At 38.1% G+C, this 72,089-nt stretch overlaps 2 protein-coding genes across 4 annotated transcripts; both read right to left on the bottom strand.

The window, feature by feature from the left end:
- Positions 1–2,920: 2,920 nt before the first annotated feature.
- Positions 2,921–43,943, bottom strand: LOC134656654 (synaptotagmin-4). The gene is made up of 10 exons (XM_063512217.1): positions 43,542–43,943; positions 23,095–23,217; positions 22,468–22,640; positions 21,646–21,800; positions 16,322–16,456; positions 15,598–15,711; positions 8,186–8,297; positions 6,473–6,600; positions 4,672–4,864; positions 2,921–3,049 (listed from the first exon to the last, which is right to left on the bottom strand). The coding sequence occupies exons 1-10, from the start codon at positions 43,591–43,593 to the stop codon at positions 2,933–2,935; spliced, it is 1,302 nt and encodes a 433-aa protein (XP_063368287.1). The 5' UTR covers positions 43,594–43,943; the 3' UTR covers positions 2,921–2,932.
- Positions 43,944–45,543: 1,600 nt separating this feature from the next.
- LOC134656490 (tropomyosin-1) lies at positions 45,544–59,196 on the bottom strand. Of its 3 annotated transcripts, none has more exons than XM_063512047.1 (8): positions 59,036–59,196; positions 53,664–53,827; positions 52,121–52,275; positions 51,580–51,684; positions 51,031–51,148; positions 49,777–49,878; positions 49,151–49,328; positions 45,544–45,831 (listed from the first exon to the last, which is right to left on the bottom strand). In XM_063512047.1, the coding sequence occupies exons 2-8, from the start codon at positions 53,775–53,777 to the stop codon at positions 45,749–45,751; spliced, it is 855 nt and encodes a 284-aa protein (XP_063368117.1). In that variant the 5' UTR covers positions 53,778–53,827; positions 59,036–59,196; the 3' UTR covers positions 45,544–45,748. The 3 variants fall into 3 exon arrangements, with proteins under 3 accessions (XP_063368117.1, XP_063368118.1, XP_063368119.1); XM_063512048.1 differs by lacking the exon at positions 45,544–45,831 and adding an exon at positions 46,935–47,121; XM_063512049.1 differs by lacking the exon at positions 45,544–45,831 and adding an exon at positions 47,510–47,652.
- Positions 59,197–72,089: the final 12,893 nt, after the last annotated feature.

Below are 72,089 nucleotides of genomic sequence, written 5' to 3' on the forward strand. Positions count from 1 at the left end.
CATAAGATTTAACGTAGAAAGTCCGGCAAAATGAGGGCAGCACCAGTCGTGCACGTAGCGAATAACAAAGAGTGTTCAAGAAATGTTGTACTTTTGTATCGTGTTCGATGTCGACTGTGTCATCTCCGTAGTGAACCTACTATCTATAGATACCTGTATTGATTACAAAGCCTTAAGAGTAATGTAATTTATCTATTCATATGTCAATGGCCATCGTTCCTAATATACAAATAATCTTGTAAAGATAACTAAATAACGTCAAAAAACGCATAAAGGAATCAAATCGCAATTAACTTGCATCAAGTGTAGCTTACTGTCCAAATATCTCTTCAAGACATATTAATATATCTTCCTAATTCCCAATGTTACATCAAGTGTTTATATACAGATATGTAGAGTTGAAACGAAGTAAGACTGAGGTTCTACTTCTTCACAATAAACAATACAATCTACATCTATATTAAACACGAGATCCCGATGTCTACATTCAAGTTTAACTACACATAAAAATATGAAAAACGTTTAGGGTCGGTTGCACCAAACTGTTTGTCATTGTTAACCCTTATCTTGGCATTGTAACACCCGTGATACATGGAACTTTAAAAAATCTAGCAGGGTAACTTTATTACCTAACAATATAATTCTGCCATAAATATGTCGAGCTACCCTCCTTTATTATAGAAAAAAAGAATGGAGACATATTTTTCCTTATTTTTTTTATAGTCTAGTATGCTCAATAGGTGACCGAAATCAAAAAAAAATATTATATTTAAGATATTTTGAGCCTTGCCAAGATAAGGGTTAAAGAGTTCACTAAATTTTATTCTATGGAAAGTTTAGTAGACCGCCGCGGCGCGCCGGGTGACATTGATCAGTCTGACAAGTGCGGATGGTGCAACTGGCACTTTTGAAACATTGAAAAATCGAGTAGTATACAAAACTGTGTGCGTAATACTTTTAAAGTTCCTGAGATCGGTTTGGTCTGGAAATAAGAATGATTTACTAACTACGTTATATTACAAAATTATAGCTAACTCTATACCTCTTTTGGACTTTGGTTTAACCATGGTGGTGGAAAACCTTCGAGCTTCGATTATACAAACGTGCATCAATAATAAGTGAAGTAAACATAAAATATTCGTAAAACAATTATACATAAAAAAACCTTTTTTGTTTGTGCCTGTTATCCGGCTACAAACGAGTTCTCGTAAACGTGTTTTGATAAATATTTAACAAAATATTTATCAAAATCAAACGTCGCACACAGAAAAAAATATATATTTACATAAAGAAACTATAAATACATAACAAATTAATAAGCGGAATGTAGTTTTTGAGTAAACAAGGCGCTGTTGTTTTTTTACGCTCATAACTACGAATAAGTAGATAGACATTAATTTCCATATTGAGAATGGAAGTATAATGCAAGACATTCCCTCCTCTTTTACAAATACTGACCTCTCCAATAACTGCTGTCTTTACCAAAAACGTATCTGGATCAGCAAATAATTATGGAAGTAATTAAATTAAAAAAGGGTGGTCAAAAAGATGGCATACTAGTGGTATACTCTCCCTTAACACGAAATTGATAAAATGTAACGATTGATTCAAATCCACAATTGTTTGCTTTGTGTAAAGAAGTTGTTTATCTAAACAGTAGTCATTAAGATGAAAATCCTGAAAAGTTTAGAAGTGAATTTCAAAACTACTATGTACGCGAGGAGACTTAAGTTGAGCCTTAATTTGTCATTAATTTAATTTATCCCATTGTGTAACGAAACTATACGATATTTCTGGAGAAAATTTTCGTTACACAATGGAATTCGTTAATTTGTTGACGAATCATTATGCAATATTTTTGCAATTCACTAAAAATATCTTGTTGAAATAGGCGTTCTAAAAAACGTTGCATTGGCCAAACTTTCAGGTTAAAAGAGAACGCGAGACAGACATCGTGGTGTCTCACTCCTTTAGCTTGCGCCTATCTGATGGAATCAATGTTTCTGTTCTGCAATACTTATATTTATTATCTGTAGAGAAAATCTTAAGCGCAGGGGCCTTTCTCAAAAGCTTGTAACTTGTAATACCAGTGGATGTTTCTTTCTAACAAAAGCTGTCAAAAAGTGATATCCGCTCGTATTACAAGTTACAAGCTTTTGAGAAACGGGGGCCCCTGGTGTTCTGAAAACGTTAAATTGACCAAAGTTACCGTAAAAAGAAAAAACTAACAGGTTACGTCCACGGCGTGAGACTGACAGATTCATACCAGGGATGTTGCGAATATCCGCATCCGCAACCGCGGAACTTCCGCATTATTTTCAACATCCGCATTCGCATCCGCATAAAATCGATGCGGATTTAATGCGGATGTGGATGTGAAACAGGTCGGTACAGGAACGTCTTAGCATCGGCGTAAGTGCTAGACTGCTAGGTAATTCAGTCATTAACCAAAAAAACCTATTAGAAATGAGCAGTCAAGCGTGAGTGGGACTTAATGTACGGAACCCTTGGAACGCGAGTCCGACTCGCACTTGGCCGGTTTTTTGAAATAAAAATTACTAATTTGTAATATTTGACGTTTTTTATGGTACTATCTTGACATCCGCAGGCGGATGTGAGCCTTTAAAAATCCGCATCCGCGTCCGCGGATGTCAAAAAATCGGCATCCGCAACATCCCTGATTCATACAAACGTTACATTAGTCAAGTTCCAGGGTAATGGAGAGTAAAGCCCTCGCTACACGGTCGCCGACAAGCCTACTAACCGTCTGACCTTGGTCAGTTTTGGTCAAATTTTGTTGGAAACAACTGTCTACACGGTCCGGGACGGACCAAGGCCAGGCGGTCTGGGGGCTTGTCGGCGACCGTGTAGCAAGGGCTTTAATCTAACAGGTCAGTTGAGTCAGGCGTGAGACGGATAGTATCAGGCCGTCTCACTCCTTGAGCTTGTGCCAGTCGGCGATCTGGCGGCGCGGCGCGGCCTGCACCTCGCGCCAGTGGTGCCGCGCCGAGCCGGCACCATTGGCGCCCAGCTCCAGTCGACCGATCACCTGGAAATGGGGTACTAAAGTCAATTTTTTTATTCGGTAGACTGAAATGACAGTTCATAGTTTGAAATGACATTTTATGTTCATACTATGAACTGTCATTTCAGTCTACCGAATAAAAAAATAGACTTTATATTTTAGAAACGGCCGAGTTGGTTTAAATCTATAATATCAAATCAAAACCCAATCAAGTTGTATTTATAGTTAAGGTTATTTCTAGTATATTTCTTAGTTTTAAGTATTTTTGATAATTGTGTCTATTTATTGTATGTACTCACAGACAATCCAACCTCTAGACATAGCATAGTCGCGCTACCCCGTCTGCCACACATACGGTAGCGTTACTCCATCTTCGAGTCAATCCCGTGCCGTGATTGGTCCGTGTCTTTGAACGGAGCAATCACGGCACGGGATTCGCTCACCTCGTCCCCCCGCACCCCCGTATTTTTGGCAGCATCGGTTTCATGAAAGAATTGGCCTAAGCTCAGTCTAGAGGTTGGATTGTCAGTGTATGTACTTTAATGATAAGTATTTCTAATAAATCATTATTTATATCGAAACTACCAGTAGGTACTCCGCGATCTGAACGAGGCCATGACAAACGGAGCATTGAACATTTAGGACTTTATTCTTACTTATACTTTCCATAAATGAGTTTTTCGCTTGTCATCGAGCGACAAAAAGAGACATCATTTAATTCGACAAGTTCTCGAAATTTGTATTGATTCCGCTAAAAATTTACGAGACAAACTTACCTAAAGACAATTATTGTTATATGATTCAACATACATAAGGTATACTTACCTCGCTCTTGGTGACACAGTTCATGACAGTTCCTATTAAGGAGCAGACATGGTCGAACGCGGGGTATTTTGAACGTTAGGTAACTCGAGCATGGAGTATTGTAACAGAAGTATTTACCTCGTTTTTAGCGACGCAATTCCAATCCTGTACGGCTACCATCAGTTTGGCACTGACATAAACGCCATCGAGAACGTAATTTACTTTCTATACATCTCGCTCGTACTCGCTTATTAGTGCGAATGCGATGTATAGAAAGTAAATTACGTTCTCGATAGCGTATATGTCAGTTTTGACACTGTCAGTGACTCATGATACGGGCTCAGGACCTGCAGCAACTCTAGCGCCACATGGTCGAGAGCGGCGTTGGGCGCAGCTGGCACCTCGAACACTAAGGAATTCTTGAACACGACTTTTATAGTGAAGTAGCTCATTCTTAATGATGCGGTCCCAGTCAAGCATCAGAAGCTGTACAACGACGTAGTTGAACTTGGCAGTATACTTACCTCGCTCTCGGTGACGCAGTTCCTATGAAGGAACAGACGTGGTCGAACACGGGGAGAAAATATGTAACTCGAACATGGAGTATTGTAACAGAAGTATTTACCTCATTTTTGGTGACACGGTCCCAATCCAGGACCAGCAGCTCTAGTGCCACATGGTCGAGCGCGGCGTTGGGCGCAGCTGGCACCTCGAACACTAAGGATTTCTTGGACACGACTTATAGTGAAGTGGCTAGTAGTCAAATATCAAAAGCTGTACGACGTGGTGAACGCTGCAGGTAATATACCCGAAGACTTGAATACGGACTCTCAGTAAAGTACCTCATTCTTGGTGACACGGTCCCAATCCAGGACCAGCAGTTCTAGCGCCACATGATCTAGAGCGGCGTTGGGCGCGGCTGGCACCTCGAACACGAAGGACTCGTTGAACACGGGGTTCAGCGTGCGTTTCTTCACGTGCGTCTTCTTCTTGGCGATGCGCTGCCCGTTGTACAGCAGGTACATTTTCACGTATCTGTGAAACAAGAGTGCGTAGACATGTGACGTCTGAGTTCATAAATATTGAGGATAAAAAGTTTCGGGGTGAAATCAAATTTCCTAGCGGCTGTGCGGAAAGAGAAGAGTCCTGTAGGGCTAAGATGGCCGGCTCTTTATCATTTGTCACCATGGCTGTCACGTTCTAACAAATATGTAAGTGCGAAAGTGACGCATAGCGTGACAGGTGATAAAAATGCGACCATGATAGGTGGTCTGGGGGCCGATTTTTGAATTTCGACCGCTCGATTTCATGTATTTCGTTAAATAATATCTCCACTGCTAGGCATCTAAATTCTACTAATAGAATTGAAATAGAGTGGTCAATACCACTAGATTCCCAATTTCTATGGCTTGTATTTCAAAAATTATCATTTCGCCGTTTTCCACCGAATTTCGAGTGGCGAAATCGAGCGATCGAAATTCAAAAATCGGCCCCCTGGAATGTATGCAGATCAATACATTCCACGACTCTTCTTTTTCCGCACAGACTCTAATACGTAAGTAACGGCTCGGCCACGACATTGAGCGACTGGCGACGGCGGCAGCGACAACCATAGGTGGGAACGAAAGGTCCGATCGCTGTTTCGCTCCAACCTATGGTTATCGCTGTCACCGTCGCGAGTCGCTCAATGTCGTGGCCGAGCCGTACGAGCTCGTTTAGACGGCGCGCCAAATCGCATGCAATTTTAGTTACATTGCGGATTGAGGTTACAACAATTCAGCCGACCGATCAAATGACGCAATGAAACTCGCATTTTCTTCTTTATTATAGAGTTCCTTAAATAAAGGCAGCGGCGTTAACAGCTCAGCCGGCCAGTCTCATAGTTAGGTTCCGAGGAGTATACCCGGGGCACGGCACAGCAAGACGCAAGTACCTACAGTATAGGATTGTAATAAGTTTTGCAAGTAGCAGTTTAATAGTACATTATTGTCGAGGTTCGGGAGTAGCTACTTGCAGGCTGAGGATTCGTTTTAAACGGACGACCTTGGGAGTCCGTTAAATTGAATCCGAAGCCAGCAAGTAGCCTTCCAGCCGAGTCATATGTGCTTTTCTCAAAAATGGTGCAAGAAATAGAAATATTTTACAGAACTTACAGAAGCAACGTTCTAATTTTCCATTAATTTTCACAGAAAAAAATACAACCATTAAAAAAATTAGCTTGCTGCCTTTAAAAAAAAAAGAAGTGTATTTTTCTGCTGAAAATACGCCAACCTATTTGAGACACCTAAATAGTCGCGGTACCAACATTAAGCCTGTAACCGACTATCGCACCGCACCGCGACCTTGGAGCGTCGCACCCATAAGTGAGAGCGAGAAACAGATATCTCTTTCTATAATAATAAATGCTGATCATCTGTTTGGCTGTTTAAGGGAGCTATGCCTTCATTTGATATGGCCATTTGAAGTTTTAAAAAGTTTGGAACTCGTTAAATAATGGAATTTGTATGCAACATTGCAGGTCCCGAGACTGCAATGTTTTTAACTTTTTAATTTTTCGAATGACCATAAACTACGCACTTTGCGATCTATTTTTTAACCGGCAACGTCGACTTTGCCGTCCATTTCTGAGAAAAAGGTAGTTACGGGTCGGCCAGGCCGGTGACGTCCATCTTGGGCAGGTTGCGCGCCTTCAGCAGCACCACGGTGAGGCGCGCGGCGGCCGGCTGCCAGCACAGCGACACCAGCACCTCGCCGCGGCCCACGCTGCGCATCTGTTACATTATACTCCTTATTATATTTCGTTTTTTTAGCATTAGAAATAAGGTAAACAATCTTGATGTGTCTTTTAATTGAAAAACCCATTTTAAAAATAAGTTACGGCAAATATGTAACAATTATGAATCTAATACGATCTTTTATAGTCTTCTGCTTTCATAAGTAATAGTTATAGGTTTTTAAAAAGTGTTTTTCCTTGGAGGATATAATCAAACGGAGACGCCATGTCTGTAATTTTCTGTACAAAATGTCTGCCGATTTTTGCGGGGGAGGGGAACGTCAAATGTCAAATGAGGTACAGAACGTTACGGCCCAAAGCATCTGTAATTTTCTGGATGCAACGGGCATTAGTAATGAACTTTAAAGGGCCGTCACAATAGATCAATACTTGGTCGACGTGACACTCAAAGGCCCGATACCACCCCAATAATAATAATAACGTCAAATGTATGCGTAACGTAAAAATAGCCATGTCAGATAAACGTCAGTCCATACATTGTGTATGACCGTTGGCCGCCTATTTTCGACAGAGGGGAAAGCCTGTTAATGGCTACTCCGTTTAGTTGTATCCTCCAAGTGTTTTTCAATTAAAAGACATGTCAAAATCGCTTACCTTCTTTCAAGTTCTTTCTAATGCTAAAAAAAACGAACTATAAGTTTTGGAAGTTGTCACAATGTGATTGGGTAGCCTAGGTCTCCTAACCACGGCCAACCAGGGCCGCAAGTCTGACGATTCGGTCCGAGAAAAAAGTCGCGAAAAACCCGGTCGCGTTTCAAGCGTAAACGTTTGGAGACCCCCATCTACAACGGTTTTCAAATCACATATTCCACAATATGTATACACATATGTATAGATTTCTTAGAACTAATAAACTTGTGAAGTAAATGAGACTAGGTACTTTTTATACAAAAAAATTATCTTCTTTTTAAAAAACCTGCAAAATGTAAGTCAGAAATTTCTTGGATAGGGATTTTAGCTTCTCATGCAGTGATCGATTTCATGTAACGTCGGCCGGTAATAGTTACTGTAAACCTGTAAGGATTCTATTCGCTACCTTTTTGGTTTGTTTTGACGAGATACTGGATACTGAAGCAATATTTATACTTGGTCGTGTCAGTAAAAAAAGGCGGCAGATTTTAAAAATGTAGGTGCGAAGGGATATCGTCCCATCGAAAATTTGAATTTCGCGCCTTTTTTTACTGACATGATTTTCTTGACCAGCTATATTTAAAATTTGAACTTGGCTCGCGTCTGTCAGAACAAAGAGTTTATTTAAAAGACTGGAAGCGCGGCTTCGTCATATTTCATATAGTTGGTCAAACCAAATTGTCAGTAAATAAGAACCAAAAAAACTACAAAGATGGTATGATTCCCTCTGGCTATGTTTGAAATGAGACAGTCCTTTGACAAACTATATATATATCCATTTAAGGATAAGTGCAAATTCTTCCTCACTAGGCGATCTTTTTTTTTTTTTTTTTTTTGTGGCCGGAAGGGCCACGTCACCACCAAGGACGAAAGGGGCTAGGCGATCTCCTTCACAGTACCGAACAGGGTGGACTCCAGAGGACATTAGGTACCTTGAGACTACGGGGTTGGATCTCGCGACACAGCGCCATGGCCTCGCCGCTCTGCAGCTGAAGCGTCGACAGTGGCGCCACCACCTCGCCGATTATCTCATCCCGGGAATATCTGGAAACAAATAACATAACATTAGGCATCTACACCTCTATCCACAAACAAAGGAAAGGCTGATGGCTGATAATTAAGCGGAGAATTTCTGCAAAGTTTTCCACGTGGAATAATAACAGTAACAATAACAATATTTTTATTATTATTCATAATAAAAGTTTAACAGGCACGTTACAGTGAACCCCACACTAGGCATGGCCTGTATCGCGGGGGTCATGATCATCACATTCTCACGATTTCCTACTGAGTGAGGTACTTATGAATTTTCCTCTTTCCTTAGTGAAATTGATTTGTGATTTTGATTCGTCCTTTACTTATATAATCGATTCCATTGTGTAACGTTAATTAGCCGTTTCAATAAATGTTTTTCGTTACATAAAGGAAGTAAAGGAACCCATAAAAATGTTGACGAAATGGGTTCAATAAAGCCTACGATAAATTATTTTGACATTCACCTCTCAATATTTTTAAAATGAAAATCGATCTTCCCATTTTATGTCCGTAAACTAAATAAGTACCTAACGTAGTGGCACCAGTGACCGACAGGGAACCAGTAAAGAATGACTCACGTTAGACCGGCCCGTGTCCGGGCTCCGGGCCGGAGCTCCCGGAGCTTCGTTTTCTATGGAAAGCATCACGTGATCACCTGTCATCTTACATAGAAAAGTAAGCGCCGAAAGCTCCGGCCCGGATATGGCCCGGTCTAACGTGGGTCATCCTTAACCCGACACCTAAGTTTTTATCCCAGAAAATAAGGGTAAAGCTTTGGATTCCTCCGAAAACGGTGCCGTCATATTACGGCCGCTATATAGCGTTGACTGACGTCACTAGAACGTTGTCTATGTAAACAAGATGGCGCGGTTTCCTAGACGGCGTTACGTTACGTTGACTGTCAACGTAACGTAAGATGACGGCCGTCATGACGGTGTCGATAGTTTCGTGAACGTTTTATTAGATAGCGGTGACGCCATTTTGAATAAATGACACGAGATTTGAATAAATGATTCCGTACTACGATTATTTTCCTCTTCTGATGATATTTCATCCTCCAAGTAAATTATATAATCATAATCAGCGCGTTATTTAATTCGTAAAAATGGTAAAAGTTACATTAAAGTGTCAAAAAAGTGTTTTTAATGATAGACTAAAATGTAATTGATAACAGTACATGTTATCTCAAAGAACATTAGTGATAAAATGACGCTACGAGTTCAAATAGTGTACCCTTACTTGAAGCTTTAAATCTGTGACTTTTTTACGTATCAACTATAATATTATTCCAACTATCTCATTACAGTGATTAAAAACAGTGTTAATGTTACGTACGTATATAAACAAAGATTCATGCTCACAATTCGTGTAAATATCGAACAATTTTAAATTACATAACTGCCGCCGAAAGGACGCTACCTATTACGGTCAATGACCTTTAACCAAAACGTTGTAAATATTGTAAATAAACACCATATATGTGGTCAGGATTGTATATAAGTGCAGTGTAATTATAATTTCAGTGTTTTGACAATATTGACATTGTAAATAAAGTGAATTACCAAAGCAAAAAATTGAACTTAAAGTTGCCGCTTAAAACATTACGTAATTACTCAACTTACGGAATTACTCATTACAGTGATAAAAAAACAGTGTTTACGTACTTACGTGATCAAGGATTTACACTCAGAATTAGTGTAAATATCGAATAATTTCAAATTACATAACTGCCGCCGAAAGGACGCTACCTACTACGGTCAATGACCTTTAGCCAAAACTTTGTGAATATTGTAAATAAATACTATATAGGTGGACTGGATTGTTTATAAGTCAGTTATAAGTGCATTCCGTGGTTCTGTACTTACTATGTTAATTCTGATCTTAATATTTTCTCTATAATTAGTGGATTTGTGTACAACGCCATCTGTTACTCTCCGGCTAAATCACTGAACTAAGCTCTACAATAGCACCGCAAGATGGAGACCAAATGCAGTAAATGTGATAATATTATTAATGATAAATATCGCTTGCAATGCGTTAGTTGTAAAAAGTCATACCACATGGATTGTACACATGTAACAATACATCGATTCAATTTGATGGAAAAAGATAAGAAAATATTCACATGTCAATCCTGCATGTCCACATCCACCTCGGATGCTAATAACTTTTCATCTCCAAAATTCTCTTGTGACAATGTTACAGTCCGCAAGAAGTATAAAATAAATATCCAGACAGAAAACTCCTTCTCTGGTTTATCTGAAGATGAGTATGAAGACGCGTCACATTTGAAATCACCAGTATTAAATCCGACTTACCGTGACTTACGTTTAAACACCAGCCAGAATCTCCAGAAAATGTCAAATGAAATTAGTGAACTCAAAGATAAATTGAATTCTGCGGACTCGGAAATTGAACAATTACTAGCTTTAAATAAGTCATTAACTAAGAGGCTTACTGAGTGTGAAACAAAATTAAAGAAGTTAACTCCTGCTCCTGTCACCGGTTCGAGTTCAAAAAATCAAAATAAACCTGAAACTAAGAAGAAAAAAGAAGTTAAAAGAACTAAGATGGACTTTTCGTCGACTGAAGAAAAACAGGACCTGCATGCGAACATTGGCGGGAGTAATTTGGGGTCCCCGAAAGATGTTAGTACTCCAGCGCCATCTGTTGACCAACTTGAAAAACAAACACCAGAGTCCACGCAGTTCGCAAATTCTTCGAATCGGACACCATCGCACTTAACAACACAATCTAATAGTACAGAAAATAAAAACTCTCATATATTCAACAAAAATCCATACTCGAATATATATAACAAGCAGTTTCAAGATGACTTTGGAAAAAGAATGGCGCATGGATTGTCTAAACGAAAAATTGTAATATTATCTGACCAGCAAGGAAGAAATCTCGGTTCATCAATGAGCACAATGTATGGATCTTACTTCGACATCAGGTGCTACTCTAACCCTGGTGCTGATACGAGGAATGTATTGAAATCACTGCCGAGCTGTGGAGCATCGTTGTGCAAAGATGACTTCCTGATTATTATGACCGGAACCAACGATAAAAACCCCAGCAAACTTTACGCTAATCTATATTATTTAGTCCAAAGTCTAGAGAATACTAACATTATAATTTTACAAGTGCCTTACAATAATTACTTAAATGTACGTCCTCTGAACAACATGATTAAATTTATTGCGGAACAATTTAACCATTGTACCTATGTAACATGCGATCATAAGCCAATCAGTAATACTTTCAATAAGACGTCATTATTAAAACAATTGGCCACAAAAATGTTTCACCAAATAGCCTGTACGCTGTACACTAAGTCTTACCAGCTGCAACTAGGGTTGCCAACCGTACTATATTATATAGTATTGTACTATATTTTGGCTCTCTGTACTATATAATTTTGGAAAAATATATAGTACGCTAAAATACTATATTTCCGATTAAACGTATTTTACACTTGTTTAGTATTTTGTCTAAAAGTACTATATTTTTTTGAAATTACTATATTTTTGATGCCTTATTCTGGAAAATACTATATTCCACCAAAAAATAGTTGGCAACCCTAGCTGCAACTGCTACAGAGCAATATGAATGTAAATAAAAACATGTACCCAGAATGTGAGCGTCGATACGTTGCTGAGGCTGCTTCCCAGAGATCTGAACGTACTATGCATGATATGTCAAACACAGGTAACCAAAAGACTGTTGCTAAAAAGTTTTTTCGTCACTACTCCTTCTAACTATACCTTAACACAGCAGAAAATTAACACAGAGAGTAATAAAAATATAGATAAATTTATAATTTTGCATCAAAATATATGTGGTCTAATTAACAAACTGGATAGTTTAGAATTTACATTGAACGAATTTCAAAATAATTATCAAAATATTGATGTACTCTGTTTTAGTGAAACATTTATTAAAAAAGGCTCTGAACAAAACATAAAATTAAATAACTTTAAACTAGCAGCATCATATAGTAGAGAGACATGTAGAGGTGGTACAGTAATATTGGTTAGAAAGTCATTAGAAGTTAAGTCCATCGATATTGTTCAAAAATTAGCGTCTAACTTCTATTTTGAATGTTGTGGTATTGAAATTACTAGCATTAATTTAATAATAATTACCATCTACAGGATACCACAACAAACTCAATCGCATTATGGTGTTTTTCTACATAAACTTGAGAGTTTGCTCCAATTTATAGCCCTAAAATATAAAAAGAAAAAAATTGTTGTATGTGGTGACTGGAACATAGATATCCTTAAGGATAATACAGTTACGAAGGACCTATCTAGTTTATTAAGGAGTTACAACCTTGCGATGCATATAAATACACCCACTAGAATTAATACATGTATAGACCAAATTGCTAGTAACATCCGTAATGTTAAATCTGACACCCACAAACTTGAGCTGTCTGATCACGATAGAGCCCAATCCATCACATTAAATATTAATAAAACTAAATCTTATACAACTTGGTTTGAAATGAAAAGGGACTATAACCGTGATAATGTCAGAAAGTTTCATGATAGTATTAAAGCTCTATCTTTTTGTGAGGTTTTAAGTTCTGACAATGCACAGGAAGCGTTTAAAATATTTTATGATCTATTGAAACTTTTCTATGACTTATGTTTTCCCCTTATTAAAGTAAAAATTAGCAATAGACAAAAGAATATTAAGTGGTTGTCTACAGGTATCCGTAAATCCTGTCAGGTCAAACGACAAATGCTCTTCATAAGTCGGCAAAGTGGGGATAATATAGATAATAATAAAATTACTCTTAGAAAATATGGTAAAGTACTTGCACAATGTATAAATAAATCAAAACAAATTAGCAACAATAAATATATAACTACAAATAAAAACAAATGTAAAGCAACCTGGAATATCATATCCTCGCAGGTATCAAGCGTAGACCATTCAACTGATATAAAATATTTGAAAATTGATGACAAAACTTATGACAGTCCTCATGATATCTGCACCACACTTAACAATCATTTCATTGAATTGAGTAACGTAAATAAAATAAAAATTAATACTAAGCAGCCAACAAAAATAAATATCGAAAATTGCGTATCCACTATGTTCCTGATGCCAACGGATTCCAATGAGATTTATAAAATTATAATGTCTCTGAACAACAGCAAAACTTCTGGCATTGATGATATTTCAACTGAATTAGTAAAACTAACTGCATCTTTCTTAAGTGGCCCTCTGGCACACGCAATCAATTTGTCTTTTAGTCATGGCTATTTTCCTGAACAGTTAAAGACATCCATTATAAAACCGATATATAAAAAAGGAGAACGTGACGATCCCGGCAACTATAGACCAATAACAATTGTCCCGATACTGTCAAAAATAGTTGAAAAAGCCTTTTGTGTCAGATTAGAAAGTTTTTTAACCAAACATAACATCCTACATCCTGATCAATACGGCTTCCGAAAAGGCCTTAACACAGAACTGGCATGTTTTGAATTTATTAAATATATAACAGAATCTATCAATAATAAATTACCTGTTATGTCCATATTCCTTGACATGACAAAAGCATTTGACCTTGTAGATCATTTAAAACTGCTTAAAAAATTAGATAGTTATGGAATTAGAGGTCAAACAAATGACTGGCTTAGATCTTATTTAACCAATAGACAGCAATGTACTGAAATATCAAAATTTGTTGAGATTGATAATAGCTTGCATAAATTAGTATACAGATCACCTTTACGTACGGTTGTTTCAGGAGTACCTCAAGGAAGTAACTTAGGGCCACTTTTATTTTTAATCTTTATCAATGATCTTCCTAAAGCCACTAAGCCTAAAACCATACTTTTTGCAGATGATACAACCATCGTAGTCAGGAGTCAAAACCAACTTACATATGAGTCAGATATCAACGATGCCTTGACAGAGATGAATGATTGGATACTTGATAATAATCTTCTAATAAATCTGAGTAAAACGCAATTTATGCAATTTCATTCTTCCAGAACAACACCGCCACAAATTAACATTAATATTGACAACATTCCCTTACAGAAAAGTAATATCATTAAATTTTTAGGTTTAAATATTGACTCCTCACTAAATTGGAGAGAACATATTAGCTCAGTGTGTAAAAAACTAGACCGTTTCATATTTGCCCTAAGAAAACTACGTCAGTCTGTGTCTTATGAAGCCGCCCTCACAGCTTACCACGGTCACGTCTCATCTATTCTCAACTATGGCCTCATCATCTGGGGTAACTCTGTTGAAGTGGAAAGAGCGTTCAAATTACAAAAAAAATGTGTACGTGCAATATCTAACGCTCAAATTGGAAGTAGCTGTAGACCATTATTTAAAAAACACAAAATCTTACCTCTAGCATGTATGTACATTCTAAAAATCTGTAATTTTGTTAAAAAGTTTCCAAAGTACTATGTCAAACGTTCCGATATATATTGTTCAAGCAACCCTAGACCACAATACAAAAATATGCTAAATCAACCGCGATGCATGACTGACATTTACAGAAGGAACGCTTACAATGCAAGTATTGTAATATACAATAAATTACCAGTCCAAATAAAGGAACTCGAGGGCAAGGAATTTACTAAAAAACTGAGATATTGGCTCAATGATCGCTGTTTTTATACTGTAAAGGATTTTATGAATCATACGGATTCTGATTCTTAAATTTTACTGATATAACTCGTCGTTATGTTACCAATTGTCGCATTTATTTTGTATGTAGAATTTAAATGCTAAAATATCCTTTGTAATTGTAAAATTTGCATACTGTTTAAAACGGTCGGAAAAGGTGAAACATACTTATTTATTACACTAACACATGTAATCTTAACCCTTTTTCTGCGAATAAATTATTGTTTGTTTTGTTTGTTTTGTTTGTTTATAGATGATCAAGCAAATCTTGTCAGTAGGAAAAGGCACGAAATTCAAATTTTCTATGGGACGTTATCCCATCGCGCCTACATTTTTCAAATTTGCCGCTTTGACCTTGGTGGATGACGGTGTGTTATGACGCCGTGGTACTTTCCACATGTCGCCACCGTAAAGACGGCCGTCTTTTGCTGCCGCTATATGACGGCCGTCATATGACGGCACCGTTTTCGGAGGAATCCAAAGCTTAAGTATCTACAAGCCGATTTCTTATATAATGTGGCAACACTGCCCAGTAGCTGCACAGCCCTTATTTTCTTAGATGAAAATGTAAGTGCGGTCACTGGTGGCACTACGATACCTACTGGAAAAACATTGACAATGTATAGTCATTAGTCACCTGTCAAAGCTAAGCACAACGAAGTGCAGCGTGATGGCAGGGAGCTGGTGCGGCGCCAGGCCGTAGAAGGTGAAATCTTCGTCGTATACGGGGCAGCGGGTCTTGCGTACCACCCTGGAATATGGAACAGATAAGTGAAAGGAATAAAGGATCTTCATTGTCACCCACGGCTATTTCAACAGTATGATTTGCTTAACTTGCCAGTGTAGTATGTAGAGAGAGGGCAATAAAAAGTTCATTCTCTAGAGTCTGTGCGGAAAGAGAAGAGTCGTGAAAGACTCAGATCGAGTCGTGAAAGACAGACTCGATCTAGGCTCGTGCTTAGGCGGGTGTTGTGCCTGGGGACCGAAGTCCGACGAGAGTTTGCTAGGAGTAGTATATAAAGTAACTGACATTCGGAACTCCGTAAGCGCGATGTTGGAAATGCCAACGCCATCTGTTAGAATTTTGTGGCAAGACGTTGACAGCGACAGAGGAGACGCTACACCGGGTGATCTCATTGGATATTATATTAGTTAACGATACTAACCTGGTGCACGAAGGTGACTTGGTGGTAAACTGGTGGTGGTGGTGGTGTACGAAGTACAAAAAGACCTTTATAGCGAACTCGGCGCCGTCGACTGGACAGAAACTGCTTTGGACAGATTAGCATGGCGGTCTTTGGTGTCGGAGGCCAAGATCCACTTCGGGTCGTTGCGCCACAGCAGTAAGTAAGTATACTGACCTGGTCTTGACCTTATGTTGTTTGTCCGGCAGCAGCTGCAGTTTAACATAGGGGTCGGGGCCCGCGGGCTCGCGCCCTGGCAAGCCCTGGCAGGAGACCACCGACACCACCAATGCGTTCTTCTCGTTCTCATATCTGAAATAGTTATTTGTACAACAAGAGATCAAAGTTTGATATTTCTTCGAGTGCTTATTTTGAGTCCCGTGCAAGCGAAAGATTCTATACTAATTTAGAATCTTGAGCGTAGTAAGGGACTCAAAAGCGCACGAGATGTAAATAACTTTGATCTCGTGTAGTTCACAAAACTTTTCACCTCAGCAGTGAGAACATATTAGAGAACCCGAAACATGTATTCCTTCTTCATCGCTTACCTCTATTCACTCATGTTTTCTTAAGATATAACAATTAAGTTTTCACCTCAGCAGCTCGAACAAGGGTACTTTGCTACTTAAAAACAGTGAGCAAAATCGCATTTTGCACACTGAGTGTGCAAAATCGTATTTTGCTCATTTTGTCTCACTCAGTGAGCAAAATGCGATTTTGCTCACTGTTTTTAAGTAGCAAAGTACCCTTGTTCGAGCTGCTGAGGTGAAAATACATTTTTATCATGTAAAGACGTGGAATTTAAAAAAATTAGAGTTCCATGAAGGGTACACGGAAAGAACATGTCTAGTCACTCTGACAACATTTTGAGTTATCGCGGTTTGAAAGGAACGATATGTACATAATTAACCATATAATTTTCGTGTGTGGGTGTTTTTAAAGTGAGAAAAAAAGGAGTTATTATATTTATAGAAGCTGTAACAAATAGTTCATTGAGAGCTCTAGATTTTGAGATTAAATTCACATTTTTGAAAAAAAAAAATACTAGACATGTTCTTTCCGTGTAGGTACCCATCATGATAACTTTATTTTGTGCCAAAATCTCATACTTACTTGTAAATGGTCTAACTAAACGTAAACGCCACCATTGAGGAATTTTGTAATTGTGACAAAAAAAATGATGAAGTCGTTTTCAACTATGGATATCCAATTTATTTCCCTCCATACTTATTCCATTTTGAATATTGAATAAATCGACATTCAAGACTCCGAGCCACAAGTTTGCAAATTATACATAAACCTTCCTCTCGAATCACTCTGTCTATTAAAAAAACCGCAGCATAATCCGTTGCGTAGTTTTAAAGATCTAAGCATACATAGGGACAGACAGACAGGGAAGCGACTTTGTTTTATACTATGTAGTGATATCCTTAGCCTACAACTAAAGCTCTAAGCTAAGTCTAGACTATAATAAAAGCCCTTATTACACATATTGTGTTACAAAAGCCAACACAAATACCTATTGAAAAGTTAAGAGCCACTACACCCGCAATACTTCAACAAAAACAAAACCAATAGCGTCGGGAGCAAATATCGTGTATTGTACGAGGTTTAATTTAATTAGGTACTAGAAGCGTTACCACGAGTTTACCGCGGCAGTATTCGCCAGCTAGTGCGCAACTCACTCGCAGAACATCTCGCTATAGATTTACCGTTTAATGAGGTGGTAGGAACTTATTATGATTTGCGGGCCTACCGCTCTTGCGTAGACCTCTATAAAAATATTCTTACCACCTTACATTTGCAGTTAGACAAACCAAGGAGTCATTTTATATGGATAAATATAGTAACTATGTACCTAAGGAACGGCATCGTTGAACATTTAAGTTTGCACAGGCATCTGAAAACTTTACTTGTTTGCCGTTGGACAAAATATAAACGAAGGTGGTTTTGTTGTAAGTATTAATTTACTTTAGGGAAAAATAATGGACCCGTAGACGAATAATGGAGCCGGTATCTTTCACAATGGAATAAGCGCAGATACTTAAAGTCTCTTTTTCCCTATGGTATTTTATTAAGATACTCGTATAGTTGGCTGCCGACGCGGCTGAAGGTTAAATTTGTCTGAAACAGGCCATAAAAGACTTTTACTGCCGCCACGGGGACGCAGGAATAACATGGCTTTAAATTTTATTTGTCAAGTTGTAAGATGCCTGGTAACGTAGGATATGGTACGTGAGCTGTTTATTCTGGTAATAATATTAGGTACTTAATAAGAAAGATCGGAAGTGTAGGCGTCGTGCGCGCGGGTTTTGACATTGAGAGGTGATTTTGATAACTTTTGACTTTTACCCCGAATATAGTTATGATGACAATAGAGTTAGACCAAGCTCAGTCTGCAGTGCCAATATTTGACAACCACTTAAAAAACATATGGTAATGTTTCTTAGCTTATGACATGTTTCCCTTAAATCAATTAATTATATTTTAGTAGGCAATAATAATAATCAGAGCTGGTGCGGCCGCCAACGCGGCTGAACACCTCAAGCGGCGCAAATATGCAGCCATTGATCCTGGCTGCATGTTTGAGCCGTTTGGGGTGGAAACCCTTGGGCCGTGGGGACCTGGCGCCCACGGCATATTCACCGAGCTGGCGAAGCGCCTCGTGGAGGCGACGGGTGACAAGAGGGCTGGCTCCTACCTGGCGCAACGCATTGGTATTGCCGTCCAGCGCGGCAATGCCGCCAGCCTTCTTGGCACCCTGCCCAAAGGCACAGAGCTGGAGCCACTTTTTTATTTATAATTTTAGTTTATGTTTTAATTGTAGCTTTATATAGTTTTTAATTTTAGTTTATAATTTTTCTTTCATATTACATTATTACCTTGAAAAGGGGATAATAGTTATTATATTAATTTATTAAAATTATATGCGTAGGTGATTCTTTGCTGACACTAAATCACTCTGTGTGTAATTAAAATATAATAATAATAGTAATATAGCCTCTTTATTCCTTAATAAACAAACATATCATTTCTTAATTAAGTTAATATTTCATTTCATGCATTAGGTACTATACTTTACAATTACACATTATAATATTGCAAGTTTACAGTATAATTTATTTTCTTATTATTATTATTTATTTATTTTAATATCGAAAAACATATGTAGATTAATAAATTATACATCATTTATTTATTTAAATGTTTATATAAGGACCCCTCTACGAGTAAAGGCCTCCTCCATTAGTAGGCAATATCTTAATGTAATCTATTCTGTATTTTTAATTTTTAATTTTAGTTGTAATTTAAATTTTTATGTTTCACAGCCTTTTGAGCCATGTTGCTTGACTAATAAAATATATTATTATTATTATTAGCTGTCTTAAAGACATATTGATGACAGGTAAGTGGAATGCATGTGGAATGAGATATCTTAAAGTGTCATTCTATGGAATCTGCTAACTATATAAACAAACCGCCATATTAAAATTGTCTCTGAATGTCAAGTTACTAGAGACTTTTGTTTACAAAGTTAGCATCAAGTTCCATAGAATGACACTTTAGCTAATACTTGCACCCAGCTTGCACCTTATTTAGAAAAAACAAATAGTTTAGATTAGACCCAGGTTTAAAGTTCACAGAAAATTTACGACACCTAATAGGTAGCCCCGGAGTTACCTTCATACTCTCGTTTATAATTTAATGTACATTGAAGTTACCTACTACTTAAGTTTTAGTACACTTTTCCGTCTTTTCCACATAGACAGTACATAGAATAATTCTATTTGCAGACAGTTTCCCCTTCTCCGATGTAAGACAGCTCGTTAACTATAAAGTATAGTCTATAAATAATGAGTTTGACGCACGGCGCGGGGGCGTGAGTGGGCTTCGATGGGGTTCGGTTGTTTAGCACCTCATTGATTTTATGGTTTTCAGTTTCATATTGGATGCGGATCTGCGGGCCGCTCCTGTGTGCGAAGATCGCTAATCGCCATACTTTAACAGCCGTAGGTGACTCACGCTAGAATGGTCCGAGTCCGGGCCGAAGCGTCTGGCGCTTTGATTTCTATGACGAGTAATCAGTCATGACACTGATGACGAGATGCTTGAGAAGCCCGGACCCGGACCATTCTAGTGTGATACATCCTATGCGCAAAGCGCTGTCTCGCTTTTAGGTAAGGCTAGCGATATCACCACCCTGTTCACCCACCTATATTTATTGAGTAGGTAACCAATCGATTTTAGCGCGTATTGCTTGTTTGCCCCGATTAATCCATCTTTATGACTGTCATTGATGGATTCGGAATAAAAAAGAAATCGGATGTTTACCGTGGGATTCTGCTTAAAAATGCTGTTTCTACGTTCCATACCAGAAAAAATGTATTGTTAACGGAGTTTTAAACGGAGGCAGGTATGGGGACGTAATAGTTAATGGACGAGTGCTGTAATGTTTAATAATTATAATACTCGTATTTTGTATTAATTGAAACATCCTCACTCATAATGATAATATTAATCGACTTCTTTACTTTCAAAGACGGTTAGGGAGGATTGGCGAAAATTTCCGGAATAGTTAATTAGAAGAGATAGACCTCTAAAATGATAACTTTACCGTAGTCGGGTAAAAGTGTCTTTACAGCATAATATTTTTTTTTATCAAAATTAGGTACCTACAAACTTCAAATATCGAACGTTAACATACCTAATGTGGGTAGGTAATTTAAGTTCCATGCTAATCAGAGTTGCTAAGTATTTTCCTATCTTTTAAACCTACACTTCAGCATTCTATAGGTATCTTCCTTTAGTCTGCCTGCGGTCAGATTACGTCCTGATAGGAATATCGACCGGCTTCCCCGTTCCCGGCCGCAAGTACGTTGACACAAACCCACAATGCAGCCTCATGTATAATGTAAGCGGTTTGGAATTCGATTCCTATTGTCCACGAGAAATGGACGGTCCTACTACAGTCTCGCATATTGGTATCTTTTGCGGAGAAATAGACAGAATAATAAAAAAAATATTAAATGAGGTTGGACTTTGTAGTTCAGAAATACTGTCTGAAAAGATGCGCATGGTATAGGGCATAGCATTTGAATTGATTACTTATGAAACATTAAGGACTTAACATAACTCACGCTAGAACGGTCCTGGCGGCCTAGTCAAGATGACAATCGTTAATCGTTTGCGCTACAACAACGAAACGCTATCTGTCTCTCTATTGCACTAATATCGATGAGTGATAAAGAGATAGAAAGTATTTCGTTGTCGTAGCGCTAAAAGTCCGGGCCGAGGCATCTGGCACTTCCGTTTGCGAAAGCATCACGTGATCGAGAACATTTTGGGTCAAATAAAGGTGACAGTCCATTTCCAACCGCAGCTGCACTACTGTTCATTTTACTATGGAAATTGACAGTAACAGCGGCGCGTTCAGTACCAGTAGTGCAGCTGCGGTCAGAAATGGAATGTTACCCTAAGGTTAGAGATAAAACACGACTCACCGCAGTTTGAAATGCAAGTCCCCGAGCCTTCCCTCGCTGTTGTCGGAGTCTGCTGGCTTGTTCGGCTTCTCGGTGGCATTGGCGTCGGCGAGCTCCTTGCTCAGCGGCGCCGGCTCGGGCGCCGTCGGCGTGTGCGGGCTGTTGCCGCCGGATGACTGCAAGATAACATTTGCATGTTGCAGGGATACCGGTATTATATGAATAAATGAATGAATATGAATATGAATATGAATATTATTTGTATGGGAACGAAAACGGTATTTTTATGTTCTTTGTTAATGATTTCATTTCTAATTGGGCAATCTTGTAATACGAAGTCGTTACCTAAAAACACAACTGAGTACTATTTCGAGTGTAAAATCATTTGAAATTTATGGTTATTTCGAAGTTTTTACAAAAAATTCCGATCCGGTTCCGATCCCTGGCATGTTGAGATAGGTTATCTAGTCGTTAGGTTGATATATTATTATAACTCTCAACTGTGGGAAAATTCTAATCGAGTTCTCGATTAGAATTTCGAGCTCAGAGGGTGGTGACTAGTGTTGCATATGAGCTTAGAGATCGCACGGCGGTGGCTAGTGATGTACTGACCGGGATTTGCGGCGGAATCGGCGCGTTAGGCGACGAGGTAGCTGGCGCAGTCGGTGCGGGTAGGCGACGGAGACTTGCGCAGGTAGTGCGTCGTTGAGCCTGAGCCTGTGGCTAGTGATTTAGGCGGCGAGGTAGCTGATGGCGCAGTCGGTGCGGTAGGTGACGGAGACTTGCGCAGGTATTGCGTCGCTGAGCCTAGGATCGCACGGCGGTGGCTAGTGATGTACTGACCGGGATCTGCGGCGGGATCGGTGCGTTAGGTGGCGAGGTAGCTGATGGCGCAGTCGGTGCGGTAGGTGACGGAGACTTGCGCAGGTAGTGGGTCGCTGAGCCTGGAGACCGCACGGCGGTTGCGCGGCGTGGCGGCTGGAACACTAGCGCCTTGTCTGGGCCGCGCTTGCCTCCTGAGACAAAAATAGGATATTAATAAACAATATCATTTACGGGTTTAAATGATGATAAATGATTAATTATTTGTGATGAAATCACAGTGAGGACATTTAGAATATTAAGCACGTCCGTAAAAAAAATGAATTAAATGTTTTTTAGTTGAACTAAAAAAGTTTTATTTATTTATTTACAGCAATAAATATGGTTAAATATACAACTATCACAGTGAGTTGTGTCGCTTGGCGAGCCAGTAGGCAAACCCGGAGAGCGTGCGAGCGCCAGCACTAGCAAACAGAATTTCACGCCATGCCATATTTAGGTACCTAGCTTGTGGAGAGAGTTGCGTCGCTTGGCGAGCCAGCAGGCGATCCCGGCGAGCGTGGCGAGCGCCAACGCGCCCGCTCCTAGCACTAGCAACCAGAATGTCGCGCCGTGCCATTCACACGCTATAAGTATATGTACAGTTACCTAGCTTGTGCAGCGAGTTGCGTCGCTTGGCGAGCCAGCAGGCGATCCCGGCGAGCGTGGCGAGCGCCAACGCGCCCGCTCCTAGCACTAGCAACCAGAATGTCGCGCCGTGCCATTCGCCCGCTGCAACAAATACAAAGTGAAGATTAAATTATAAATCATAATCGATAAATAAATAAAATAGAATATTGATTACATGTGTTTATTGGTCAAACACAACTTACAGACTAACTCGATTACATGATTGATACATAGCTTATATAATAAGTGCATAAGTACACATATACCACACGCCCCCTCTGCATGTAAAAATAAAAAAGTATAAGCTTTTTTTTTAGGAATAATATAGTTTAGTTCTATTTTTGTGCAGAGTTTTTTGTCTATTTCTTTTATCTAGAATTATTACATTGGGTTCAATGTCCTTAACTACTTTAAATGGACCTAAATGTAAGGGGTCCAGTTTGCTAGAACAAGCTTCGTTTTTAACTAATACTAAATCGCCTTCTGTATACTTTACAGTGTGTACATAAGTGTCGTAGCGAGCTTTTCTTAACTCCTTACTTTTACATATATTATTCTTAGCATCTAGTTGCGACTTTTGTAACCTATATTTTAATTCATACGGGTAATCGTTATGGTTGTACAAAGGATCTAATGTATCTGTCAAATTTGTCGGTATATTACACATTTTTCCAAAAATAAGTTCAAATGGGCTGTATTTGGTTTCGGTATGAACAGTAGTATTGAAAGCAAAACACCAGTAGGGTAACCATGTACTCCAATTTTGTGCCGAGTTATCTGTTTGAATGCGTATAAAGGAAATAAGATTTTTATGACTATTTTCTAGTGCACCTATAGTTTGATGATGATAAGCAGTTGACGTTAAATGTGTAATTTTTAAGAGATTACATACTTCTTGCATCGTAGATGAAATGAATCCTGGCAGGGTCGCCATGTACGGATGGATGTTTTAATAAATAAAATAGAATATTGATTACATGTGTTTATTGGTCAAACACAACTTACAGACTAACTCGATTACATGATTGATACATAGCTTATATAATAAGTGCATAAGTACACATATACCACAACTCCAAATAATTACCATGTTCAAAATATTGCAATAATATATTGTAAAATTAATCTTTCTGTTATTTGCCGCACTAAAGTTGTCTTGTTCAAGTGTTCGTTGTAAAGAATCCCGCTTCCACCATTGTGCGGCACAAGCAGTATTTAGTACAAAAATGCTTGTGTTGACAGTTGTGTAGAAGCGTAAAAGCTTTGCAATTGCGATTATTAGATTTTTTTAAGTTACCAAACAATACCCTTAATTAAGAACTTACCGAAAACACTTGGGTGACAATTGTATGCCTGTGCCTGCAAATGTCACTCAAGTAAAGTTAGTTATAGCTACGATGTTAGTTTTAATTTTTAATATGTTACGTTGATTATGTAAGTACTTACAACAGAGACTCGCGCCTGCAGTCAAACTGTGCAAACAGTTTTGCAGGGAACTGTATTAGATTATAAGTTTATTTCATGTATTAATAATAACAAAAAAAAGAACGTTCAATATGTACGAGTATGTAGGAGCAACAGCTACGTACGTAAGAAATTACGTACCTACTTAGGTTTAATGATATATTATTATATTTGTTGACGCAACTTTCAACGTAACAAACACAATGCATACGTAACGACACGTGTTTCACATGAAGCCAGAAAGCTCTGGGGCGCTATCGTTTCCATTCCAATATCAGTTTTACTGTAAATAGTGGTATAAAGGGAGCAGCTCGCAATGCACAGCACATGCACTAGGCACGTGCAGAGTGACCTACTTTCTTGGGAGTTACGTCCCTATTTATATCCATTTAATTGCAACATTTATGTTAGAACCTAGAAACAAATCAACGTTTGATTAAATAGGCTCAAGTAGACTCTCGCCTCCGCCCACAACATCGTCCACATACCTCATACATAACATCCCATACATCACATACATCCCAATTTCATATTGGTCATAGCTACACAACTATACCTAACGGCCTGACCACGACATTGCGCGAGTGGCTTCGGCTAAGGCGACAACCATACTCGTAGGTGTGGGAACCATATATAGGTGTCTCGCTCCAACCTATGGTTGCCGCCTTAGCTGAAGCCAGTCGCGCAATGTGGCCAGACCGTAATAAGTATAGTTTACACAACAAAATAACTAATTAATCTATCATTCCTTCAATTTACTTTCCTTCAATTTACGGTTCTTTCTAAATTGCATGACATATTACAAAAGTTTGTCATAGGGTGGCTTTTCAAACAATTTCCAACTTTTTAAGTTTAGTTATAGCAGGTATCTTTGTAAATAACCTGTCCAAACTAAGTATATTACCTTCACCGACCCCTCCCACTTTAGTGCCGTAGGCACGTAGGCCACAAGTAATACAGTTTTCTGACATTACGGCTACAAATTATCGTATGACATGTCGCCCCTGTGCGTCGGGAATTTGATATAGGTCACTGGATGCTCGTAATTTTTACGAGAATTTCCATCAAACTATAAGTTAAACTTGGGATAAATGATAAATATAACAATATTAAAAGGTTCTAGTGGATTAGTAGGTAATCCCTCAGTTTCTGTTTTGTTAAATTATTCAATTCCCTGAGTAGGTAGGATGGCTATCGTAGTGTCAAGTAATAAATAGGCAGGTAATAAGTATTTGCAAGAAAACCTAAACGCCTTAGCCTCTTCTACAGCTGAGATACTTAAATGTAACGGTCTTCCGCATGTAAAAAAATTCTTCAACATTTTTGAGCTAAAACTAAATAACTCTTTATCGGACTATCGACCCTGGGTGAAATTTTAAGTAGGTATAAAGCGTCGATCTTATCAATTAGTTACAGCGATCGGATCGGTGTTCCCGATGTTGCTCTACAAGGTGAAATTTTTGTAATTCTCATCACATATGTACCTACGCCACGTCAAACACCCATAATGGATGGGATCTCAATGCTTGTTCTTTTAAAAACGCCCCAGGCCCGAATTCAAAATGAAGTGGAATTACAAATTATTCTGAAATAAAACGCAGGTGTGCTCATTTCCATATTTATATTGTGAATACGCTTAGCGTCACCCTTTCGTGAATAGACGTGAAAAGTAAACGAGCTGGGCTTTACAAAATTTCGCAGTGCCTCAGGACACTCTCGAAATTAAACAGAATATGAAAAGATTGAATTCAGTAGCACTTTTGAAAGCGGAGATGTAGTTGGCATCTGAGCTCCTTTTGACAAAATGTGCAGCATACTAACAAGCTTGTTGGTGAGGAAAACTCACAATGAGATCTTTGTACACCTGCCAGAGGAATTCACGTATATATTCAACATATTTGGGGAGGGTTGTGTGGGTCTGTGGGTACTTTGTAAAAAGTCTCTACAGATTCTAAAAAGTCAAATTGCTGAAGTATGGTAACTTTAGGTATATATTAGATTCAGAGGACCTACCTACTACATAACTAATCTCAATGAATACAAGTCAACACACATCAAATTTGTTTATATTCTGAATAAAAACGTACCTATGTGTGTACTAAATTATTATTTGTATAAGGATTATTTAGCATACTTTAAGCCTTTAACCTTTTTCTGCTTATTGCAGTGCATTCTTATTGAAGTGTGTCCTTTTTTCCATTCCTGTGATTTTTCATCTTTGAGGCCTTGAAGAAAAGGTCGTGTCACTACAGGCGGTATATGTATTATGATTATAAAAACCTTGTGCTGTTTTCTGGTGTCTCTATTCATGTTTTATTTTATAACATTGTCAAAGTTTAAATCCATACTTTCAGAGTTCAGACAATGCGAGACGGAAGTTCAAAAGTACTTTGTACTTGGTCTCAGTAAGACAACCCTGAACATCTTTAACGAGAGAGGATTACTTTTGTCTCATTAATGTTCAAGTAGAGACTTTTATAATGGTATTTTGTAGGCTTACAGAGTACATATTTTAGAAACAGATTACTTAAAATTGTTTCATAAGTTTGAGTTACTTTACTACACCTATTAATATAGTGGAGCACTTTATAACTAACTACTACTGTAAAACAATCATTATCAATAAGATGCGTATTCTGTTATTCCTTTATTTATTAGTTTTTTAAAGCGTCTATTTTATATGTTATTTACTTAAATGTTCGTCTTCAAAACATAAGCGTATCGACGTAAAATATCTAAGTATTAAACGAAACTGATATTCATCTCAAGATGTCGTGACCTTAGACCGTGAAAGACTCGAGATGTAATAGCAGGGTGGAAGGGGGGAAGGGGGTAGACGCGGGGGTGACCACCAGCTGACCCAGTCCCGGACTCCTCTAATGGAGAGAATCGATCTTATCCACTTATCACACCATGGCGTCTTGTACAGTGCTTTCGGTGATCTAATAAGTTCTAGAGCAATATTATGTTATGTGTGACCCATATTTAATGAGCGGCATTTTAATTTGGGGGAATAAGATTCAAAGATTTATTTTATTTTATGAAACCCATGTAAGTATACCCCAATAAACTTGTTGTTCGCCGCAAAACCGATCAATATTTATAAATATTAAACGTCGGATTCGTAATATTAGACTCCATTACGCATAACCCCAATTTTGATCAAGAAGTGTGAAAACTGAAAAGGTATGAGTGCGTAGAGCATTGAATATTGAAATCAAATTATGTACTATAATATTTTCCGTTCATGAATATACTAATATACTTATATACTTCATAAAGTAACAGTCAATCAATAAACAGGGCCACCTGTGACCTCATATCATATTGTAGGTACACAAAACCTATCGTCAACATGAGCTTTTATTTATATCCCTAACCTTAACATAACCTTTATTAAGTTTATTTGATTTGATGCTCACTTGAGCCGACGCCGCAATAAAGGGGCAGAACTACTGGCTAAATAGGCACTTCAGTTTATGAGTGGCGACGTAATATCTAGATTGTGCCGAGAATTTGAGCAGACGATGGAAATAAAATTTAATGTAATAGCTTTAAGAGATTATGATATTTTAACTCAGAAGATGACGTTAAATTTAGGAATCTTATAGATGGACGATGGATACATTCTCGGAATAAATAGGCTAGAATTTTCCAAATAGGACTAAATGTTTAACAGCAGTATATTTATCTCAATGCCGCTCCAATAGCCATTTAAAGGATGACTCACACTAGACCGGGCCGGGCTGGGCCGATGCGTCCGACACGTAATTTTCTATGACGGCTGATCGGTGATCACGTGGTGCTTTCCATAGAAAGCGATGCGTTGGAGGCTTCGACCCAGCCCTGGCCCGGTCTAAAGTGAGTGATCCTCAAAGCGGGATTTACATTACGAAATTAGTGTCATGCATGTTGAACTCAGTTTCACGAAAGTAGTTTCGATATATGCGAAAGTAATTTCCTATAAATAGTGTCGTGAAATTCACAGTGTCGCAGTGGCCATGGTCCCATCAGCTTCGATCTTACACGTCCGCACAGCGCAGGCCCTTTCTCGACACTAAGTTTTCACGGCGCATTTAAACTACGAAATTAGTTGCATGACAAAAATCGCACAGGACACGAAATTGATTTGCTTTTATGAAATTTATGCATGCATTTACGAAAATATTAAATTACACGTGAAACTGTTGGTAAAACTAATGTCACGAAATCAATTTCACTCCACTAATTTCGTATTGTAAATCCCGCTTTAGTCTACATTTCTATAAACAAAGAAAACAAACTCGGTAAACAAGGTTAGACTCAGAAAACTAAACTTCAAGTTATACGAGGAATCAAAGTCGGTATCGGATTCCCAATCAGAATATATAATGAACACGAGTACGAGAGGGCAATTCGAACTTATATCCCGATATCAATATGATGCGATTTCGCTCGTAATTGTTCGTACATTATTGCCATTGGCGCGAGCGAGACGCAGGGGTGAACGGTAACAAAATGACATCATTTTGACATCGGAAAGTTCGAAATAGCCTCCAAGATGAGAAATACTTAATAAGGACTTGGATCTCGACTGTTGAACGAAATGAAAGCTTATTACCTACATACTTACTGAAGATGGTAAATCCTGTTTGAATTGTTAACCCAATTTTGAAATGGGATAAAGTTATTAAAGTTTAAAAGTATGTCGCAATAAGTAAAAGGAACGAGTCTTGAAGTCTAATCTCGTATCTTAGATAGAGTAAACTGACAGCAGTTTTTTTATACGGGTACTTTTATGTAGACATATAGTTAAGAAAGCAAGAAGCTACGTCATTAAAAAAGTGACTCTAAAATTAAATTAAATAAATTAGATTAAATAATTATTTATTTCAATAAAAGAAATATAACGCAACAACTCAAAAAATACATGCAATGTACCTAAAGTTTACCTACTCACTACTGTATATATTTAATTCTGAATACGACATTAGAAAGATGAAACAGAAACATATATGTGCTACTGTGCTACATATACGATAAAGAGGGCTTTACAATTTAAGACATTCCCAAATTTCTCTTGATGCTCATTCTGATTTAACAAATTTAACAATTAGTGAATGACGGTTTTGATTTTGTTACGATACGACCTTGACACTAATAGCATAGCAGTGCGCTCATACGCACCAATAAGCACGAGACGAAAGACTAAAGACACGGCTGCCCATGCTCTTCGCGCGCACCGATTAGGGTGAGCGATCGTCAAGGTCATCAAAAAATGGTTAAATCTAAATCGGCCTCCTTGACAAGGCCTTTAATTGTCAAAAACGAAGAGAGACCAATCGTGCCATGGTCTAATAAAACATGGTCTTCTCTTCCCAGAGTGTCACTTGCCTACGTCACAATAACATTGCCACTTTATTTCAACATAACATGTTACATGGGTACATTATATCTATGGTTAATAAGTTAAAATAATTCTTTATAATTTTATAATTTTCATTTATATGTATTTTATCTTAAATTTTACAATAACATGTCATTTTTAATTATTCGTTAGCAATATCTTCCGATTCACGAAAGAAATTTCAGACGTTCGGGTAATTCTGTTTACACTACTGGCAACACAGGATAGCGCTGTCACATTTGACAATCCGCCATGTTGTCCCTGACCGTCATCCTTGTCGAACGCGTGTTAATTGTTATTTCCTTCTCGCTCAGTGTCAGCAGTCGCAGTGTTTTCCAAACTTTTCACGTCGTAAGCTTGGTAATTAATGTTTTGTTACGAAAATGGTTGGCTGTTCTATTCGGAACTGTAAGAGTAGGAGTGAAAAGGGCAGTATAGATTTGTTTTATTTTACTATGTTTCTACATGAATAACTTAAAATTAATGCCGTTAAAATAATTTTCACCGTTGGTTAAAATTCTCCCACATTTTAAAGTTTGAGAACCTGTAAACAGCATGATGACGTAGGCAAGTGACAGTTAGGTCATTCGCGAATCTCGGAAGAGAGTACCAGGCGGAGTATATTATTATACCATGAATCGTGCTAAAACAAAGTCGTTGACGAAATGAGGGTAGCGTTATCGCTATGTTGATACTAATAAGCCTTCATGCAAATTAGGGTTTCAATGGTGGCATGAAACTCGTAACAGCGGTAAAACAATGATTTATTTAGTCTGAGGCTTTATATAAATTGGGCTTTTCTGATGACATATTGTTGTGATGGAACAATGAACTAATAATACTAAGAACCAACCGACACAGAGAACTAGAATTTCCCGCCATGAGTTGATGTTGTTTTGACAAAAAACCATACAATCGGAGCGTGAATCTTTCGAGTTTCGACCTAAACGCGCAAGCGCCGTGAATTTTTACGTAACAATGTCAACCGGTGTTGCCACTGTGTTTCGCTTTTAGTTCCATTTTATTTAATTTCTACAATTTTATGTAGCACAGTAGTGTCTTTCAAAGTGTTTGGGGGTCGCGGCACTTGTCCAAGGGGGTCGCGAAGTTCAGCTTTGAGAAACGTATAGAAAGCAATTTCATTTTTTAAACTTAAAAGTAATCCAATCCTTTAAAATTTAATTTATAGTTTAAATTTTAAAGGTCGTTAATGTACATATTAATAAAACAAATCATTATTAGATAGGTAAACTGTATTTTTAAAGTAAAGGTTTAACTGTATTCAGTGTGAAGAATGAGCTTGTTTCATTTTGATTAATTTGTCAAACCGCGGTTCCTGCCGCGACACGCAGACGATTAAAATCATTTTCCAAATTCAATCTATTCCTTTTTTGTTTTTGGTTTTGATATCGACCATTGATGAAAACGTCAGCTCGCATAAATATGAAGTAGCAAATGGGATCAAAACTTTAAGGGCTTCTTTTGCTAATAGATGGGGATTCAGCCAAAAACACTGGTCTGTGATTCCAAATTTGTACTACTACTACTACTACTACTACTACTACTACTACTACTACTACTACTACTACTACTACTACTACTACTACTACTACTACTACTACTACTACTGGTACTAGATAGAAAAACGTAGTAACGGGGTTTGGGGATCGCGAAAAAATTTTAGTGGTCATAAAGGGCCGTGACACCATAACATAAAGTTTGAATAACACTGATGTAGCACATAGAGTTAGACCACGACAATTCTGCAACGATCTTTATAGTACACGCAGTGCGGGTGTTATTTAGACGTCATAATTTCATAGAAGGGCGACGTTAAAAATAACCCGTTGCAGACTTATCTTGGTCTAACTTTACAAAGAAATATACACGGTGAAGCTAAATGCGTAATAAAGTAAGTAGAGCAATTTGAGGTAAACAAAGAATTCACCCTAGTTAATTAATATTCCGTAATTCGTCACCGGCTGTCGCGGTATAATCAGATTACGACACCTCCACACTTCCATTAAGGTTTCACCTGTTAACCTCAAATAGGTACACGTATTTGACATTGTTTATAGCTGCTTTTGTAAAGCAACTGCATGTAATCAGTATAGGGAGACATTTTAACCACCAGTCATACTCTCCGTACTTTTTAACGTCCATCTCATCTATTAATTAATTAATAAGTACCTTCTATTAATTAACTCGTTCTAACTCATGTCTCCTACCTTGTCTTTCCTACGCAAGTCAAACATGGATATATAATGCATACACGAAAAGAAAAATTACAACTTGTCAAAGAGCCATGGAGCGGAGCATCATGAACCTAAAACTTAGAGACAAACAACGTCATACGGCTATAATGGAAAAGACTAAAGTTATCGACGCTCTATCACATTGCAAGAAACTAAAATGGAAGTGGGCGGGCCACGTGGCACGAATGAGCAACGAAAGATGGACTAAGAGAGTCACTACATGGGCGGGACCTCCCGGTAAAAGAAAGTCAGGCCACCCACTGGGAAGATGGACAGAAGACCTAAAAAAGTTTGCCAGCGACGACTGGGTAACAATAGCCCAAGACAGGGAAATGTGGAGTAAAATGGAGGAGGCCTTTACTCGTCAAGAGGTCCTTAATAATACAAACTAAATTATTGAATAGAATTTTACAATTTAAACTTGCATGTACATTAGTTTGATAATATTTTATTTAATTTAATAGTTTATTATTATTTAATTTAATAATGAAATATGTATATTTTTTATTAAGGAATTAAATGGCTTAAATAAAAAATAAATAAAATTAATTAACTGGTTTGGCTAGACGTAAATAAGTAAATGTATTTTCTTTCTTTCTTCTTTGAAATGAAACTCTTGTGTGAGATGCGCGCCAATGACGAAGATGATCGTCAAGTTAGTATCAAAACTAGTTTAAAACCGCAACAAATTATTAAATTAGAATCGACCTCTATGTCATGCTCATGCCTAGAGGCAACATTTTCGCTACATATTGGGAAAACCTACATTATCGTGTATGAGCGGAACTTAGCCGTGAATGAGTCAAGTCGAAACATTCCCTAAACCCTTGATCTTTTACAATTTTTCACTCAAGCAATTTTAATTAAAGGGAAAGTGGAATCCCAGCGCTCCACGCGTTAATAATTACTAGCAGAGCCCGTACCATGAGTCACTGACAGTGTCAAAACTGACATTTATGCTATCGAGAACGTAATTTACTTTCTATACATCTCGTTTGCACTAATATGCGAGTACGAGTGAGATGTATAGAAAGTAAATTACGATCTCGACGGCGTTTATGTCAGTGCCAAACTGATGGTAGCTGTACAGGAATCTTACAGTCATCGATCTTGATAGCTCAAGGGCAAGGTAAGCGAGATGTGATCAATAAGCGCCTACGACCGAGGCTATAATCGAACTTTAGCTATATTCGAGCTACCTACATTTTAATTTTGATAGATTTTTGATATTTAAAAAAAAAAATATCTTTGAATATGTACAGTAGACGTTATTCGCCTAATTAATAGGAACGAGTAAGGTGCAAAAATGCTAACATTATCTTTAACAACGGCTGTTCGTATATGCTGAAATTACTTATTAATGACTTACTAGTTTGGCGCAATGTCCCAAAATGAGTCTTGGTCTCCAATATGGCGTGCTCTTGTATAGGTCACCGTAAAATTGTAAACACTCGTCATATTATAATCTCGCTAGTTACATTATAAACTGACGGTAGGGAGATTATAATCTAACCTAACCTAACCTAACCTACGTTAGATTATAAACTAACGGGTTCACAATCTTACGGTGTCATATATACTTAGTGTAATTAGTGAATCATAATTGTTACCGGTTCTATAGAGACTAAGTAGACCTCGGAAATATAGACATAAATCCGTAGTAAAAATTGTTAAAAGCGGCAGCCATTGATGTCTATGAATATAGTACTACTAGTAGATGTATCTCAAATAAGCACGAGGCGACTTGCACTTGGAGAATGTCAAACCAGTCCTTCGTTCGAACTTCTTTCTAACAACAATTCGTGGTGTTGTGGTTTTATTGCTAAAGTGACATGCAATCCACTCGCAGCCACGTTACCCTTTAAGAAATGAGCGCTGACCGCGACGCTCGTGGCTCGCTGTGAACTTTACACCCACATATTACGTACACATAAGACATCGAGTGTTTTCCAATACTCTCAAGGGACACTTGCACCATTCAGCTAACCCGGGGTTAAGCGGTTAAATTGTTAACCCGGTGTCAAATTTTACTAGTAACCATGGTAACTCCAGGTTTAACCGGTTAACCCCGGGTTAGTGGGATGGTGCAAGCGGCCCTAAGTGAGGTAACAAGGGTATTTTAAAAATGTCAAATTACGATAAAATACTGACTATATGAGTACTTATATGCTTAGATAATGTAAAAGGTGTGGGGGAGACAAATCTGTTTATGAGCGGGATTAGGTGTGTTGTGTCTGCGTCTGCCTAATTCCTGACCTACATTGACACACGCATATTGACACATTGATTGATTGATTGATTGTTGTTGTTAGATATGTAGGTATTTATTCATTTGAAGGTTTTTCCTCCTTTCGTGCCTTTTGTCAGTAAAACTATTGTTACAAAAGTATTACAGTTCGGAACTCGGGAAACGTCGTATAATAAGGAAGGTACTAGATAAATCCGTGCCTGGGGAAATTCCATCGGGACGGCAGTCGCGTAAATATGAATCCAAGTTGTTAGGCAGCTTATTTGACTTATTTCTGATTCGTATTTAACCTTCAAAGTATCTATATGCGACGGATATTAAAAATTAAGGTAAGAATTTGATTTCTGGGTTGTATTCATGTAAAATAAATGCGACATGAATATTAAAACAACAATAACATAGACATAAGTGTCAATAGTGTTATATTCCTTCTAGTACCTATATATTATAAAATTTATAAATATTATAATATTTGCAATAGCGGTAAGATATGGTATGGAGATTGAGATAGGTAGATTGAGTCCCGGGAAAGGTTATAGAACATACATGATGTTATTCATAAACGCTTGCCAAGTTTTACAAGCCCTTATACAACTTAAGTAATTGTTTGTAGATCTATCATTTTACATTTGTGTTAAAATTTTATTAAGTTTGGAGAACAAGACGATCATTGATTGAGTGAGGACGATTTAGCGCAACTTTTCATTTTGTGTACACTTAGTTAGTTCTAAGGTTATGTTATTGTGCTAATAAATGCTTTCTTCTTCATTTTTATCATATGAATCATCATGCTGAGCAGACGATGTCGCAGGCAAAATCTGGTAACATTATTACCAATCTTAGTAATAGGTTTACTGAAAGTATTAGCTAAGCGTAAAGTATATTCTGGTAGATTCTGGGCCTACACAAGAGAAACGGCAGGCTGACCGAGCCTTAAAATATTACATCTTGTGGGGTCACGTCGGTCCGAAAATAGGACAAACATGGTTGGATGAAAAGAAGCTTTTATAAAGCGACTAGATCTATTTATGTTGAATTTGTTAGGTATTTTATTATTATTCAAAGTATTTACGTTAATATGTTTACAGTTTTAATACAGAAATCGCAGAATATATCCTTGATTTAAGTATGTAAGTATTAAAGACAAATTAATAAAAATCACACTAGTATTTATTCAGGTAAGTAGGAACTTATTGTTAAAGGCCAAACAGTTTAAGAGGGGTTGTAACGGTAAGAAAATAAATATGATACAGTAAACAAAACTAGATTGTATTATGTTTAGACTAATTGTCAAACTTAAAGCTGCTCTTTTATCCCCAAAGGAAAAAAAATACAATCGAGAACTACTTACAATTAAATTACAACAGAGGTTAGATAAAATAAAGAACACCGGCCGTAATGTCTGTTGTAATAACTGATTCAGCTTTCCAGACGCTTGTTTACATAATTAATAAACCAAATTACTCTAGGGAATTACCTTGAATACATGTTTAAAATGCTCCGCTAGAATACTATGATGAGACTAAAAGCAATCGCAGCTCGCAGAATCGCAAAAAACGCTGGTAGACGGAATAGACCCTATGACGGAATTAGCCTCATTGACCTTACTTAAAGTATGGATGCTAAACACGAAGAACTTCGTCCATTGACCCGCCTGTTCTTATCTCTATCGCACGCTCGTTACTATATTGCTGTCCCGCCCATGATGGCGGTGTCAATGCCCCTATGTGAGCGTCCGTACTTTACCTACTTACATCATAAAATGACAGACTAGAGTGCATATTAAGTAACAATATCCGGGAGACCGATCTTTGCTTGGAAAACATATAAAAAATTCAAAAATTAGCGTTTTCCCAGATATAAGACCTAGCTAGATCGATTTTTCGCCCCCAAAAACCCCCATAAAGCAAATTTCATCGAAATCTTTAGAGCCGTATCCGAGATCCCCGAAATATATATAAATAAATAAATAAATATACAAGAATTGCTCGTTTAAAGGTATAAGATAATAAATTATACCCAAGTGAGCGATATATATTTACAAGAATTATTTTGTCAAAATTCAACAAAGGCAGCACTCAGATAGCGGTCATATTTCAAGAGTCCGATTCTGATTTCACAATTTGTATTGTATTCATCACACTGAAGTAGGGACTGCTAGGCATCTCACACGCACCAATAAAACTCCATTTTGGCCACCATTCCAGAAACGGGTGAATTTGGTGAGGTGGTTTATTTTTATTAGTTTCTGTGTTTATATTTTGTGTTTTAATAGGTTATTTATTTTTTGTTTATTATATTCTATGTTACTTAATAGATATTTGTAAGTATGAAGTATGACATCATAAATCAGAATCAGCCTCCAGCTCTCTGCCATTTTCTAAGATGGCGTCTGTTAATAAAAATAAAATTTCTCGGAGCTCTTCTACAGAACAAAAGTGTCCAATAGAGCGCTGAGACGAGAGGAATATTTTTTGAGTGAACCTCATTTTACATTTCGTAGAAATATTTAAGTTCACCCGAGTGGATTTACCTTAGCGTACAATATCATATAATAAATATCTTATCTTTATTTACTTACTGTATATATGTCACCGTAAAATTGTAAACACTCGTCAATTATAATCTCGCTAGTTACATTATAAACTGACGGTAGGGAGATTATAATCTAACCTAACCTAATATAACCTACGTTAGATTATAAACTAACGGGTTCACAATCTTACGGTGTCATATATATAATAACAAATCAATATTTATATCGTGTAACAATACTTATTTGTACGTATTAAATGTCTAATGTCAAAATAAAAATATGTAAAGTTTTTGATCATCCAAACTTTTTGGTGTGGACGTATCGATTACGATTACGGTCAGAATTAAATTAAAAAAAACTCGAAAAGTAAAAACCACTAGTTCGCAAAAAACTACTTTGCGAACACTAAACAGCTACGTAAAGTAGCACTTTTTGAGCAACTGTATTAAATATAGATTTCCGAATCTTCTAGAAAACAACACAGTAAAAAGCAAAAGTATCAACTTTATCTTATTAAGGTCCCTTTGTTGCTGGTAGGAGGCTAACACAATTAAGCAATACCAGACCAGCTATCATGGTCGCATTTTTATCACCTGTCATGCCATGCGTCATTTTCGCACTTACATATTTGTTAGAACGTGACAGCCATGGTGACAAATGATAAAGAGTTGGCCATCTTAGCCCTACAGGCTCTACGTGTAGCACCTGCTACGTCGTAGACCGTCTACGCGGCTACGACCTAGGCCCTGGCCCTAGGGGCATTAAGATAGACTCTATAGCTATACATACATATGGGGCCTTATCTATGAAAAGGGACCTTATTGTCGATGGCGCTTACGCCGCACATTGTCGCGCACCATTGTATTTATATCGGAGCATCGTTAAGCGTGGCGTGGCGTAAGCGTCATCGACAATAAGGTCCCTTTTCATAGATAACGTCACATATAATAATACAAGAGCACCGTCTTCCTAATTCGGCGTATCGGGAACATGTGCTAATTGCATTGTCCGCTAACCGAATTATTTTTACCCCGACAATGAAATAGTGCGGGCATCACTAATCTAATTGTTTGGGAGTTCTTTCCTAACCGCAGTGTTATTTAGACAGCTTTTGTTTTATTTTTCTTTTGTGTCGTCTGTTGTTTTTGTTTAGTAGAATCTTAATACACACCACATATGTAGGTAAATAGTTAAGTAAAGGTATTGTAAGTTTCATATTTAATAAAGCTTTAACAATTTTAATTAATTTATATTCATGATAGTTTTAAGTATATCGCTGTGCCCTTGCATATATAGTGTCACATGTAAACCCAATAATAATTTTGAATTTAATAAAAGAAGTTTACGTGTGATGGATGACTTTATAGATCTAATAACGATCTTTGTTTTGACAGAGTTGGGGTAGTAAGTTATAATTAAATAAATAATGTGCCGATCTATTTTATTCTTACCAAAAAGACTGAAGGTAGCTAAGATTTACCAAATTCCTAAATATAGAACCTACGCCCTAAACAAATTGACAAACATCGGTCATCGACTTCTAAAATCTCTATAAAAATATGTAATTAAATATTTCAAGTCTGAAGCCCCCTCCAGACTATGTGCGTGAATCGCGGGCGAAGCCGCGATTCGCGCACGAGTGTGGAGTGGGCTTTAAAATTCCTTGTCGAAATTCCGTCTATCCCAGACGTTAAATTTGAATTTGGGATACATTAAACCGTAATTTGATTAGCAGACTTATCTCGGCTTCGCTCGCAATTAGGACAGCTGGATTGGAGGCCTATTCGAAAGTTCTAAATCTCAACTTGATTTGCTGTTGTTGTTTGCTTAACAATCTTACCATGGGGTCTCTATTGTTTCCCAAAAATTTTTAAGTCATAATGTATTGTTTGTCCGCATTTTCGTTAGTCATAAATAGTCATAATTTGTTTGGTTTAGAAACGCGTCACTTTTCTGGATTGTCACAAAACAAACTTTTGTTCTTGTCACTCGTTGCCATGATGATGGTTACCGTTCTCCTGAACAAATCATTAAACTGCGATTTCTAGATAATAAGCGCGAGTAAATACGACCATGTGTCGTGTCAAGTATCATATCAAAAATAATTTAAGTCAAGATTTCTAAGCTTCGAACAAGCCTCCTGTGCCTGAGCTTATTAGCTAATATAAATTGAAGTCGACGACCTCTTACCAGCAGAAGGTTGCTAAAATATTTACTCAACAAGCTATGTTTATATAAAAGCAATAATTACTGTCAAATCTGTTGAATGAACACAAATTGAAGTAGACTATTTTAAGCAAAAGTTAGTTTAATAATTGTACGTATTTTATCAGTACGATTAATGGGCCATTTTACGGGCGGTTAGCAATCGTCACAAAATTGACCAATCTCAAATTGCATACATATTGTCAGGAATGTGACAGACGTGACTGAAACACAAGTTAAGTCGGGCTTTAAGTTAAAATGAAAATGCCCATCTACGGTTAATTTCTCCGCCGAACAAACAACTATTGAGCCAAGAGATGAGACTGCAAAGTAGGACAAACAGAATATTCATCATGACCGCAATTCAATCGCGATCATTAAATTTGCATTCGATTGCTCAACTCTTCAGCCAAGTGCATGCGGGCTGTCTGCGTTCAGCTACGACCAACACAAAGTGAATTAAACTCAAATTAAATAACTTATCGGAGAGGATAATAGTGCAGATGATGATATCGTTACAAACTGATTGATCGATCATATGAAAACAGGTAGGTATCGCGGGGCGCCCCTTTTTGTTTCCCATAAAGTTTCAAGTCATAATGTATTGCTTGTCATATTATCATTAGTCCTAAAACTGAAACCGTTAACTTTTCAGGATTTTCGTAAGGCTATCCTATAGATAGGTTGGGTTAGGTTAGGTTTGTTTTATGGCAATCCTGAAAAGTGACGCGTTTCTGAACCAAATAAATTATGACTAACGAAAATGCGGGCAAACAATACATTATGGGCCCGATTCGGATTTTGTAATAGACATCTATTAGATATCTTTTAGACATCGCCAAGATACGATAACGATATGTTTAAGGTCTAACCTGTCAAATTTGACATTTCCGCGATTCTGGAGATACTCTTGAATGATTTCCACAAGATAATAACTTAGAGATCTAATTCACATCTAATAGATATCTAACACGATCTATCGTAAAAGTGACATTGGTTGCCCGAATTGCGCTGCAAAAGAGAACTAGTTGAAATCTAAACTATAACGTATCTAGAATGGATCTCGTACGTGTCGTCTCTTGTGAATATCTTGAAGTTCGAATACGGCAGTATGACTTAAAACTTTTTGGGAAACAATAGAGATCCCAGGTAAAGCACCATGGCTAAGTGCGACGTGTAGACGTGTAAGTTGTGTTCAAAAAGTTGGTAAGGTTTACAGATGTTTCAATGTTGAAATTTTTCGCAATTTTGCAAACATTGCGTCGGCACATTCAGTAAAGTGCGCTAAATTCGAGGAAACCGAGTGAAATGGAGGCGCCAGGCCAAACTTGCTGTTTGTGGAAAGAAGATGACTGTCGATAGTGACGATCCTAAAATGTGCCCTGAAACGATCACTTGTGCTGTATTTATTGTTCCCAAGAGGGAACGACTGAGATGAGAAGCGGTAAAACTTAAAATCAATCTTATTAAACCCACCATAACGCCGCGGCTTCAGGCCTTTCCCGAATTAAACAGACAAACAACTAATTCTACCTATGTCAGTGAAAATATCGAAGACGTTGAGACTAGCTACCGTATTCGAACTTCAAGATATTCACAAGAGCCGACACGTACTAGATCCATTCTAGATACGTTATAGTTTAGATATCAACTAGTTCCCTTTTGCAGTGCAATTCGGGCAACCAATGTCACTTTTGCGTTAGATAGAGTTAGATATCTATTAGATGTGAATTGGATCTCTAAGTCATATCCTGTGGAAATCGTTCAAGAGTATCTCCAGAATTGCGCAAATGTTTTTGACAGGTTAGATCTTAAACTTATCGTTATCGTATCTTGGTGATGTCTAAAAGATATCTAATAGATGTCTATTTCAAAATCCGAATCGGGCCCTAAGTCTAACAAGGTTGAGATTTTCTAGCAAATATGGTAAAACCGAACTCTATTCGATCACGTAATTTGATCTGTTTTTGTAAATAAAATATAGACAAATCGCGTCGCCTTTGCGTAAAGTCTATCGATATTGCATAGGTAACCAATACTTTTCTAATCCAATATCAACACTTAACTATCTCATTGCAGAACAGATCCTATACTTGTGATAGTGAGTGTTTGGATGACCCAGTTAGCTCGATGGCTCGGTGGATTACTTATCCATAATCACTTAGAATGGACTAAGTTAGATGCGTTTGGGATTATCCATCTACTAGCGACCCACCCGGCTTCGCACGGGTTAACAAATTATACATAAATCTTCCTCTTGAATCAATCTATCTATTAAAAAAAACAACGAGTTGCACTCCGGGAGTGCCGACAGAAGTGAAAACTCAATGACTAGTCCAAAATGTCTGCAGCACTATGTATAATTGACCCATCCTCCTTTCTATTGAAAAACATTTAGTTCCGAAATTGCTGGTCAGTGAGCTTGTTTAAAATTCGAAATTCAGTACGTAGCGTTAATTGAACTTAATTGTTTAAAATTCGAATAGAAATTGTAAAGTTACCTTGCAGACCTCGCATCTAAATATATTTGGTCATGATGCCAAAAAGTGCCCAGCGCCGCTAAAGAAATTTTCACTTCAAAAACCGCATCAAAATCCGTTGCATAGTTTTAAAGATCTAAGCATACATAGGGACAGACAGACAGCGTGAAGCGATTCTGTTTTATTATGTAGTGATAAGCGAAACTTGTGAACTTATAGGATATAGCTCGGCTTTTGTGTTATATGTTAAAAAGAGTATAAAGACTTATAGAAAGTAAATTACGTAGACGTTGGCGTATATATCAGTGTTGACACTGTCAGTGACTCATATGGTACGGGTTACTTAACCATCGCCTTGACCATTAGCGCGTAAATATCTCACTCACGACTCACGTCATTTCACATACCTACCATATAACCAGCGTGAGCGATCTTAAAGGTCGTATCAAAATAAGATCAAAACTGTAACCGATTTTTAAATCAGAATCGGACTCCCGTTGTTTCAATGCGTCTGTCGGTCGGCTTCAGGCTAGACTGGCGGCCTAGCCAAGGCAACGATCGCTATCGCTTCGCCATCGAATCGCTTTGTGTCTCTCTATCACTCTTCTATATTAGTGTGACAGTGACAGTTGCGTTTCGTTCACTACGGAGCGTTAGCGATTGGCATGTTGGCTACAGGGCCTGGTTTGGTAAAGTTATGTTCGCGCTTATGGCTGATTCGAACTTTAAGACACCTCAAAAATTTGTTAAAGATACGATATGGATCGGATATGTCAGTGACGTTTTTGTTTGGAGAAACGAACGATCCATGTCGTATCAGTTAAACGGTGGACCTATAATTATGTTGTGGATTTACACGATTTACCTTCAGCACGGATCAAACGAAGGTTAATACCTATAAAGAACCTTAAAGACCCATTTGACCCCCATGTTGGATGTTATATTTGTGAGTTGAGCCTTTGTGGCTCTAAGTTCGGATTTCAATAAAATTATAGAGGCAGAGGTATCCCCCATTTAGTTTTATTCAAGGTATTTTACTCACTGACGAAGTCAGGAACTCCTTAAATTACCATTTTTCAGTCTTTTCCCTGTATTTGTAGTGTAAAACGATATTACTGGCCAAATTTCATAGTTCTAGATCAACGGGAAGTATCCGATCAATTTTGATTCCCTTGAGAGTGTTGGAATATACGTTTTTGCGGCATAAACGGTCGTATCTTTTTTTTACGTTTACTTAGTAGTTTGATTTTTTCACAGCTTCAAGCGACCGTAGACTTTAGTACATTGTTTAAATTTCAACTCGATACCTTCACGCGTTTCCGAGATAAGGGGTCTTGACAGACAGACGGGCGGACTAAAAATATTTTTTATTCATTGTGCCATAGTTGCTAGTAGAAATGTTCATTATGATTGCCATTACCTTTGGTATAAAGTAACAACATAAGTAATCCGAATTAAAAATACAGAATTGGTTTTTTTTTTGCGTGGCTGTTTTAAATATAGACCAACTCTTTTACAAGACTGATGTGAGGAAAATTACCTCAATATATAAAAGATTACTTAATTGAAATATCTGTTACACAAATGACCTATCTTTTTCCTCTAATCGTGTATTTGAGACTCTTATCTAATAACAGAACATGGTCCCACAGGGCAATGTTGTAGGGGTCTATATTTTGTCTACAATCCGATGTTATTGCGCATCATTTGCCGACTCTCATTCCAGCTGTTTTGGTGATCATTAAAAACTTCTCAATGAAGAATATATTCATTAAAAGTGTTCTGTTTGATTATTAACCCTTAGACAATAGGATAGATTAGTTTAAATACTTGTTATTTAACTTTAACTTACAAGGATCGACGGGCGAGATCGCAGGCCCGTCCGGTGCTGCCAGCATCTTCATAGTGATGGCCCCCGGCAGAACACTGCTGGACACAGACACCTTGACGTTTTATGCACTCTATATAGTCCCGAAAAATCCTCTCAGATCAGAAATACGTCGTGAAACTCGCGCTGCCAACAGGCTGTTGTGCGACTTGAGTTGCACTATCGATTGGGGTACAAGGAAAGTGCGCGTGTGCGGACCGCGGCCGAGCCTGCGCGCGCCGCCGGCGGCCATCTTGTGGCGGAAAGACGTCATTTGCCGCCAATTGTGCGGTTGACAGGTGTGACAGATGTGGTTCCGGTTGTAGTTTATTTTCTAGTTGTTTCCTGGCGCTTTTTGTTGCAGCAGCTGGGGTTTTATTTTGTTAATTTTATATTCGAGTGCGTTCGGAGGCTAGTGGATTGATTATTTGCGACAAAAAGCTTTTTGAACATCTCTCCGAAATGAGTTACATTTTTATCTGCCAGTTTGTCATTTTTTTACAAGACTGTATGTAGATTATAGGAACTTAGTGCCACATGTACTAATGTAGTACCTATTTAAGACCATGTAGCATTGATATAGTATAAAGAACTGGATACCCAATCAGCCGCCAAAAATGGCCCCACAAAAGTAATGTCAAAACAGATCACGCATCACTTTTTCGTTTAGTCTTGTTTGAAACGCTCAAATGTGAAGTTGTCAACAATTACGAAATGTGCCGTTAAAATATGTAAAAATAACAATGATAAAACAAGGAAAAAGGATGGAATGTATTTCTTTCGGTTAGTTCTTTGGATAGCATTACATAATTTATGTAATCTGGTGGTCATTTTATGGTTTTGAATAAATTAATTTGTTGGTACCAAAGAAGGGATGTCAAAGAATAAAAATCTAATGAGTCGATGTGAGGTCAATATTTTTTTATATTTTTATATGGAATTCATAAGGAATAATATTATGTTTAAATTCAAGATTTCCAAGAAAACCTATGCGACGTGCAAAGTGGACTGCTATTTAATTATAGCAAGAGATAGGGGTGATGCAGTTTTAAACAAGGCAAAACGGCACTTGTGTGTTCGGCCCATTTCCCTGTTTCCGACATATACACCACCAATAAGGGCTTATATCGACTAACTGTAAATGCTAAACTTGTCTGAACACAGTGACAACCACAGGATTTTTTTTATAAAGTATAGGTAGACTTTATAAAAAAAATCCAATCAGTACCTAAATGTCCCCGTGCACCCGTGCTATGAGTAAATGTAGATCTTAAATACACAGTTATTTAATAAGTAGAATTTATTTCAAGGAAATTAGTATTTAAAGACGTATACGAATTAAAAATTTAATTTGTTTGAATTTGAACCACGAATTAATTTTATTTGAGCTCCCGATTAAATTAAATTTGTTTTATTTATTACTTCAATTGGTTTTCCTGTACAGTAATACATAATATTAAAGTGTACCAAAGTGACTCCATTCGTTCATTATTCTCATTTGACGTTGTTTGACGTAAATACGTTACGTTTAGTGCCATCGGACTAAATTTTTTAACAGTGTTGGTACTTATGTTTGCTAATTTGACACTTAATGCTACGGCTTTAAGCTCTTTTCTGTACGAAACATTTATCTTGACTCAAAATTTACGTAAGCGTTTTTATCATCAATGCAAATGGTGCGAAACGTCATTGGGATCCACATTTGTTGACGTTTTTGTTCTGCTTTGTGTGTCTATTTCTTTTATATTAAGTCAGTGCCATGTAGTAACATAGGTACTATAGCTGGTCAACCAAATCTTGTCAGTAAAAAAAGGCGCGAAATTCAAATTTTCTATGGGACGATATCCCTTCGCGCCTACATTTTTCAAATTTGCCGCCTTTTTCTACTGTCAAGATCTGGTTGACCAAATATATGTACTTAATTATTATTGGTCCTCGTTAAGGTTTAACGTTTACTTAAGGTTTAAATGAAAATAAGAAATCAAAAGATGTTATAAATTAATTTTATTCAAAATCGTAAATAAATTTACATAAAATAATAAATATTATTACATCACGATAGTCGATGTTCATTTCTGCAGGTAGCAGTATGAATTGTTACATCAAACGCAAGAGTCTCTCTCTGTCGCACGAGTGTGATAGAAAGAGAAGGCTCGTGGGTTCGTATTGGAGTGCGCGGGAGCTTATTTTTTTTAATATCCGGCCAGCTCGGCGAAGGTGGAGTCCATCTCGTCGGCCAGAGACTTGTATCTGTCCTTGTTGATGCCCAGCTCGTCTGTGGAACGGACATTTTTTATTAGAATTAAAAAAAAACTTGGCAGCTCCTCTACGTTGGTGCTCTATCGTCTAAATTGATGGTGAAATTAGTTTGTGAAAAGCGAATTGAAAGTTATAGCATTTTAATATGAAATTATTAATTGTGAAATCAGAAAGTTACTAGAATTATTATGTTACTAATTAAATTTAATTTGCAGCACAAGCGTCGGCTTTATTTACTACACTATTTTTCAACATTCTACTTTAGAATAATTTTGGCAAATACTAAAGTTCAAACATGTCCGAACTTGTCTATTTGCCCTAACTAGTCTAATTTAATTAAGAACAACCAGTACCTTGAAAGCATTGTCCGCCGGTAGCAGCAAAGCGTAAGACATGTTAGTCACAACACGAAAAGCGGGGCCTTAAATCTATGCGATCTATACAGGATTGTCTGAACGTCAACTTCCAGCATGCTCGGAATTAGAACTTTATTTCCATGCATTAAGACAGCTTTTACATCTATGTTGCAAAAACCACCGACGTCATTTAGAACCCTCGTGACAAGGATTTGCAAGCTTTACTTAAATTCCTAGTCACAAATTGCTCCAAAAGACGACAATTTTATTTTCTGTTTATTATACCTAAGCTAAACTACTCGACACAGACAAAATCGCTAGACGTTCAGCTAAATGAGTCTAATAGAACACGTTTTTACACTTTACGTTAATATCAAAAACATTTAAATGTCAACAGTATTACAATGATTTCCAATTTTTTTGTGTTCCGTACAAAACTTTGTTCACGGAACATGCACTTATGGGATCACTTCGGTCTTGCAAATCAGTTAAATGCGTTTTTCTCAGAAGCCGTTTGACGTAGATACCTAAAATTTGGAACAGTTGTAGCAATGAGCACCACTAATATTGTAAATAAGTCAAATCCGCTTATATTTCTTTTAGCGAGGAACAATATATGCGCCCGTTTTTATTTCTCGTGTAAAAATGTGTTCTGGCTCCACAGCACTGTCAACAATCCTCTAAAGAACAGGGGGATTAGTGAGAAAGAAAATTAAAACGGAAATGGCTGCGCTGATTCTCTCATCAGCTACACGTAATCACGCGTAGGCGAGAAGTCTAAACTCCTCGAAGGGCATACAAATTTACAAAATGGACTCTACGGATAACTTGTGTTGGACGGTTTTGTCTTAAACTAAGCTAGGGCGGTTAGTATCCTGTGAGTTCAGCGAATGTTCCGTCCAAGTCATCGCATATCGCCTTGTATTTCTCCTTCTCTTTCCACAATGAGTCTGGAAAATGGTGTTATTTGATAATAATAGTCCCTTTTGCAGCGATAGTCAGGATCTAAGTACACTTGATGAAAAATAAAAATGATCAAGAGTTATTAAGACAATTTTAGACTGAAGTTCAGCGCGTTGAGAATCTTTTTAAAATAGAGTTAGTTTGAAAAGTAAAGCATTAATAGTAAAATAGAAGACGGCACCCATTCTCCTATCCTACATAGCAAGGAAAATACACATGGAGCTCCTACCCTGGCAGTTATATAACATTATATTACACTGTGTGACAGGATCAACATATTAATAGAACACTATCACTACCATGTTCTCCTTGTCACAGGGTGTTATATACCGTTATGATTGCCAGTGTAGTTGCAGCATCAGGAGGTAATAGGCTTAAAGCTGTGGGCTACGGAAAGCGCGTTGGACGGTTTGTCTTCAACTAAGCTTTAAGCGGTTAGTATCCTGTAAGTTCGGCGAATGTGCCGTCCAGGTCATCGCATATCGCCTTATATTTCTCCTTCTCGTTGAATAACAAGTCTGGAAAATGGTGTTAAGTGACAATAATAGACCAATCAAACTAAAATCCAGCGAGTTGATTCAAGTATAAAGAAAATACAGTTCTGTATCAGACAATGATTTAATGTCGATGTCGTCGTGATTTTTAGTTTGAATGGTGAATTTTGAAAACACATTTTAGTTGTTGAAGCTTGTTTTTGCCAATAAAATCTGCAATAGTGCTTGAGTCTTCTTCTGTTGTAAGTACAATCATAGTACAATAGTATCAAGTATCAATCAACACTAGATGATATTTTATTGCATTATTGTGAAGAACCTAGTTTTAAAGTTGATTAAAAAGCTTCAATAGAGAAGTTATAAAGTTCTCCTTAATTGTTAGATCCAGCGTTAATTAAGTTTGAAGAGCGCGCTTCGTATTACAATTTGTGATGAAAATTCAAGTCATTAGTAAACAATTTAAATCTACTGATATCGTTTTTAATCCGCTGAAAAATGCTGAAAATTTAAATGAAATTCATGAGCATATTTGTGACATTTCAAAGTCCTCAGCCCAATCCTGTCCAGTAACCGCCTATTTCACCATCTTGACAATTGACACCTGAGGCCCTTCCGCGAAAAACGGAAACCGAAATTTTGCGGTAGGGCCTGTAATTTTCCGGTACATTTCTTGATCTGTAAGTATAGACGCTACATAGCGTCAATATTCACTTGTTGGACCAGCTATGTACGGTGAATTGACAATGTCAGGCGACAATTTTCAGCGTGATAAAATAGGGGCATGGGGACCTAGGCAAGATGACATCTTTGATAGAAAACGTTAATCGAAACTTAAATAATGTATAGAAACACGCGACGTTTCGTAGCATCATCAATCGTGTCATCGCAAAACATTTTTCCTATAAAAGGACAAGCTTATTTGGTTGTCAAATGTCCAATGTAAAGTAAACCCTAATGGCGTTATTCATAAACGGCTGCTAACTTAATCAGTTGATGATCGTCGTTTGTCGTAATGCCATAGAGAGGGACAAACGACGATCATCAGCTGATTAACTTAGCAGACGTTCATGAATAACGCCGTAAATGGCTACACAATTTAACACTGATTTAAACTTTCACGATTTTTACACATTATTAAATTATACAAACATTACAGTCATTAGTAAATGTAAGCGTAAACGAATATCGACAGTCGATAAATCGAATATCGTTAGTGTTGTGTGTCGACAGAGTGACATCCCTAGTGCGCAAAACGTTCAAGCGGATAAACAAGACCAAGTGCGGGTAGTTCGAAAAACTCGCGCGGTTAGACGATGCTGATGTTAACTTAAGCCAGTCTTCTCCGAGACCACGGGGACAACGCCGTCCTCGAAACGTCGGAGGTAAATCTTAAAACTTAGATACGCGATTAAGTCCCGTTGTATAATTTAATAATACACAATTTAAGTCCATGACTGTACGATCTTGCCCAGGCCTCCTGGACAATAAAAAAAAACAAAAACCATAGACAATGCGACCGTACCTTCGAGCCTGTCGACCTCCTTCTGCAGTTTCTTAACGGTCTTCTCGGCGTACTCGGCGCGAGCCTCGGCCTCCTTCAGCTTGCTCGTGAGGGTCTTCAGCTGTTTCTTGAACTCCTCCACGCGCTGGTTGGCCTTCTCCTCGGATACCTCCAGGGACTTCAGGGAGTTACCTACGACCTGGGGTAAGGAAGGTTTGGTTAAATATTTACAAGTTGAGGCGGTAGAAAATAATCGTGTAATATTACACACGGTTGCTGCGTCGCCAGTTCCTTTTTCTTTGAACTTGGCTGGACACGCTACCGCGTGTCTAGATGTACAATCCCAATTCGTACCCTTTCATAGAGTTAGACCAAGATAAGACTGCAGCAATTTTGATAGCATAGACTGTGCAAGTGTTATTTTAAACATCAAACTTTTATGAAATTATGTCGTAAAAATAAAACATGCTATCCAAATCGCTGCAAACTTATCTTGGTCTAACCCTATGTAAGTGGTAGTCAAACGTCATGGATTCAAACCTCAGCTGTGCTGTTTAAAGCAGAAAAAAATCGTTCTCAAAAAAATGCAAAAGGTTAAACCAGGTTTAAGTGAGTCTAGCCTTAATAGGTCTAAACTAAATGGTTACCTTCAACTCCTCCTCAAGCTCGCCGATCTTGGAGTCTCCGGACTTGACGCGGTCCTCAGCGACCTCCAGCTCGTCTTCAACGAAGGCCAGCTTGCGGGACACCTGGATATCATATCAGCTTATTTAGTACATGTAAACTTCTAGGCACCACTGGTCTAAAAACGCTCTTATCTATCGAATTAAACAGGAAATAAAATCATTTAAATTGTCGTTTTATTGATTAATTTTAAAATAGCTTTGTAAATCTGTGGCAGTAAAAGTTGAAGTAGCAACTTCAACTCCTTAATTGCGACCTTTGATGCCGTTTCAGGGTTGCTACTAAATTATATTCTAATGGATATTTATTACCCCTTTTACTTATGTACTCTCTGCTGTCTGCATTATAAATAAAGGGATAAGTTCCCCTTGGTCTAATGACGAATGTTATTTTTCCTGTTTTGTTCTGATTTTTTAAAATAAAGTGTTTTACAATTGACTACTAAATGCTAAAAATGTTGAAAAGTAGGTCACGCTAAAATATAACTTTTAAGAGTATTACATACATTCACTATGGAATCTACATGTTTATACACATATTTAAGTACTTCTTATACAAAAAAATCGAAGATAGCGAAGTTGCGGAAAGTTTAAAAATATGAGAACTTTCCGAAATTTTAAAATTTCGCAATTTCGGAAACTTTCCGATGGCATCAGTATCATGCGCCACGTAAAATGACGAGCCTTGAGATGTCTTGTACTCACTGACAATCCAACCTCTAAACTGCGCTTAGGCCAATTCTTTCATGAAACCGATGCTGCCAAAAATACGGGGGTGCGGGGGGACGAGGTGAGCGAATCCCGTGCCGTGATTGGTCCGTTCAAAGACACGGACCAATCACGGCACGGGATTGACTCGAAGATGGAGTAACGCTACCGTATGTGTGACAGAGGGGGTAGCGCGACTATGCTATGTCTAGAGGTTGGATTGTCTGTGCTTGTACTATTTCCTGTCAACAAAAAGTTTCGCCAACTGTGTTGGAAGGGGGCTTGCAAGTTGGGGTGGTGTTTTGCCAGCCTTTTAAGATGAGAGCAAGTACGATCTTTTTTTGAAAGTTTGAAGGTCATACGGTCCGAATATACCGCGGGTGACAGTTGATTCTATAGTTTAGCTGTGCCAGACAGGACGTTTCTGGAGAAACTTACAGTTGAGGACTGCCAACCATCTAAGTAAATCTTTCGATTTGAACATTATCTCATAATATATAAGGAATGTACCTCGTCGGACTTGCCGTCGGCGTCCTCAGCGAGCAGACGCGCCTCCTTGAGCTGGTTGGTGAGCTGGTCCATGCGCTCCTCGTCTTGCGACGCCCTGTTCTCCAACACCTTGCACATACTGGAACAACAACACCCCGTAAGTATCTAAGCTAAATAGAGTCCATCTAATCTAAGCGCTACATCAAGCAACACGCCACGCCAGGCCGTACTGTAAAGGTTTGCAACCTTTACAGCTCTTTGGTCAGTGGCTGGCAGGTAAGCCACTTTTAATTTTAGAATCGACCTCGCTGTCAGATGGAACGGGTGTGCTGATGGGCATTCCTAAAGAGGCAGCCTTCAAGTGTAGTCGAATATTATTGATGTATAGCTAAAACTTATTAAAATAATATACTAAAGTCCATCATAAACGTATTTAATCTTCTACCACATCCCTGTTAGTCCGTCCCTCTTTACGTCCACGCCAGTTCATAGGGAGGGAAAGGGTGATAAAAAAATTACCCGGACGAAGTTGCGGAGGCTTGTCTACTATTAAATTAGTCTGGTACTGACCGGTTGTTTTCGTCAGCGGACTGCTGGGCCTCGAGCAGCTTCTGCTGGGCAGTGCCGGACCTCTCCTCGGACTTCTCAAGGTCCTCCTCAATCTGCTGCACCTTCCTGTGTAAAGAAACAACACATTAGTACATATCGCGTTAATTTAGACGTTTTAGGTGCTAGATCTTGTGGTCAGAAGGTACATATAGATTCTACATGAGCAACAAACACCCGTAATTTCTTAAATTTCATGAGTTTAAGCGAGTACATAGAGCTCAATCCAGTCCATAAAAGCTAAATAGGTACTGAAAACTTATCCAATTGTTAGAACAAAGTCCAAATTCAAAGTGGTTTTCCCATGACACCTATAACGCGGAATGAGGCGGACTAACCCCTGGAATCCTATGCTACATCTTCACTTTACATCGAGTCATATTCTTCTCTGCTTAAGATGGAATAATGGAATTGCAAGGGAGAGGCACGACTTGATATGTGACTTGACAATCCTATAAGTAAGTCCGGCATAAAAGTACCTAAGTATACGATAGAAAGTACGGACCTGTTGAGGGAGGCGACCTCAGCCTCGGTGGTGGTGAGGGTCTTCTCTTTCTCCTCGAGGGTCTTGGTGGCGGTCTCGAGCTGGTTCTTGCTCTGGGTGAGGACCTCCTCCACTTGCGACAGCTTCTTCTGGAGCTCACGGACTTCCTCATTCACCTACGGAGAGAAGACATTTTGGATTAGACAAGGTGTGGAAAGAAATGCTTTCTTTCAAACTACGATTTCGAAAGCGGAGCTAACAGTAGAGACTGGTACATATAAAGGCAAGTAAAATATAGTAATATTATAGGGCCTTATAGGCCCGTGGTGCTTTGATCGACAAATGGCACTATGATCCATCGGATCAATATTAAAGACATGGTTTACGAAATATTTAATTTCTCACTTATTACTAAACAATCTTAATGTAAATTGTAACGTACGAGTAGACTTATGTTCGTCTTAAAGAGTGGGACAGTGGGATAGATTGTGGTTTTGGAAGTTTCCCCTTACCCTTACCTTCTTGTTAGAGGTTGGTATCCCTGGCCTGCTGCTCGCAGATGTCCACGCTGTCCATGGCATTATCCTCCAGCTTCATCACGAGCATTTCCAACGAGCCTTACCTTCTCGGCGCGGTGGTTGGCATCCCTGGCCTGCTGCTCGCAGGTGTCCTTACCAGGGATGTTGCGGATGCAGATTTTTTGACATCCGCGGATGCGGGTGCGGATGCGGATATTTAACGGCTCACATCCGCGGATGCGGATGCGGATGCGGATGTCAAGATTAGGTACTTAAAAAACGTCAAATATTAGATTTTTAGTATTTTTTTATTTAAAAAAACGAAAGGTTTAGTAAATACCATACTATATACTCAAATGACCAAGAATAGGTGCGTTATATTTAATAAACAGTAACTTGGCCGACTTTTCTGGGTCTCGAGACGATTCCGTTATAGGTAATGACGAAATTACCTAGCACTTACGCCGCCGCTAAGACGTTCCTGTACCGACTTGTTCGACATCCGCATCCGCATAAGCTCCGCATCGATTTTATTGCATCCCTGGCCTGCTGCTCGCAGGTGTCCTTACCTTCTCAGCGCGGAGGTTGGCATCCCTGGCCTGCTGCTCGCAGGTGTCCTTACCTTCTCGGCGCGGAGGTTGGTATCCCTGGCCTGCTGCTCGCAGGTGTTCTTACCCTCTCGGCGCGGAGGATGGCATCCCTGGCCTGCTGCTCGCAGGTGTTCTTACCCTCTCGGCGCGGAGGTTGGCATCCCTGGCCTGCTGCTCGCAGGTGTCCTTACCCTCTCGGCGCGGAGGTTGGCATCCCTGGCCTGCTGCTCGCAGGTGTCCTTACCTTCTCGGCGCGGAGGTTGGCATCCCTGGCCTGCTGCTCGCAGGTGTCCTTACCTTCTCGGCGCGGAGGTTGGCATCCCTGGCCTGCTGCTCGCAGGTGTCCTTACCCTCTCGGCGCGGAGGATGGCATCCCTGGCCTGCTGCTCGCAGGTGTCCTTACCTTCTCGGCGCGGAGGTTGGCATCCCTGGCCTGCTGTTCGCAGGTGTCCTTACCTTCTCGGCGCGGAGGTTGGCATCCCTGGCCTGCTGCTCGCAGGTGTCCGCCTTGTCCATGGCGTTGTCCTTCTCCAGCTTCATCGCCTGCATCTTCTTCTTGATCGCGTCCATGGTGGCGGCTTTGTGTGTTTGCTTTTTCTACAGAAAATACGCCAATGGGCCTGGAATATGAAAAATTATGTGTTATTTACAAAGTCATAATCAGTACCTATAATATATGTAGACGCCTAATCTACTACTGGCTTTTTTTAACCAGATGGTAAATGTCGTATTTGATAATAGACTCGTAAATTCGATGCGTCTTTATCGCCCCTGACACCTTTTGTAGTAGATTTGTCAATCATTTTGTATTGGGAATATAAAATCGAATTATCGGTATACAAGGCTGTCGGTATGTCACTAAATACTTCACAATTTTGGCACGATACCTAATTGTTTTGCAATATCCGAGCTATAATATATTTGATAAATACCTTCCTATTGGTAGGTAGCTAATTAATTTTCTTTGCCAAATTCCTGTAGGTAATAAATTTTCACAGTTAATTTGTCGTGATTTGATTAAATGTTAGTTCCAAGAAAAACTTTGCAATAAACTTATTTTTGTCACTTACAATGTTGTTGTCTCACATGAATATTTTTTGGCTAATTTACACATGAGTCCCGAGTTATTAAACAGTATTCATATGCTCTCAAAAAATATACCATTGTCGGGCTAATATATGTACCTACTGTGGAAGCATTTAGGTATTATGATTAAATAGGGTTGTAGCACTTGTAGCAGAATTGTCAGCAATTTTATAATATTTCAATTTAACATACAGAGCTGTAATTGATACCTATATTGCAAAATTTATTAGAAGCATAGTTAAAACATAATAACTAACCTATAAAACTTAAAAACTAAATCTAAAAATAAAAAACTATAAACTATTCCCTTGCGGCATGGTTTGGTACCTATATTAAGTCATACTACCTACCTAACGAATTTTTAATAACGTGAAATTGCTTCCTAAATTCCTAATACCTAAGTATTTTTCTAAGAACGAGGCGGAACGAATTTGAAGAATGTCTATGCTGGAATGTCTATGTCTATGCTGGCTATATATACGCAGATAGCTAGAGACTTTCTTATTTCGATATTCATAAACTCTACAGTCTACATAAATATCATAATATCTCAAGGTCCTCAGGGACACATTATTAGTATGCGCCACGGAAGCTGGGTTACATAATTTTGTGACCTCGTTTTTTTGTTCAGCGAACTAATTTCATTTGTCATGTCGCAAAGTTTCCAAGATATAAAAAAAATAAAAAAAATAAAATGCGTTTATTTCGGACAGCGTATCCATATTACAAAAACTAGACAACACAAATAAATTTACAAAACACACAAACAAATCAACATGCACATTATCCCAAACTTACATTAAATTTTACAAATTAAATAAAAATTATAAATTAAATTAAATTATAAATTCAATTATCAAATATTTATTATTATTCTCCACATTCTCATTTGTCATAGTGCGCATGTGGCGCATGAGACTTCGCCCAGTGGCCTAATATCGGGCTGTCATGAGCCCCTGCCACCGCGGTCAAGAGGCTGTTGACGCTGCCGCGCACACGGCGCATCAGGGACGCGACGCGTTTGCGCATAATGGCATGGAAATCGTCCGTGTGTGCCTCCGCGAACATCTCCGAAGCACTGCAGTACCGCGGCAGCCCCATCAGCATCCTGAACGCGTTATTGTAGAGGACACGCAGCGCACTATAAGCTTTCTTTGTGCAGTTGATCCACAGGCTGCAAGTGTAAAAAGTTTGGCAATACGATCTGAACATATAAGTGAAAACCCGAAAAATGGGACCTTCTTATATTATTTCCACTTTTAAATTTATCGGGCGTTATATTTCGAAGTTGCGACATGGTACCAATTTTAGACTATAATTATACAAAATAAATAACACTACATATATTATAGTGATGTGAAAGACCGAGCAAAATGTAAAGGGTTAATCCCTGGGGCAATCCCTCGGGGTATTTTCTCGTGGTAATGGAATCTGTTAACGGTCTGACAACCCCGATTGATACTATATTGCCTGTATGATTAAATGCGCATATTAATAGGTACCTACCACAGAACATATTAAAGAGGTTAGAATGGCTATCGCGCGCAGTTAGTATCGGAACCGGTGTCGCCGCTCGTTCCTTTCCACATTTTGTTAATTGTATGAATTTATGACTAAATGAAATTAAAAATCCTTAAGACGACCGGTCTGGCCTAGTGGGTAGTGATATATAGTGACCCTGTGAAGCCGCGGTCCTGGGTTCGAATCCCAGTAAGGGCATTTATTTGTGTGATGAGCACAGATATTTGTTCCTGAGTCATGGTCGTTTTCTATGTATTTAAGTATTTGTATATTATATATCTATCATTGTCTGAGTACCCACAACACAAGCCTTCTTGAGCTTACCGTGGGGCCTAGTCAATTTGTGTAAAAATGTCCATTAATATTTATTTATTTATTTATACAGATATATTTAGATAGATATATATACGTTTTGTATATATCTATCTATCTAAATATATCTGTATGAAACATTAACAGGGAGGTCACGTTTGAAGCTTATATGAAAGTAGTCAGTCGTCGTTTTAAGCGAAATATGTAGGTACACATTTTTCTTAAACAGAAATATATATATTCTTGTTCGCGTTTGTTTAAAAGTACCTAAACAAATCCCTGGCACTGAACAGTGGCATAGTTATTATTTTAGTCCGTAGATCTGGCGGCCTAGCCAAGGTGACGACGCTATCGCTTCGCCATCGAAACGCTTTGCGTCTCTCTATCACTCTTCCATATTAGTGTGACAGTGACAGTTGCGTTTCGTTCGCTACGGAGCATTAGCGATTGGCATATTGGCTACGGGGTCTGGGCTGCAGATTATCATATAAATTAATTATTGAAGATTAAAATAGCCCGTATCAATCAATATAGCTTGCAGAATTGATATGTTGCACTCGTTGCAATGCGACTTCTGGCCTACTTGTTTAGCTGTGATGTCAAATGCAAGATACTAAAGTTATTTATTACTTAGTTATTTACAATAAAAGATTTTAACAGCATGATGTTCGTGAGAGTAGGAAACGATTCCTCCGTACTAGTAAATACTTACTGTATAACGGCACACTAAGCATCCGGATTAGGTACATTAGATCTATCTAATCCTAAACGTACGTATTATTACCTATTTAGGCTATTTATGTATGTATGTATGTATGTCACTTTTATGCACATAAACAAGTTTACACAGAATAGACAAAACCAAGTACCTAAAAGATAAGTACATGAACAAAGGCGAACTTAACCCTAAAAGGGATCTCTTCCAAATTAATCTTTACACATATACGGGGCTAAAAAATACGATTTAGGTATCTGACAGTTGGTGTACTGTGTTTGTGTAGGTATTAGGTACCTAAAATTAGTTTTCAAGATTCTTTTATGAAATGTTACAAGTGTATAAGAGTGCTATTCCACATTACTTTTCCCAGCTGGTGACATCGCAAATATTTTGACACACCCGTCATACAAAACTTTGCATTTCGAATTGCAAATCTTGAAAATTTCGCTCTTAATATTGCCGTTATTTTTAAAAGTGACCTCATTGACGTCATTCTACAATCTATTCCGATTTATTCTGTGTTCTTAATGTTTTCCAGTTTTTCGAATTCCAAAACTATGTAAACTATTAACTAGATCTTCGCAAATTCCATCTGGCAGACGCCCAACGTGTGGGCAGAAATTAGTGGTCCATCTATCGTTAAAACCCACGTCAGATCTAATAACATTGTCTATGTAATGTGACGAAAACCTATTTCAAACATTCCCGCCTAGCATAACAGCCGTAACGACCAAGAAAATCATTGAATTGTTTATCGTGTTCTTGTGCTGTAAATAGGAAATTAAAACCGGGTTTTCAATGAAAATGTTATGTCATTTATATTTTAAATACCTAGCAAGTGGTAACTATAACTAGAGTTTACAATAAAGGCACACAATGTTTGTTGTCTACCTACATAATTCGTCAATAATAATTTATGAGAGTTGATTGGAATCATATTGGTGATTAGGCTAAGCATCGTCGAAACCAAAATCTGACAAAACCGTCGACAACTCGCTTAGCTATGAGTATATAGCTATTAAAAATCGCGGAAATGTAAAGCATCCTTGACATTTAAAGTTAGCAGATGGTGAATGAACTTTTAACTTCTGATAAGTACTTCGAATAAAGTGTCGCTAATAAAACATTAAAGCGAGACGTTACATAAAAAATTATAAATTAGTACCCACTTACAAGGAACTCGAGTTAGTAATTGAATGTAGGTATAATATATATAATAACTTATTAATGAAAATACGGCTTGTATTTTCAACCAAGAGAAAATGTATATATTTAAATCTTGATTTACACGCATCACTTCGCAGACTTTATTTAAATATTCGTTAGTCTTATTCGTGTTTCTAGTTGATGTTGATTCTACTATTTTAAAAAGTTCTACAATGAGTTCCACAAAGAGCCATTTTTTTTATATACCTGTATTCTTTTTATTATTTTTTATTTTACTGGAATCTAAACCACTTGTATCAAAGTATCTCCGGCCCAAATATTTCAGATGCGGCCTCAGATCTCGTTTGATCCGGTGCCAAAATTCCCCACTGTCACATACAGCTGTTAACTACCATATCGCTTCTACCTGATACTTTCCACTAAAAAGGTCGTGTCGATTAAGCTCAAAGTTGCATATCGTTTTCAAGCGTGTTACAGTGTGAATGTGTGCGATTCGTGTAAAATTGTGTGAACTCTGTGTGAGCCAAGCGTATAAATATATCATTAGAAAACGGAAACATTCGACATGTAAAGCTCCAGTGACATTCCAGAATGCCCTAATTACTTGATATATGGGCCATGTCTAATTCTAAATAAAAATTGAGGCGAGTTTCCTAAATAAACGTCCGTGCGCATGCCACAAATAGGTCGGAGCGAAGGCGGACGCGTGGGCGGAACGAGGTATTTTCAGCGAGGCCGCGCGCACGCTGAAACCCGAGTCACTGTAGCGCGGGCGCACCATAAGAAGCATCGCGTTCACTTTCACACCGTGACGTCACTTAGAACCCAAAAAAGAACACAATCCAGAGTTAGGATACTCCACACTGCACAGGCACAAAATCCACTTCCTGATCACAACGTGGCTGGCTGCAGGGCCGGATTAAGCCAAGTACTAGTCCTGATAAGCAGGGTCGGACGGCGAGGGCCCCGAGGCAGGACACTGCCTCAATCCGGCCCCGGTGGAGTACCCGCGCTCCTCACTCACCTCACGAGCGGGCTGTTCACACGGCGGAGCGACACGCACTGCGCGAGCGCCGCACACCGAGCGCCCGCCCTGCTATTTTCGGTGCCAAAAATCCAGGATCCGATAGCGAGAGAGTCTGCTGCCCGTCACGCTCTCGCACGCCTTTTCAGCTATAAAACTTCCAATTCAAATGGTATACCGATGATGCATCGAGGTTCGGGTCGGCAGATCGATGCACTGGTCGCAGTCAATGCCGGCTAAATCTGTCGTGATTTGTCAACGGTCTCGCTTGCTCGCAAGCTTGCAGATTTTCTCCATTTTGCTTCATCGCCTGAACTATATTTAGCCAGTATCGAACGCCATGGGCTCATGCTTTCATCGCGGTAACATAATCTATGACGGTATCTGTAAATAAAGCTTGTTTGTATTCATTGCGTTAAACTTAAAAGCCGAAACGAGTTTACAGATGAGTGCTTATGTTTATCGTAGTCCTTAACAGGTAAAAACGTTCTCTAAGTTAAAACAAACAAACTATTGGTAATTTATACATACATAATAAGAACGCCTATTTATTAGTATTAGTAAATCAACGATAAAAAGAAATTTCTGTTAAAATATTATGCTAAGAATAAAATTGGCTGTATAATTAAGTATTTAAATCTACTCGGATTACCCTACATCCTACAACATCGAAATAGCTTCAATATTTTCCAAGAAAAATAATTTCCCTCTAATTAAAATATATTTAAAAGTAGCTTTTGTTTCATTCATATGTATAGCAATCATATTACTATTTCAAATTAATTCTAAATTAGATATGTAGGTATAATTTGAACCAGTGTTTAAATACACGGTATGCAGTAACAGCCAAAAAAGACCGGGTTCCAGCCCAAAAAAATAAATATGCTCTATACTCTCCCTGTAGGTAGGTACCCAAAAGTCACAGACAAGACATCCTCTAGACTGAGCATAGTAACGCTACCCCCTCTGCCACTGCCACTACATACGGTAGTTTTACTCCATCTTCGAGTCAAAGTGTCAGAATCCCGTGCCGTGATTGGTCCGTGTCTTTGAACGGACCAATCACGGCACGGGATTCGCTCATCTATTCCCCCCTATTTTTGGCAGCATCGGTTTCATGAAATAATTGTTCTAAACTCCGTCTAGAGGATTCCTAGTCTATGCCAAAAGTGAAGGATATCGGAGCCTAATTTCTAGGTCAGACTTCGTCCTTAGCCGGTCACGACAAGTCAAAAGCTATGAAGTTTAAAATTCCCAAGATGTTGATAGGTACACCAGATAACTATATCAGGGCCCCTATTCGACATGTGCAACTGTCAAATTTCGCGTCATTTGAAATTCAACTGTTGAAGTTCATTTGAAGTTCATCAAGTGCTGAAGTTCATTTGGTACAAACAATAATTTAACAAAAAACAACTTTGTTTTATTATTACTTTAAGGTTTATAATGGTTTGGTTTGGTTGTCACCTGACTGTGGATTGCTAATGTCAAATTTTGACAAGTAATGATTCCAAAGGTAGACTTGGTTCTCTATGACCTTCGGCACCATCTTGGAGTTTTTGACGTGCGAAAGGGTAATTTATAGCAAAGAGTAAAACTTTTTTTTTTCAGTACGTAAGTTTACATGAATTAATGACATCTTGTGAGCGATAGACCAACGAATGCGCTGTAGGCGATGCGGCGGCGAGTAGTGGAACTTACGTGACAATTTCCATCAATCAAAAAGGGACTACATTGCTGATGGTCGATAAAGGCTATTAATAATTGAATTTTAACAGCAAGAATGCCTTATTGACAAGCGATCTTTTTGTTGAACCCACACCTACACGTCAAATAATGCTTGCTCCACACATTCTCCTATAAACGCTCAAAATTGTAAAAAAATGAAACAATTTACTCATCACCTCTCTCAACTCAAGCTGCCTATTTCTAAACCACGTTAATAAACCACAAGTTGTACCTTAACACATTTCGTAAACCACATATTCAGAAAAGTCCGTATTTTATTACTAAGTGGAACATGAATAGCTTGTATTACTTTTTTGGCATAAAAATAATCTAAATTAGTCAAAATATTTTGACTAAATATTGCGCTACTGCTACCTACTATATAGGTACCTACTACCTTAGTAACTTGGTAACTTTGTCAGTCACCAACTATTTTGATGCTACCTACAAAGAGCATCAAAATAGTTGGCGACTGACAGGTCAAGCTCCGGTCTTGGTAATATAGTCAAATACAGTAGGTCATAAGACCTAACATTACTACCAAGACCTAAAAGTACCTATTGTTTAATATGTATCTACTCAGAGATGATTTTTAATTAAAGGAGATTAAATACATATATGTTATTCAACTACAAATAAAAAAAAATTGATCTATTTCAGTTTACACATTTTTTTTCGTTTAATTTTAATAAAACATTAAAGTTTTTAAGCATTCAACTTTATTTAATTTTCTTCACTTTATTATTTTCTGATATTTAGATAGGTATGGTGTTTCAGGTTGGTAACAGGAAATAAGAAAACCACACCTCTCCAAAAACTCTGCTGGTGATTCACATCTGTAAGTTTAAATATGAAACATGATAAAAACACTTAAATTAAAAACTTAATGTCTGGGAGACCGAGTTTTGCTCTGGAAACATATAATAACCCAAAAATGCGCGTTTTCCCAGAGATAAAACCTAGCTAGATCGATTTTGCGCCCCCGTAAACCTCCATATAGCAAATTTCATCTAAATCCGTTTAGAGCCGTTCCCGAGATCCCCGAAATATATTATACATATAAATAAATAAATAAATATACAAGAATTGCTCGTTTAAAGGTATTAAAAACTTATAAATAAATTATTAGCCCTAAATCCTGGTAGTGAGTGTAGTGACCTACCAAGTGCGGTAGGGTGCCCTTCTGCAGGCTGGCGGCTTGCCCCGCTGGATAAGAATGCTGATCCGCATCATCAAAAGCATACAGATATAAAGCGCTTTGACAGCTCCTCATAGAGGCAACGCGCGCTAGGCCGCACGCCATAAATCTAAGCTAAAGTCTTAAATTCGAGATCATGAACATGAAATATTGTTCGCTATAATATTAAAATCATAGGTATTAGACCTATGATTTTACTATTATAGCGAAAAGTTAGCAGGAGACGGCCGTGCCGTGGTCGTGATAGGTACATGCGTGGACCAGACAAGCAAACCCTGAATTATGTCCCTACCTATTTTACTATACCTTTGTTCACCATTATGTTCACCTATGTATATTTACTCTTCTTTCCAAGATAATCATCTTTTTCAAAATGTAACCCGTATAATCGGGCTGTATAATTGCCTCAATTTTTTTTACACAAAGTTGTATGTAATCTTAATTCGATAATTAATGATGTTTTACATATTTATCATATACTATTTTGCAAATTTTTCTTGGATATTACGTTGTTTATTTCGATTGACGTGTTTATTATTTTCGTTACTATGACAGCGTTTTTTTTTTCTTTTTTGGCATTTACTACAGTAGCCAGTGTCATGTCGATATAAAAACACTTTAAAAATGGAAAGGTTGAGTCCTCAATACAGTGACATTATAACTCAAACAAGAACCATCCAAAGGGGGGTGGGGGAAATTTCGTTATCTGCCTCTCTATCACTCTTGCATATACGAGCGAAATTTAATGGTGGCAGATAACGAAATTGGTTTCGCGGCAGGCCCTCTTTAAACAAACCGCCTTGATTCATCAATGTTATATTTATTAGGAACAAACGTTGACTGCCGACTGTCCTGTCTTCAGCAGCGGAGTTGAAACAGTCGCCGTGGTCGAAATCAGCCGGGAGAGTATATATTATACTACTCTTTGCTGCCCACTTCTAGCGCTGACGGTACACCGCGAAAATCAGTAAAATGCTGCAAATGGTGTTAAAGGTCTGAAAATCGGTACGATTGATCTTTAGGACATTTGAAACAATTTGACCCGAAGCGCCAACAAATAAAAAAAACGAGAGGAGTTATGACGTCATGTTTTTTTGTATGAAATAAAAAAAAATGTTTAGAAACCTATCGTGTATGGTATTAAACGAAAGGGCTTTCTGAGCCAATGCTAAAAATATATCACATAGTTACATTTCAGTCATTTTGTTTAAATTATAATAAAAATAGTTTTCAAAACATACCAAGTTTGGGGTTCTCCAGATACAATACCATAATTTTTTTTTTGTAAAATATACCTCAAATTATCCCTAATATCCTCATATCTAACCCTAATAAAGCAATTTTGAAATTATTTACATTTAGGTTTTTTTTTTTAATTTTTCAATTTTACAAAGTGTAATAATAGCCCTGCCGAATTACTCAATACGAGTAATAATGTCATTCGGGTAAAATAAGAGTATTGAAACTTGCTTTTTCTACTCCCGTACTTTTATTTGTCATTTAAAGGGTCGTGCACACACCTTTAAACCCCTAACTTATAGTTATCAACACAAGTCTTTAGTCTATTCCCCAAAAAAATATTTGTGCATACACGCAGTATCTTTTTGGCACTTTTACGATACTTCGTGTAATCACCATTTAAAAAATATTGTATGGAATACATTGTTTCCAACCTAATTTTAATTGTCATTTCTGACAGATGAGTAAACCATAGACATGTTTTGGTTAATGGTACGATTATTTTCATCTTTATAGGGCTGTATCTCCTAAACCGTGCGTCGTAGCACAAAAATAATCAAATTTTCGTTCCCCTTTGAAACCCCTAAGTAATATTTAGAAAACACGAAAAAAAAAAAAAAAAAGATTTTTTTTTATAGGGTTTTATCTCCTAAACCGTGCGTCGTAGCGCAAAAATATTAAAATTTTCATTCCTCTGTAAGAAACCCTAATTAATATTTAAAAAAAAACACAAAAAAGAGATTAAAAAAAACAAAAAAAACTTTATAATGCTGTATCTCCTAAACCGTGCGTCGTAGCGCAAAAATAATCAAATTTTCGTTCCCCTTTAAGAAACCCCTAAGTAAGATTTAAAAAACACAAAAAAAGAAAAAAAAAAGAAAAAGAGGAAGAAAAATATTTATAGGGCTGTATCTCCTAAACCGTGCGTCGTAGCGCAAAAATAATAAAATTTTCGTTCCCCTTAAGAATCCCACGCACTGAACAACCTATCACATTAGGACATGAAACAATCATCATCATCCATTTTTATTATTATTTCATTGCATTTCAAAGTAAGTGCTTGGTCGTAGAAAAAGTATTGTATGCAACGTTGTTTAACCGAGTCAAAAAATACTAGTGGCGTCTTTATTAACAATTTTCGGTTGTTGTTTGTTGTTATTGTTACTCACGCCACTCGCCTTTTTTGACCTCTCTTAAACAACAGTTGCATAAAATACTATTACATGTTCCTTTGGTAATATCTAAGCTTTAAGTAAGAAAAAGTTCAGATGAGTGGGGGGTGGCGAACTCGGGAAAGGGGGGACGTTAAAGGTGAGTTTTTTCGGTTAATTCTTTCTTAATTATTACATAGACAATTTTTACTACGACTTATAGATTCCGAGATATAAGCGACTTTCTGAAAAAAACCGTTATATATTAATTTTATGCTTTCTTTTTAAATATTTAATTGAGAGATTCATAGATCACACTATGTAAAATTGAAAAATAAAAAAAAACCTAAATGTATACCGGCGGCTGCGCGGGAGCTCCAACAGTTTGCTACGTGTGGTGGCCGAGAGGCTAGACTGCCCGTTCCAACACCACTGGATGCTGATGCACGTACAGCGGTAGTGTTTGGAATGTGGTAGTCTTTGCTATATTAAATAAGATATTTTTGTGTAATGATTATTATTATTTCTAATTTAATGTGTACTTACTAACATTAGCATATTAAGATTAATTTATATTGTATTACTAACAAATGATATGGGCTTGTACTTGTACTTATGTCTGAAATAAATGATTGAATTGAATTGAATTGAATTGAATATAATTTCAAAATTGCTTTATTAGGGTTAGATATGAGGATATTAGGTATAAGAGTAGAGGTATATTTTACAAAAAAAAATTTACCGTATTGTATCTGGAGAATCCCAAACTTAATTGGTATGTTTAGAAAATTATTTATATTATAATTTAAAAAAAATACTGAAATGTAATGATGTGATATATGTTTGGAATCGGCTCAGAAAGCCCTTTCGTTTAATACCAAACACGATAGGTTTTTAAACAATATTTTTTTATTCCTTACAAAAAAAGATGACGTCATAACTCCTCTCGTTTTTTTTTTATTTGTTGGTGCTTCGGGTCAAATTGTTTCAAATGTTCTAAAGATCAATCGTACCGATTTTCATACCTTTAACATCATTTGCAGCATTTTACTGAATTTCTCGGTGTACCGCCAGCGCTATATAGGTATACTTGGTCAACCAGATCTTGACAGTAGAAAAAGTCGGCAATTTTGAAAAATGTAGGCGCGAAGGGATATCGTCCTATGGAAGATTTGAATTTCGTGCCTTTTTTTACTGACAAGATTTGGTTGACCAGCTATATACATATACTACTCTTTGCCTACGCCTTTGCTTTAAACTTTTTTTAACAAGTTTTCACAGACAATTAATAATTTGACATAGACACATCAAGGCGGTTTGTTTACAAAGGGGCCTATCGGGAAGTGCGAAAATCGAAACTCAGCTATTTGCCTCTTTATCGCTCGAATATGCAAGAGTGATAGAGAGGTTAGATAACAATATTTCTAATTTCTGACTGTATTTTTCTTTAAATATTTTCAAATATAATTAAGTTGCGTTGTTTTATCACAAAGTTAAAAAGACTTAAAAGACCACTGTCTGTATCATCACCATCAGATCAACTCGATGGTAACCATAAAAATATTGTATTGTCACCCATATTACATATTATGTACTTATGTAAATTTTCAGCTTCATTGAACACCCGAGAAGTGGGTCAAATCTAGACACGCGGTAGCGTGTCCAGCCAAGTTCAAAGAAAAAGGAACTGGCGACGCAGCAACCGTGTGTAATATTACACGAACCATTTCGAGCTACTTTTGACCCCTTCACAACTTGAAACCTACTTAACCTACACACATGAAATTTGGCACATGTATTCAAGTCCCTTAGCTTGTTCAAAATACACTATTTCATAAACATAGCTCAAACAGTTATTGATAAATTAACGTTTAAAAACCGGCATTTTTGTGACTGACTGACATATAGATCAAAAACCTAACCCACTTCCAGGTGACCTAGAAACTTGAAATTTGGCATCAAGGTGGGGGGTGCTCGACCAAATGTCATAGAGGGACCCTGGCAGTTTTTGAAGCCGCCATTTTTTTTTCAAACGGGCCGACTTTTTTTTTTTAATTTTTTCAAGTTTGTCCTAGCGCGCTGAAATTTTGCTCCCGGAAACTCGGGGTCCCCTAGATTCCTATGAAGAAAAATTTTTTTGAAAAATGTTTCAATTGCGGAAAATCTGGTCACTTTTATTTTGTATGGCAACTTTTAAACGGTGCCAGATAGGTGGGGGGTGCTCGACCAAATATCATAGAGGGCCCCGAGACAAAACAAACTGCATTAAAAAAAATTGAAAATGGCCGACTTTTTTTTTTTAATTTTTTCAAGTTGGTCCGAGCGCGCTGAGATTTGGCATGGCGGGAGATAGAGGCCTAAAGATTCGTTTGAAAAAAAAAATTTTTTGGAAAAGTCCCAAGATGGCGGAGAAAATAGCAATTTTATTTTTGTATGGCAGCTCTAAAACGGTGCGAGATGGGTGGGGGGTGCTCGACCAAATGTCATAGAGGGCCCCGAGACAAAACAAACTGCATTTAAAAAAATTTAAAATGGCCGACTTTTTTTTTTTTTTTTTTTCAAGTTGGTCGGAGCGCGCTGAGATTTGGCACGCGGCGAGGCTGGGGGCCCAAGATTACTATGTAAAAAAATTTTTTTGGAAAAGTCCAAAACGGCGCGGGCAGGGGCAAAAGTCAAATTTCCAAGTAGGTTAAGCGAGCCCGAAGGGCGAGCATCAGGCTGGGAGGCCGAAGGCCGACCCCGCGACGGGCCGTCAGGCCCGGAGCTTCACCCCGGTCGTCCAAGCGTGTCCTACCCCCAGTAATTTTAGGCGAGGCCGAAGGCCTCGCCGCGGGAATGACGAACAAAGCAAAATCCTACAAAAAAAGTGTGTTAAGCGAGCCCGAAGGGCGAGCTTCAGGCCGGGAGGCCGAAGGCCGACCCCGGCGGAGGGCCGAAGGCCCGGAGCCTTCACCCCGACTCCCAAGCGTGCAACCCTCAGTAATTTAAAGCGAGGCCGAAGGCCGAGCTGCGTGAATGCAGTGCTTCCAAGCGTTCTACCAAGTCAACTGTCTTGATAAGCGAGCCGTCGGGCCGAAGGCCCGGCGGCGAAGCGTCGAGGCTCGCGAAGGCCGAAGGCCGAGCTCCGCGTAGGGCCGAAGGCCCGAAGCGTCACACGAGAGGGGGAAGTTGGAGCTTAAACACGACCCAATAGTAAAAGTGGCTTAGACAAGCGAAACGGCGGGCCGAAGGCCGTAGGCCGTAGGCCCGACGTGAGCTTGTCAAGACACTTTTACTATTGGGTCGTGTTTAAGCTTCAACTTCCCGCTTACGCTCCCAAGCAAAACCAACCCTCCCCAAGTGTTTTAATAAGCGAAGCGGCGGGCCGAAGGCCCGACGCTGAGCTTCGAAACCCAGCGAAGGCCGAAGGCCGAGCTCCGCGTAGGGCCGAAGGCCCGGAGCGTCCCTTACGGTTTCCCAAGCACGCGAGGCCGAAGGCCGAGCTGCGGGAATGAAGTGCTCGCATGCGGATCTTTTCTTTCTAGCAAAAGTACAACTTTATTTCTTTTTCCCTTTGGAAAACAAATTACTACAGCACCAACAACAGCACCAACTACACAACAACAACAACAACAAACAACACGCACACCGCGGGGCCCTCGGGCCCCGCGCACAGGGCAAAATCTAGTTAGGTGTATATAGAAGGAAAAATGTGAAAATTGGAAATGATTGATATTTTGATGGAAAAAAAAATAATTAATACTTATAGACCAAAAACCTAACCCACTTCTAGATTACTTAGAAACTTGATATTTGGCAAGGTAGACTATTAGGTGCATATAGAAGGAAAAATCTGAAAACTGGAAATTATTGATATATCGATGGAAAAAAAAACTTATAGACCAAAAACCTAACCCACTTCTAGATTACTTAGAAACTTGATATTTGGAATGAAAGTAGACTATAAAGCGTATACAAAAGAAAAAATGTGAAACTGAAACTTTTTGGCAATTAACCGCGCGTTAGCGAGGGTCTCCTTTTCAGCTTAGGCAAACTGCTTTCATGATGAATACTATAGTAATTTCTGTACAAAAAGTAATGATATCCCAACAAAAACATAAATCTGAAATGAGAGCCAAGTTCAATATTGAGAATATGTGTCGTTGTTGACTCGCCGACAAAAGAATTGAGATCTATATGGGTGCCAAGTTCTGTGCTGTGTAGAAAATCCTGAAATTATAAAGGATTTGTCTTGGCTAGTTTTTACGTATAGGCATATAGGTAATATATATTTTTCTGTTAGTTTTTCAAAAACTTAGTTTGTTGTTAAAAACTAGCCAAGACAAATCCTTTATAATTTCAGGATTTTCTAAGGCGGTAAACTAGGCCTTATTGGGATCTGTTAGGCTGTTAAAGTTTAAAGTTACCTACTCGTAAGTCTCGTAACACAACATATAAGTTTCACATAACAAAATTACTTACATATATATATTATGTACCTAAACATATTACTTTTCTAAAAAAAGGACTGAAATCTAGTGCTGCGAAGAAACGGTATTTTTGTTCGGCTTTTTTGTTGCTATTTTGGCATATGGATACATGGTAGAAGAAGTAAGTATGGAATCCTCCTCCGTTTTGCGTGGTCCGACGCACCTGGCCGGGTTTTCGCGATTTTCCGTCAATGTCTGTCAATACCTTATTTCTTACGAACACCTAAAATAATAAGTTTAAAATTAATCTCAATGTCTCCAGTTTGCTGTTCATTCAAACTGACAAAATCCAAATTTCTAAGGCAATATACGACCGCTGTCTTATATAAGCCATTAAAATTCATCATGAATAACCCCACGTTGCGTTGTTATAAATTTAATTAAATAAATAATTATTTTATTTAATTTATAACAACTAATTAGGCATAGCGTCCAATTTAGAATATGACACAGGCACTAGTTCTTACGAATTTTACCTTAATTTATTAATCAAAGGACCTGAGGTAAAAGTGAGAAGAGGTTAATAAGCAGATGCACCAGCTAGTCGCCGACGCTCCGCTTCCCCCGGGATTAGCCCTTAAGCCTGCACCTAATAGACTGGCTCATAGGGGGCTATGAGCTTGCTGTTGCGTCAATTTTCATTTTTAGAAAAAAAAAACTAGTCTACTAACTACTAACAACACAATAAATGCTTATTTTGCCGCATTCTTCACTGTCTCTCCCTATTTCACTGCCATCTAACCCAGAGGACAAAAATATAGCTTATTGTGGCTACTGGCTACTCCGTCTTCCTCATGACTCATGATATTTTACTTCACCATAAAGTAATTGGTGTAATATCAAATGATATTTTTCACACAAGTTACAAGAAGTTCATTGCTAAGAACCACGACGATTGGTTTAAAATTTAAACTTTATATATAATTTGTTACCTAGTAATTATAATAAATCTGTTTTCTTTTTGACATTTAGTGGTATATGTATTGCTGTATGTTTATTGTCAAGTTTTTTTTAATTCTGGACAATTGTCATATATTCGTTTTCATGATAGATCTACACCAACGCAACTGTATGTCATGTTCTTGCGGTTTATTTTTATAACGCCAAGATCAAAATTTGACTGTTAACTCCATCTTGCGTCGAGTAGAGGAATCAAAAAACTATAGAAAATAGAAATGCAGTTTACTCTATGCCATAGAATCCCCTATTCGCATTCGCTTCGCGGGGCTCCTATTTCTGAGCGGTTTGCGCTTCGGGCATCTGAAGCTACCTAACGAACCTAACCTACCTACCTATTGATTTAGTGAGACGTCCGTGAAAACATTACACTTTGGGGAAAAAAGCGTAGGTAGGTAAGTAGGTTAGGTTCGTTAGGTAGCTTCAGATGCCCGAAGAGCAAACCGCCCAGAAATAGGAGCCCCGCTTGCGGGGCTCCGTCTATTTAAGTTGTGAAGGAAATGTTTTGGAAAAGAAACACATGTAGTGCGGTGGGACCATGGTAAAAATAAATTAAATTGCAAACATGGTCAAACTCCGGTTACGTAGACGACCGAAATAACTGGTCACTCTACAATCTAAATAGTAGATACGATGCGGCTAAACGTAGGCCGCCTTATTGAAGAACGTATCGCAATGACAATCCGGCTAATCGTCGAACCGCCGCATTTCAAAACGCCCGTTTTGTAAAACGGCTAGCCGTAATGTAATGCGGCGGATTATACGATCTGACTACGACATATATATTATTTTAGTGTACGTACTTGTAGGTCGGTATACTTACTATGTTTTGTACGAGCACTACTTGTTACTACTAGCTTTACTATTATTTTTCTAGACTAGCAGTACATTAATGTCTTAATGTTATTTACTTACTTACGAAAATCCATCTGTACTTGTGCTTTTCTTAAAGAACATCATTCATAGGAATCATAGGTCAAAACAAAACGAAGTATCACACATATTTAGGGTTTCGTAGTCAACTAGAAACCCTTATAGTTTCACCATGTCCGTCTGTGGCTTTGCTCCGTGATCGTTAGGTACCTAAGTGCTAGAAAACTGCAATTTGCCATGCATACATAAATGTATGCCATGCATACAAAAACTTTTTTGTATGGGATGGGAGGTACCTACCCTAAATGTTTTTTGTAGTTTTTATTTTACCGTTCCTCCACCATACATAAATGTATGCATGGTGGAGGAACGGTAAAATAAAAACTACAAAAAACATTTAGGGTAGGTACCTCCCATCCCATACAAAAGTTTTTTTGATTTAATTTTTTAATCTGAATGCCGATCCGGAGCGTTTCCGGGTTTTCAGCCCTCGGCGTAGGTCGCTTCGCGTTCAAGTGCTACGCCGCAGGCCGTAGCGTGTTCATTTCGTTTGTAGAGCATTGTAGAGTGGGTGACATTTTGCTACGCGCTGACAATCATCGAGAGGCCGATTCTGATTTATCAATAAGTTATGGTTTTCATCTTATTTTTTGATACGACGTGCAATAAAGTGAATAGTGAAATATATAACGATAATTTTACCTAAATTGAACCCTCAAGAAATGCCATAAAAATTCATACTTTGACATGTGTTTTTAACACATTCAGTGCCCAAAAACCCGACTATCGGGTATTTTATTTCGTTTCCAGGCCGGACGACCCGATAGTCGGGATCGTGATACTACACCTTTATAAATTTAATATGAAGAAATTTTTGTGGGCTGGCGCGGATGTCTTGTTTGGCTGGCTCTCAATGAATGTGTTAATGTTAAATGCGCATATATTTTACTTTCCTCGCATTCGATATGAAAAGTAGAGGCTCCAAATTATCTCGACTGAAATAAGTGCCTTTCATCCCTTGGTTAACAATCTACTATTGCAAAACAGCAAAGTTGTCCACAATAAAACAAATTATTGTAAAAAGTATATTTTATTGGAATGAAGAGATACAGCAGGTAAGTTTGTTAAAAAGGGAAGCTACATTACAAACTAAGCAGTCATTGAGTTGTAGGTATGGAACCAACATAAGCTTAACCTTTTATCCGCCGTAGACTGATATACATATAAGACATACAAAATCGGGCTCATTTCGCCGCTGTCTGATAAATAAGACAAAACTTCGTGTAACTTCGTACCCCCCGGCGACACGAGCACGCTCGATGACGTAACCTATTCTATGGCGGTTAAAAGGTTAATCATTTAAAATATTAGAAAATCTACATATTTCAAGTCATTTTAACCGCCAAAGACTGACGCGCGCTACAACCCAATTTCAATCT

Source organism: Cydia amplana, chromosome 18, assembly GCF_948474715.1.
Source record: "Cydia amplana chromosome 18, ilCydAmpl1.1, whole genome shotgun sequence".
NCBI classification, from domain to species: domain Eukaryota; kingdom Metazoa; phylum Arthropoda; class Insecta; order Lepidoptera; family Tortricidae; genus Cydia; species Cydia amplana.

Coding starts and splice junctions, on each gene's coding strand:
- LOC134656654 (XM_063512217.1), bottom strand. CDS start 43,593: ATGAAGATGCTGGCAGCACCGGACGGGCCTGCGATCTCGCCCGTCGAT. Junction 16,457..21,645: donor GACTTGCATTTCAAACTGCG/GTGAGTCGTGTT, acceptor TAACTATTTCAG/ATATGAGAACGAGAAGAACG. Junction 15,712..16,321: donor CAACATAAGGTCAAGACCAG/GTCAGTATACTT, acceptor TCCATATTCCAG/GGTGGTACGCAAGACCCGCT.
- LOC134656490 (XM_063512047.1), bottom strand. CDS start 53,777: ATGGACGCGATCAAGAAGAAGATGCAGGCGATGAAGCTGGAGAAGGAC. Junction 51,149..51,579: donor TCCGCTGACGAAAACAACCG/GTCAGTACCAGA, acceptor TTGTTGTTCCAG/TATGTGCAAGGTGTTGGAGA. Junction 49,879..51,030: donor CCGACGGCAAGTCCGACGAG/GTACATTCCTTA, acceptor TATGATATCCAG/GTGTCCCGCAAGCTGGCCTT.